This window comes from Sorex fumeus, unplaced genomic scaffold, assembly GCF_029834395.1.
Source record: "Sorex fumeus unplaced genomic scaffold, SorFum_2.1 ptg000122l, whole genome shotgun sequence".
NCBI classification, from domain to species: domain Eukaryota; kingdom Metazoa; phylum Chordata; class Mammalia; order Eulipotyphla; family Soricidae; genus Sorex; species Sorex fumeus.
This window is the reverse complement of record NW_026606179.1, coordinates 13,614,989-13,682,621: the sequence shown is the minus strand read 5'-3', so window position 1 is coordinate 13,682,621 and position 67,633 is coordinate 13,614,989. Positions and strand designations below refer to the sequence as shown.

Sequence of the window (67,633 nt, the reverse complement as noted above, 5' to 3'; positions counted from 1 at the left end):
GTGCAGACAGCCTTGGCTTTAGTTCTGATTGATTGATTGGCATTTGGCCCATACTCAGCAGTGCTCAATGTTTACTCCTGACTCTGCACTCAGGAATTACTTCTGGCAGTACTTGGGTGTCCATATGGGATGCTGGGGATTAAGCCCAGATTAGCCACACGTGCAAGGCAAGAACCCTTCCAGCTATACTATCTCTCAGGCTCCAGACTGAAATCAGACAGCCTGGGCGTAACTGGCCTCCCTGTCTGCTCTGTGTGATGTTCTGACCCTGCAGGGTTGTTTTTGACATCCTCTCTCCAGATCTCACAGTCCAGAACACAGAGCTGTGGAGAGGGCAGAAAATTTACTTTTTGGATTCATCCAAGGCTGTTCCCAACTTCCCAAGAGTTGGAAGGAAGAGATAGAGACCAAGGAGGCAGAGACCAAGACATGAGGTTCTCCAGTGCACCCCACCACGGACTTCTCCACTCCAGCCTCACAAAAGCTTCTGTACCTGTAGGTTCTAAATAATGCTACACAGGGACCCCAAACGGGAGTCAGGAATCATATAAACTTTCATCTACAGACATGTTTAAATGAGGTTGGGCGCTAGAAGGGCAGTTGACAAGGCATCCAGAGCAACCTTGCGGGGTTCCCTCCTCCATCTCCTGGACGCTGCGCTTTCTCCAACAGAGGGCGGAGCCCTCTAGAGGTGAGAAAGAGGGTTGCAGCCTACGTTCCGGAACAAGCGTATGTTCTCAGATCTGTGCGCTCTTGTTTAAAGTCTTTCTTTCTTTCTTTCTTTCTTTCTTTCTTTCTTTCTTTCTTTCTTTCTTTCTTTCTTTCTTTCTTTCTTTCTCTCTCTCTCTTTCTTTCTTTTCTTTTCTTTCTTTCTTGTGCTCAGGGACTACTTTTGTCTATGTGCACAGGGTTTACTCGTCTTGGTGCTTAGGGGATCCTATGTGATGCTGGGGAGCGAATCAGCATTGATTAAGTTCAAGGCAAGAGCCTTACTCCTTGTACTAGCTCCGCAGCCCTCTTCTGTTTTTTATGTCCAAGCAAACCCATTTGTTGGTATAACTGGGCCCTCTCATCCCCACTAAAAGGAGAGCTTTAGCTTACTTCTCGCTGAGATTTGCACCCTTAACCTCGTGCGCAAGACCACGGCCACGCCCCATGCCCTCGTCCAATCCCAAGCTCCAGCTTTCTTAGCCACGCCTCTTTGATACTCCAAGGCCCGCCCAGTCCTGCCTTCCCACCAAGGGCACGCCTCGCCTCCGGTTCTTTCTGGCCACGCCTCGTTTTCCTCTCCCGGTGTAGCTCCGCCTCCTGCCGGCGATGGTCCGGCGCTGCGCCCGCCTTAGTACGGGAGCGTGGTGTGAGGAAGCATCGCGGATGCAGGGGTTGGAGTGATAGTACAGCGGATAAGGCGCTTATCTGGCACGCGACCGACCTGGTTTCGACTCTGGCATCTACCAGGAGTGCTCCCTGAGCACACACCAGTTTCCAAAACCGAAACAAAAAGAGAGGAGGAGGCACCTGGGGTGATGTGGGTTATCCTTTGTCAAATGAGGCTTATTTACTTCCATGATCCTCCAAGTACAATTATGTCTTTGGAGTCTATAGCTTGAGAGCAAGGGTTCTGAGCTGTTTTCTTTAAAGCCAGTGGTATGAATTGGGGGTTTTCCTTTCAATTTCTCTGAAACCTCAGAAGGGTCTGGAGGGAGCGCAAGGACTGCAGTGCAGGCTTCCCGTACAGGAGACGGGGTTCGACAGTGCACTGCCTGTTTCCCCTGAGCACCATTAGGAAAGCATCCCAAGCACTCAGCTGAGGGTAGCCTGAGCACTGCTGGGTGTGCCCCCTGAACTAAAACTAAACAAAAAAAATAGGAAGGAAAAGTAGACATAACTTTGTCTATCAACACAGGAACTGTGTCGGTATCGCTAGCCGGTGGGGAAGGAGGGAAAAGGCCAATTGAGGTGCAGGAGGCAGGACTTCTGAGCGCCACTTCCTGTCACCCCTACATGGGTTTCTCTCTTTGGGAATCTTTCTCTGACTCCCATCCTTCTAGATCTTCCTCTCCTATTATTTGGAGTATGTGTGTGTGGTGGAGGGGGTCCACACCTGGCAGTGCTCAGGCCTTATCCTAATTCTGCAGTCAGGTATCACTCCTGGTGGTGATGCTGGGAATGGGATGCTGGGGGATCGAACCTGGTCAGCCACATTCAAGATAGGCACCCTCCCCGCTCCTTCTGACCCCTCCCCTCATTCCCTCATTCCCTCTGACTCTATCCGAATCTCTCTTGCTTTTTTTTTTTCAGGAGGTTTTCTGCTGTGAGTTATTTGGATGCCCCCACCATTTAGTCCTCCAGCCCTGCTCCCGGGTTTCAGGCTGTGTATTCACGCCTCTCATCCCATCTGTGTCACTACAAAGGGTCACTTGAGTTTGTGAATGGAAGGTTAACAGAGGGGACCTGGGTTACTTCTGGGCCAATGATTGTTAAAAAGGCTTCTTGGAAGTACTAGAGGCAGGCACTTGCTTGCAGCTGACTAGGTTCAGTCCCTGGCACCACATATGATCACCTGGGGACAGCTCTGTGCTTAAGAGTGAGCACAGAGCCAGGAATAGCCCCTGAGCACTGGTGGGTGTGGCCCCAAGAAGGAAGGGAGCGAGGGAGAGAGAAGGAGGGAAGGCCTGAAGGCAGGCAGACTGGAAAGAAGGAGGAGAGGAAGGCAGGTACGTAGGCAGGAATGGCTTCTCCATCCGTTTCCTGAAGCAGCATGTGTTAGCTATGGCAGAGAGGGCACACAGCCATCTTTGAGCCCAACAGTAGCCACCACGTGTGGAGTGTATGTCTTGCACATGAGACCCCATGTTTTGTTTTGTATTTTGAGTGGTAACCACACCTCACAGTGCGCAGGGCTTACTCCTGGCTCTGCACTCAGGACTCACTCCTGGAAGTGCTCAGGAAGCCATACCGGATGAACCTGTGTCGGCTGTGTGCAAGGAGGGTGCCTTACTGTGCACTACTGCCTTCAGCCCCTGGGCCCTGTTTTTTTTTTTCTTTTTGGGTTACACCCAGTGATGCAAAGGGGTTACTCTGGGTTGGCCTGGGAATCGAACCCGGTTGGCTGCGTGCAAGGCAAATGCCCTACCCACTATGCTATTGCTCCTGTCCCAGGCCCTGTGTTTTGATCCTCGGCACACACTTCTTTCCTGCACAATTATGAACCTCTGCTTTTGATCCACATTGGATTGATTTTTTTGTTTGTTTGTTTTGGGGGACCCATACCCACACTCAGGGTTTACTCCTGGGTCTGCATGAGTAGGAATTGCTCCTTGCAAGCTCGGGGGGACCGTGGTGGGTGCTGAGGCTCAAAGGTGAGTTGACCGCGTGCAAGGCAAATGCCCTCCCTGAACTATCGCTTCAGCCCCTCCACACTGGACTACTGTGTGAGCAGGAACTAGTCAACTGTTGCCCTAAGCCCCAGACATTCAAGGTTTAGTTGTTCTTCCTCACTGGACTGTGTGGATTACCTTGTCCTGGTCTCCATGCCCTGTGACTCTTCCCCACATGGCCACCAGAGGGAGCCTGTAAAAGTCCAAGTTGGAACACACCCAAGGTTTTTTATTCCAAGTTCTCCCCAGACCCCTAAAGACTATCACCATTGGTGGAGTGATGGCACAGCGGGTAGGGCATTTGCCTTGCAGGTGGCCAACCTGGGCTCAATTTCCAGCTTCCCATGTGGTCCCCTGAGTACCGTCAGGAGTAATTCCTGACTGCAAAACCAGGAATAACCCCTGTGCATCGCCAGGTGTGACCCAAAAAGAAAAAAAAAAATAGCACCATAGCACTTTTCACCCCAGGGCCTTTGCATTTGCAGTCCCCTCCTCTCTGAATTCTCTTTCCCCAAAGGTCTGCCCTGCCTGCTCACTTCTACCTCTCCTCTTTGAGTAAAGCCCATTTATCCACAGTAGTGAAAATTACAGAGCCAGGAGTAACCCTGAGCATTTTTGGGTGTGGCCCCATAACAAAGACAATTGCAGTGTCTCTATCTGCCTCATTTTTCTTCATGAAATGCATAATTTTCTGTGCGGTATCAGTAATTTTCGATCTTTATTGTCTGTTTTCCCCAGTGGAGCATTAGTTCCCCAGGAGAGGGAAAATCATTATTTCTACTGTTCTCCAGTGTACCAACAGTGCTGACCCATGGTAGGCACTCAAGACAGTATTTTCTTTTGAATGACCGTATATTTCTAGAAAAGGATGCGCTCCCTTTTCTCAACTGTTGTAATATCCTGGCAAAGGGAGCAGGGAAGGCCTGGGTCGACAACAAGAATTGTGTTCAGGAGGCTGGAGCAATACATCAGGGAAGAGTGTTTGCCTTGCATGTGGCCAGCCTGGGTTCTATCCCTTGCATCCCATATGGTTCCCTGAGCAGCGCCAGAAGTAATCCCTGAGTGCAGAACTGGGAGTAAGCCTCGAGAACTGCAAGGTGTGACCCTCCCTTCCCCCCCAAAAAAAAGAATTGTGTTCAATTACATTTGACCAGTGGAGTCTTGGGGGGGAGGCATGCCTCTCCTCTGATCTACCTCTGTGCTTGCAGCAGCTCTAGCCGAATATTAACCTGAATTGTCCCACCTGCAGGGAGAGAGGCTGAGAAAAGGCAATTTGGGTTCCCTTTTTGGCTTGTCCGGGGATCTGAGACATCCCTGTTTTCCATCCCTGCCAGTTTAGAGCCTCTGTTTCATCTGAGAATGGGATGAAGGTGGGCAGGGAGACTCCTCAATACAGCAGCTGGGAGTGGGAACGGGATGGGACTTTGGGAGGGAGGTGGGAGATAATCACAGGGCTTGGCCAATGACAAATTAGGAGGACATAGGAGGCCATGGAGATGAAAGGGTTTTAACCATAACCACGAGGGGCTGGAGAGATAGTACAATGCGGTCAGCGCTTGCCTTGCAGGTTGCTTGTGCAGTTTCGATGCCCAGTATCCTATATCGCCCCCAAAGCACTGCCAGGAATAGCTCCTGAGCATCTCTGGGTGTGTCCCAAAACCAAAACCAAATAAAATAAACCGTAACCATAACCCCAGACAGAGAAAACAAGGCAAGAATGGGGATAGTGAGAATGTGTGCAAAATGAATCCTTCAGCCTTTATCCCGTGTATGTTTATGGAGCGCACCCTTTCCCGGGACTACAGAGGCTGATGCATTAACAACTACAACTCCCAGAATGCCGTGCGGCGGGTTTCCACCAATTAAATGTCTTCGCGGGAAGCTTGAATTTCTAGGCTAGGTAAGGTCCAGCCAGAACCATCCGACGTCGTGGTGCTGCAGCGGGAGTCCCAGTGCCTTTCTAGGGGCTGAGGTAGGTGCCCTGTCTGTTCTGGCAGGCTCTGGTGCCCCTTGGCTGATGGATCCACAAATGGGCAGATTCAGAGATACCCTCAACCCCCCAACAGAGACCGGGAGACTGATAGGGATGGAGAGGGCTGGAGAAAGGCAGGGATGGAGAGGGTGGGACCCAAGTTTTGATAAGAGACACCCCAAGAAGCCCAGAAGGTATACTAAGGCAGAGAGGAGTGCCAGCAGTGGCCAGAAACAGTGTCCCAGAGAGCACCCCAGAAGGCTGGAGTTGGGGTGCTAGTAGAGAGGACTCATTCAGGACTGCTGGACACAGGAGGATGTGGCAGGCCAGAATCAGCAGGCCCAGCTAGGCTAGAACATTCTCCTTGCCAGGCCACCCGCCCACCATCACCTGTCATTGGCCCCAAAGAAGAGCTAGGCCAGGATCCCTTCTTTTCTTTCTTTGTGGTGGGGAGAAGTGCTCAGGGGTTACTCCTGGATCTTGCTCAGAAATTACTCCTGGTGGTGCTTGGGGACCCTATGAGATGGTGGGGATGTGTTGGCTTGTGCAAGGCAAATGCCCTCTCTGCCGTGCTATTGCTCCATCCCCTGCCAGACCCTTTGGTTGTTGAGAGAGCAGAGAGAAGGAACGGGAATGGAGAGAGTCTCCCAAGGGAGGGAAACTGAGGAACAGAAATGGGGAACGCTGGGCAAGAATGGAGAGAGGAGAAATGCAGAGAGAAGATGGGTGGTGGGGGAGGGGGAGGGGAGGCAGATTGGGTGCCATGAGATAGTGCTTTGACTCACAGTTCCTAATGATGGATGTCTGGGGCCTCTGACTTGCTCTTGTGGCTTTATTATTGTCCCTCAGATTTTTTTCCCTCTTTTTTGGGGGAGCATGAGGATGTGGGAGGTTAGGGCAGGGCAGACTCATCTCAGAGCTTACTCCTGGTTCTGTGCTCTGGAATCACTTTTTTTTTCCCTCAAGTTTTTGGGCCACACCCACTGATGCTCAGGGATTGGCCGTGTGCAAGGCAAATGCCCTACCCACTGTACTATCGCCCCAGCCCCAAAATTGATTTATTATTTTTAATTTTTGGGGTGAGTTTGGGGGCCACACCTGGACTGTGCTTGGGGTTGCTCCTGATGGCATTCTGGGGACCCTAGGGCACTAGGGATCAAAGCCAGGCTCCTGCATGCAAAGGAGATATACTCTAGGCCATTGAACCATCTCTCCAGCCTGAAAAAAAATGTTTAATCTAATATTCAAGTCTCACTGGATATATTTGTTTATTTGTTTATTTGTGGCATAGGAAATTGAGCCCAGGATCTCACACAGGCCAGGCCTGTGCCCTTGACACTGAGTGAGCCACATTCCAAAGCCGAGACATCCTTTTTGTTTGGAGGTCACACCTGGCAGTGCTAAGGCACTAGTCCTAGCTCTGTGCTCAGGAGTCAGGAGTAACCCTGGTGTGCTCAGGGGAACATATGAGAAATGGGGAATTCCCTTCCATCCTTCCTTCCTTCCTTCCTTCCTTCCTTCCTTCCTTCCTTCCTCCTTCCTCATTTGCTCTTTCTTTCTTTCTCCTTTTTTTAAATTTCTTTTTTGGGCCACACCTGGTGATGCTCAGGGGTTACTTGAGTTGCAACCCAATATCCCGCGTGTAAGGCAAGTGCCCTCCCTGCTGTGCTATCTGGTCCCCTTCCCTTTTTTTCTGCAGGCAGTTCCAGTTCCAACCCAGGCAGCTGTGATGCCAAATAAGTGCCTTATCCTTGGTCTCTCTCTCTGGTCCTGTACTGTTTCGATTCTCTTTGTTTTGTTTTGGTTTCGTTTTAGGGCTACACTCAGCGGTGCTCAGGGGTTACTCTTGACTCTGCACTCAGGAATCACTCCTGATGAACTCAGAGATCACATGGGATGCCGAGAATCGAACCCAGGTCAGCCACGCGCAAAGCAAACCTTAGCGGCTTTACTATTGCTCCAACACCTCTTTTTATCTTTGTCTAGGGTTTTGGGGCTACATCTAGTAGTGTTCAGGGCTTGCTCCTGACTGTGCTCAGGGATCACTCCAAGTGCCTTCCCTACCATACTCTCTCTCTTACCTGCTTTTGTATTTTTCTTTTTCTGAGCCTGACAACTCTCTCTCCCTCTCCATCTGGTTTCTGACCTTTGTTTCCTGTTTGTTTTTCTTTGCCAGTCCGTCTCCACCTTTTCTATTCTGTCTTTTCATTAAAAAAAAAATTTTTAATGGGCCACATCTAGCAGTGCTCAGGGTTTACTCCTGGATCTTCACTCTGCACAAACTACTCCTGGCAATGCATGGGGGGAACATATGGGGTGCTGGGGACTGACCTAGGTTGGCTGTGTGCAAGGCAAACGCCCTCCCTGCTGTACTATCACTCCCGTCCCCATTTTCAAATTTTTTTCTTTTGCTTTTTTTTTTTCCACGGCAGAGTCTGGCAAACTCCCTGTGGCGTTCCCAATATGCCAAATACCAGTAATAATGATAGGTCTCATTCTCCTAAAGAGCCTTGAATATAATCTCAGGGCTAGGATGAAGGAGACGTTACCGGGGCCTGCTCGAGGCAATCGACGAATAACAGGATGATTTGTGATTTGTGATTTTTGCTTTTTGGGTCACACTTTTGTACACGGGTTAGTCCTGGCTCATGCACTCAGGAATAACTCCTGGCAGTGCTTGGGGGACCATAGGGAATGCTGAGAATCGAACCCAGATCGGCCGCGTGCAAGGCAAATGCCCTACCCATTGTGCTATCGTGCCAGTCCCCCATTTTAAATTTTAATGTCTTTATTTCTGGAGTTTAGTGCCACATCTGGCGATGCTCAGGGCTTCCTCCTATGCTCAGGGGTCACTCCTGGTGCTCAGGGGACCCTGGGGTGTCTGTTTCCTTCCTTCATCCTACCATTTCAGCCCCATCTCCAAGACTGTTTTCCTAGTGACTCCTTCCTTTTTCTTGTTCACTATTGGGTCACACCCGGCGATGCTGAGGGGTTACTCCTGGCTCTGCACTCAGGGATCACACGTGGAAGTGCTCAGGGAACCACATGGGATGCCGGCAATTGAACCCAGGTGGGCTGTGTGCAAGGCAAGTGCCTTCCCCGAAGTACTATTGCTCTGGCCCCTCCTCCTTCTTTTGTCATCACCCTTCTCATGGAGGGTCCCCTCAGCTGAAATTCTATACCCCCTGGAAGAGGGTTTGTGGGACCTGGGAATCCTTCTCTACTCACCTGCATCCTTCACCCCATCTCTGTTCCTTTCCGTTTCTGGGGCCAGTGAGACCAGGTGAGTTTGCCACAGTCACACAGCAGAATATAACCTCCACGTCGCCGATAGCTCCCTTCCAAGTCCGAGTTTCCCGGCATCTCCAACGATTCCTGAAAATGCCTTTGCTTGATGTTGCTGAATTCCAGGCAGTGCTTGAGACTCCCAGGGCAGGTCCCATGGCATCTGGGACCATTGGAGCCACTACTAAGTGCCAGGAGTTGGGGCAGTGGCTCATGGCATGTAAAGAAGACAGGGACTTGCCAAGGACACTGCCATGGCCCTAGGCCCCAGACCATATCAGGTGCCCAATTGCTGCTGAATGAAGGAATGAATGAATGAATAAATGAACAGCCTCAGGCTCCTATTTTCTCCCGGCTTGCCCCACTGTTCCTGACCTCCTCTATAATCCTGTCATTGTCATTTGTCATTTTTTTGATGGGAGGGGCCTCTCCAGAGACCGCCTTGTGCAGAGTATCTCCTGTGTCAGACATCGATGAAGTGACTGGGCTGTGGAATCCTTCTGGAACATTCCAGAAGGTCAGAAGAGCTTGGAGGTGGGTGTTTTCTGCATGTGGAGATGGAGACCCCCGAGAGAAGGAATCTGTGCATCTGGCCTTCCCTCCCAAACCTGTCTCCGGGACCCTAAACCTTCTCTTTCATCCTTGGTTTGCTTGAACAGCCTGACCTTCAGGCCCCTCTTCCACCAGGGTTCAAGGTTCAGGGCACCCTAGAGGCCAGGCCTGAACTACCACTGGTCTCTGGGGGCCTCCACCCAGTCCTGGCTAGGGAGCCCTGCCTCTCCCAGGCACCCCAAAGTGTGAAAGAGGAGCTGAAGCCAATGTTTGCAGAGGAAGTCTCCCAAGGCGTAAGAGGGCCCCAAACTCATAGCAAACATGGCTGATGTCAAGTGAGAGGGTGTGTGCCCAGCTGTGCCCACAGGCAGATGGGGCGACACCTTGGAGCTGCTTGGACCCCGAAGGGCCTGTTCTGGGCTAAGGGTCCCTTCTCCATCCCAGTGGAATGCACTCCTGGTGCTGAGGGTAAACATTTGTTGTGTCAGTTCCTCTTTTTGTGGGGGATGGGGTGGGTTTGGGTCACCCCCAGCAATGCTCAGAGTTTACTCCAGGCTCTATACTTGTGGATCATTCCTGGAGGGACCCAGGGGCCATAGGTGGAGCTGGGGATCGAACTGGGGTCATCTACATGCAGGGCCAGCACCTTGCCCTTGGAGTATCTGGCCCTTGTGGGTTTCTTATCTTCTGCCCCTAAACAGTGCCTGACATTTGGCTCAGGAATATTCCATCCCACTGGGCATGCCCAGTATGAAGGGCTATTGCTGGCCTTGTGCTCAGGGGACCCTATACTCATGAGGTGCTAGGATCAAACTGGGCTTAGCTGTGTGCAAGGAAGTGTTTTTATCCCTGTATTCTCCAGCCCAGTAACCTGGGTCCAGTGCACAGTAATTTTCTTTGGGGGGAGGGTGTAGTTAGCCCACACCTAGTGGTGCCCAGGGCTTCCTGCTGGCTCTGTGGTCAGGGTTCACTCCTGGCCATACTCAGAGGACCCTAGGAGATGCTGCGGATAGAGCTGGGGTTGGTTACACACAAGGCAAGTACCTTTGTCCCCGAAGCTTCTCTGCAGCCTTCAGGAATATTAAGTGGCTGGTGTCTCTGATGTTAACATCACCTGTCCACAGAAATAATAGTACTGGCTCCGCACTGGGCCTCACCTAATTCCACACTGACACCCCCTGGGCCCAGGGGTGTATGTGCAGTGCTGTGCATGGGCAAAGGGGGGCGCTGTGGGACCCGGTCTGTGTGGGGTGAGGCGATCTTGTTGATCTGGCTCTGAAGCTTGAGCTCCCCCACACTTGTTCCTGGAGACACAAAACACACCCCCACCAGCTCTGGGACTCCCTCAGCCCAGAGTGCTTGGAGCCGAGTCCAGGGGCACCCCACCTCCCACCCTCCTCCCTTACGTGCCCAGAATTCTGGGGTGGGGGGAAGGGAGGAAAGACTTTAGGATGAGGGTGGAGGTGGGGGGGAAGAGGTGGGCAAGGGAAGGGAATGGGTTAAGAAGGATTGTGTGATGTCCAAGCAAAAAAGACAACATTAGACACGGATGCTAGGATGGCGTTTATCGCGGCAAAAAAGGTGAAGTCGCCGAGGGAGGAGGGGGTGGGGGGCCGGGGGTGGGGGTGGGGGCCATGGAAGCTATTACATGGTGCGGCTAGGTCACACACGGACACTGGGGGTGGGCGTGGCCCAGGCATGGCGATGCGGGGAGGGGGAGAGGGCGGCGGCCGGAGCTCCTGGAGGTGGGGGGGCGAGTCGCTGGTCGCAGATGGAAGGAACCAGTTAGGGGGTTGGATGGAGGCAGTGGAGGCATGGCCACAGCCCGATGGTCTGGGGCCGAGAAATGGGCACAGGGCGGCAGGCAAGGAGCCCGGCCCTGGACTTGGTTGGGCCTTTTTCTCCAGGAACCGTGGGTGCCCGTGGGACCCCAGCAGTCCTGCAGTCCCCTCAGGGTCCAAGGGACAGAGCACAGCCTGGAATAGGCTCTAGCTGTGGCTCTCCCCGGATTTAGCCATGGGTTCTCTAAAGCCATCCCTCTCTCACCTTTCCACCACCCCACCCCCTTCCTTTCCTGCCCCGTTTGTTCATCCCACAGAAAGTGGGGAGAGAGGATCTAGGAGGCGTCGGACTGTCCCGCCTCTCCCACGATCTCAGAGAGTCTCCTCAGGGAATTTGGAGCAAGGCAACCCATTTCAGGGATGGGCAAAACGGAGTCTCCAGGCCAGACTCCACCCGCCTCCACACTTCTCCTCTGCTCCCAGCCAAGGGGGCCTTAGCACCCCATCTCTTCAACAGTAATCCTGCTAACTCACAGTCCTGAGCAGTGGTGGGGGGTGCCCTCCGCAGGTGAGGGGACCCACCTTGGGATTCTCCCAAATCAAACCGGGCTGTGGGCCATGCCTCCAGGGGCCTTGAGATGCCAACACAGAGGGGGGGGGGAAATGACTCCCCACGTCCCCGGCTCAAACCCAGTACAAAAGTGAGTATTTACAATGAAAGGGTGGGGAGTGGGCACAGAAAGGAGAGGGGCCAGAGGGAGCACTCCAGGGGCAGGAGGCTGAGCCCCTGGCCCCTCCTCTGAAAGGTCCAAAGCCAAACAGCAGATTTCTAATGGGTCTCTATCCCGGGGAAGGGACAAGAGGCCCTAGAGGTGAGGGAGGCGATGGGGCATGGGATGGGGTGCAGGTGGGGAGGCATGGGCGGAGGGAGGAGATGGAGGAGAGGCAGCTTTGGCCCCTCGCCTCCCCCCTGCCCCCCGCCGGACACACAGTTTTCCGTGGGATGGACACAGAAAGGGTTAATTAAAAAGAGTTCGATGAGCGAGTCTGACGTCGAGTGGGGCTGGGGCAATGAGGCCGCAGTTCCTGATGGCCAGTGGTGATGGAGTCACTTGGAAGATGAAAGGTTGGTGGTTTTGGGGGGTGGGGGGAAGGGGTGGAGAAGGGGGGAGGGAAGGGGGTTAGACGGTCCCCCCAGTCGTCTCTGGGAGACTCGCGTGTCCTTGACTGGCAGAGAAGGGGTTAAAAACCAGCAGACTTCCCCACCTAGACTCACCAGGTCTCCCTCTCAGACACAAGGAGTATCCCCCAAAGCCATGGGCCCTCCCCATCCATGGGCCCCCCAGAAGCCCTCTCCACTGTGGCAGCAAGACCACTGATGGCAGGGGCCTGGGTTGCCTTGACAGCTCTAGCGGGGGTCCAATTCCACCAGAGCCTAAGTTGGGGTCCACCAAACTCCAGCAGGAAGGCCAGTTTCAGGTGCAAGTGGGGCTGGGGAATAACCCCGTGGGCAGCCTGAATGCCCAAATTTCCATCTTCCCCATCACTCTGAGATCCTGTCCCCCACCCGCCCAACAGCTCTGTCCAATGCCCACCTGAAATTAACCCTTACCATCACCAAAGCATCCCAGCAACCCCTCCCACTTTCTAAACAGGAGGCCGCCCACCAGAAAGCAAGCCGGAAGTGAGAGATGGGGGTGATGGGTGGGGGGGATGTTAAGGGACTGGGGTACAAAGGGAAAGAAGAAATACCACCCAGAAGGAAGTGGTACCGTATTATTTTGAGTATACAGGTGCCCCAAGCAGCTCCAAGTCAACTCCTAGCAATTCCCTCTAAAATACTCATTCCCACCTCCAGCTGAGGCAAGCGGTGGGGCAGAACAAGATGGCACGTCCACCTCGACTTCCCTAATAGTTATTGCAGTGAGGCTCCCCCCCCCACGCCCCAGTCCATGCACAGATAGCTGGGGCTGATAAAAGAAGGTAGCTGGGAGAGGTTGGCTCAGAGCCCCCTCTGAGACGAGGGATGAGAAAGGTGAATTTGGCACATTGAACCCCGTCTCATAAGTGCTTTGGGGCTCTTGTCTGGAATGCAGCTGGCACCATCCCTCACTAGCAGAGGAGGGGTTGAGTTTGTTTCCATTCCCCCACCCCATTTTTAAAATAGATTTCTCCAAAGGAAGTGACTGGGGTTCTCCCCGGCTGGTGGAATTTGGGGGATCCAAAAGGTTAGGGATTAGCTGAAGGAAAGGTTTTTTTTTCTGTCTTTTTTTTTTCTTAAAAAGATTCTAAGAAAAACTTGGGGCAAGAGGAATTGAGGAAGGGCACCCAAATGAGCTAAGTGTCCACAGACCTTTGCAATGCCTCTTAGGGGTCTCCTCAGAGGGAGGGGGTCCTGGTTTCCTGGTTCCCCTCTTTTCTCTGAGGTTCCCTCCCCCCAGAGCGGCTCAGTTCCAAGGAAGTTTGGCACTTTTTTTTTAATAGGTGGGGAAATGGAATTGGGGGGTAAAGTTGAGAAGGGGGTAGACACAGACGGAGACGGGACAAATAACAAAGGGGGTCATGGGGGCAGGGCAGGAGAAGAGAAGGGGGTGACTTTTGGGAGGCAGAGAGAAAGAGAGGGGGGCTGTTGGGAGCTGGAGGGCGGATGGGAGGGGAATAAATGGGAGACAATGCAGCAAACACTGATTAAGCACCGGCTGGGTGCTGAGAGCAGGCTGGGAGGAGGCCATTCAGTCTCTGCGATCTGATTGGCTGATGGAGCTTGAGGAGGGGGACGAAAAGAGGTGATGGTTTCTTTTTCCATGATCCCCCATCCCTGACTCCACACCTGCGTCCCTTCTGGACAAACCGCAGCACAAAACATTGAGGTCCGATTGCAGAAGGGATGGGCAAGGGAGAGTGAGTTGGGGGAAATGTGTGTGGCTCAGCACCCACTGACATGGTGGGCGAACTGGCTCGCTGAGCTAGCAAACTACTTCTCAGCTAGCCCTGGCTGGTGGGGTTGGGTCCCCTGAAATATGGACAGGGAGGGTATGACACACAGATTCCCCAAGGGAACACCTTCCAGGAGGCCCAGCCTCCAGAGACGCATCTGTGTGAGAGTACTGGAACCCGCTGAATGGGACCCAGACTCAAGATGAGGGGTACCCCACCCAGCAAAACATCTGCCAAGCCCAGGGCAGGGAGGATGTAAATGAGATGCAAATGAGCTCCATCCAGTCCCCCACCTCCTGTGGCCCAGACCTTACTAGTCCTCTCCCTGGCTTCTTCCCCTTTTTTGGGGGGCTTGGGCGGGGGGGAGGGGTAATAGGGGGAGTCTACTCCAGCTAGATACTTCAACACCCACGTGTGGGTGGAGAGAGTGTGAAATACTGTCCGGTCCGTTTGAGAGGTGCATGGAAACGCTGCCCAGGGGGCCACGTCCCCACCTGCAGAAGATAAGTCCAAAGTGAAAAACTGATTTGGCACTCAGATCTCCATCTAGGTTCAGCCTGGAGATCGATTGGGGCAGGGCAGCAGCGACGGGAGGGGGAGGCAGGGGCCTGTGTCCCCAACCCTGGAGGTGCGAAGGGCATGGGAAAAAAATCACCATTGTGCCCCAGCTCCAGGCCCCCGGGGGGAGGGCAAGCAGGTGGGAAATTCAGTGCACGGTACCTTGAAGGCTATTGCTTTCTAGGGATTTCACATTTTCATTTGGGGGTGGCTCTCTAGCAAAGGGCAGGGGTCCCCCAGGCTTTAGGGATGGGATTTGTCTCTGGCTTTCCTTCCCTCCGTTTTTTTGGGGGGGAAGAAACGAGGAGGCTGGATTCACCCAAAGCCAGGGAGAAGAGAAGGGTCTGGAAGACCGAGGAGAGGGACAAATGGGGGAGAGGTGGGCATGGGGTGCCCCTCCCCCTGAGATGCTGATGATGGACAATCAGGACACGGGGTGTGGGATGTGCCCTGCTTTGAGTTGGAGAAAGTAAAGGTGGTCTCTTGGGGGAGGGGAGCTGGGTGGGGATCGAGGTGGGTTTCAGCTATCCTAAAAATCACCTCAGTAGAGCTGACCACGGCCACAGTGGTCCGGGAGCCACCCCAAACCATCTATTGGGGCTGCCTGGCTTCACAGGCTCTTAGCAGAACATTCTAGATCCTCAGAGCCGATGGTGAAAGCACCAAAACATTCTGATCCAGCAGACGCCATTCTGGGACTCCAGCTCGCCAGAAGCCACCAAACCAATCTCACCCTTGAGACCACAGGGAGTGCCATGGCCACGGAGAACCTGACCGCGGCTCCCTGAACCCCAACACCGGCCTGCACTGGCCTGACCAGACTCAAGGAGACAAAGCCACGCAGACACAAGCATGCACACGAAAGGCGGGGTGGGGGGGAGGGCTGCATTACAGTAGTCTTCGCTAGTTTCACCTTCACCCTCCCTGACCAGGGAGATCAGACTCCGTGGGCTCTATCCACAATCTAGGGTCTCTCTCCTTATTCTCTTCCGGGGAAGACCCTCCACCCACCCAATCGGTGGGGTGTGGGTGGAGGAGGAGCGACCCAATACAGGAAGTGCCTGCTGCGTTCCAATGACGTCACCGGAAGTGACCTGAACACCACCGGAAGTCTGTCTCCAGGAGATCGCGGAAGTGACTTTCAGGGAAGGCTCTTGGAGGCCTCATAGGAAGTACCTGTCTCTCCTGGCGGCCCAGGAGGTCACCCTGGGAAACTACTTCCTGTGACGTCAGAAGTGCCGGAGGCACCCCAGAAAAAGGACCCGACTTAGGGCCACCCCCGTGGGGACAGACACTGGGTTCCTATTTCTCTAGGAAAAGGACCCCCGGGGATGCCACAGGAAGTTGTTCCAGCTTCACAAGAGTCTTGTCCCCGGGAATGGCCTGATCCCAAAGCCACCAGCCTGGAGCCCAGAGGCACCCCGCTCCCCGCATCCCCCCTCCCACGACAGCCTGACAGGAAGAGTGAAGGCGCCCCCCTAAGAGGGGTACCTGCAGCGATGGGGGCAGGAGAGGAGCTGAGAAACACCGGGAACCCTGGGGCCCTGCTCCAAACGCCCCAGCTCAGCCCACTCTCCTCTGCTACCTCCAAGCGGGGGAGATGGGTGCCCTGGGGAAAGCCACCCCTTCTAGATGACCCAGAGGCTCCCTCCCCTCCTCCCATGTGGAAACAAAAACTTAGAAAAGGGAAGGAGAAAAAAAAAAAACCAACAACAACCAAAAAACCAAAAACCAAAAAACGAAAAAAACCCCAAAAAAGCCTTCCTGGAAAAAAAAAAAAGGAGGGAAAGAAAGAGAAAATAACGCTTTGTTTTCTATTAAAATCAACAAAATGCAATATATACAAATATCACACAGACCTGGGCCCCTGGGGGGGAACTGGCCCAGTCAAGCGAGGGAGGGAGGGAGGAGGGGCAGTTCCGGGCTGGAAGGGGGTCCCTCCCGGCCCCCTCCCCAGCCAGCACTCAATCCTGCCTATGGCTACCAGAAGTGGGGGTGCAGTCAGGCCTACCCCAGCCCTGTCCCAAGAGGCGCAGGAAGAGCCGAGCCGAGGCCAGGATGGGGGGCGGCGGGGGTGGAGAGGGGAGGACGCGGGAGCGGGCGGGGAGCGGGGCGCGCGCGCCGGGGCCTCATCCCACTTTCTGGGGGTTTGAGGCCCGCACTCCCTGCTCGTAGGTGACCCGCTGGCTGATGAGGTATTGAGCGGCTTGCGTGGCCGCGGGGCTGCCGGTGATGGTGACCCGCCGGTTCCGGGTGCCGGGCAGGAACTCGCCCTTCTTGGAGATCTGGATGCGCGCGCCCGTCAGCTCCTGGTACTCCACCAACGTCTTGCCCCCCTTGCCCAGGATGGCTCCCACCAGGTTCTCAGGCACCGCGATCTCCACCAGCTCCTTGGCGCTCTCGGCCGCCAGCTTCTCGGCCGTCAGGAAGCCGCCCGCGGCGCCCGCCGCCGCCGCCGCGGCCACCAGCGGGCCCCCCGCGCCGCCCGCGCCGCCGCCCGCCCCGGCGCCCAGGTAGCCGTTGGCCGCGGCGGCCAGCGCGAAGGAGCCCAGCGCCCCGGGGGGCGGCGGCGGCGGCGGCGCGGCGCCCCCCGCCGGCCCGGCCCCGGCCTCGCCCGCGTAGGACGCCAGCAGGTTGGCGGCGGCGGCGGCCGCGGGGTTGGCGCCGGCGGCCACGGCGGCCAGGACGCCCGACGCGGCGGCCGAGTTGAGGCCCAGGCCCAGGGAGTTGGTGTTGTAGCCGTAGCTGGCCAGCGTGTTGAGCGCCGTGCTGATGGCCAGCAGGTCGGTGCCCGAGAAGGCGGGCAGCGCGGCGGGGAAGGCGCCCACGCCGGCCAGGCCCGCGGGGCCCAGCAGGCCCGAGGCGGCGGCGGCAGAGGCGGCGGCGGCCGCGGGCAGCACGTCGGCGGGGCTGGCGTAGGGCGAGCCGGTGGGGTTGGAGTTGGCCACGGGGCCCGCCACGTTGGCGTAGCTGATGTTGAGGCAGCTGCTGCTCTGCGGGTCTTCCTGCACCTTCTGCACGATGGCGCTCACGGCCTTGTGCACCTGCTCGGGCTCCCCGCTCACCGTCACCACGCGCTCCTGCAGGTTGATGCCCTCGGGTTTCTGCGACAGCTGCACCCAGGCCCCCGACTGTTCCATCACGGCTTTCACCGTGGCGCCCCCTTTGCCGATGATCAGGCCCGCCGTGCTGTTGGGGACGATCAGCTTGGCCTGTGGGGTGGGGAGCGAGAGGAGGGGTTTTAGGGGCGGGCCGTGGTGAGCGTCCGTTCGAGGGGAGGCGTCTCCGGAACTTTTTATCTGTTTCCCGGGTGTGGAGTGCCCCCAGTCTGAGCCTCCCGGAAATCCCCGGTGGGTCCTGCTAGTGGGGGGAAAAAGAGCCAATAGCAGGGCAGCTGAGGGGCTGGAGCAATAGCAAAGCGGGTAGGGCGTTTGCCTTGCACGCCTGGGTTTGATTCCCAGCATCCCGTATGGTCCCCTGGGCACCGCCAGGACTAATTCCTGAGTGCAGAGCCAGGAGTAACCCCTGTGCATTGCCGGGTGTGACCCAAAAAGTAAATAAATAAATAAATAAATAAATATAGTAGGGCAGCTGAGCAGGAGCAAGTGCCAGGGCGCTGGCCTGCAGGGTTGAGGCCCTGGGGTTTGAGCCTCATACCACAAAGCCATAACGCGCTGTGATTAACACTTTGAATATCACGGTGATTGGGGCAGGAAAGATAGTGCAGCAGGAGGCATTTGCCTTGCACACGGCCGGCTGGGGTTCAATCCCTGGCATCCATATGGTTCCCACAGCACTGCCAGGGTCCTAAGTGCAGAACCTGGAGTAAGATCTGAGCATTGCTAGGTGTGGCTCAAAACCACTCCCCTATCAAAGGAGAGAGAGAGAGAGAGAGAGAGAGAGAGAGAGAGAGAGAGAGAGAGAGAGAGAGAGAGAGAAGAAAATTTTGTTGACTAAAATAAAAATGAAAAATACTTGGGGCTGGAGCGGTAGTACAGCAGGAAGGAGCTTGCCTTGAACACAGTCTACCCAGGTTCAATCCCTGGCATCCCATATGGTCCTCTAACACCACTAGGAGTAATTCCTAAGTGCAGAGTCAGGAATGACCCCAGACCATTGCTGGATGTGACTAAAAAAAAAAAATGGAGGTTAGGGGGCAGGGAGATAGTATAGAGGGTAAGGTGCTTACCTGGCATATAGCTGACCTGGGTGTGATCCTGGGCACCCATATGGTCCCCCGTGCTTACCGGGAGTGATTCCTGAGCATAGAGCAAGGAGTAATGTCTGAACACTACTGGGTGTGGGGTCATCCACAAAAACAACAACAGCAACAACAACAAAAAAAAAGGTAGTATAGCTGACCTGGATTCGATCCCTGGCACCCCATAGGGTCCCCTGAGCATGGCCAGGAGTGATTCCTGAGTGCAGAGTCAGGAGTAAGCACTGAGCATAGCTGGATATGGCCCAAAAACCTACAAAAATTCTATAAATATACATATACATGTATTTTTAGGGGCTAGAGTGCTCAGCAGCCAGGGCCTATACCTTGCATTCACAAGGACCCAAATTCAATCCCAAACACCACATGGTCCCCCAGAAACCCTAGCTACAGCCCTGAGGGCCCCTGGGGACTACAAGGCCATGAAACATGGCATCTTTGAACCCTAGCATCAAACTGTTTGGCTGAGAGTCCCCCAAAAAGAATAAAAATATGTATTACAGGTTTGGAGAGATAGTATAGAAGATGAAGTCTTGGCCTTGCAGGCAGCTGACCCTGGTTCTATCCCTGGGATGGAGTATGGGCCCCCAAGCACCACTGTGAGCGACCACACAGACGTCCCACTCCAGCACAGAGCTAGAAATCTCATCTGAGCATCAATGAACATGAACACCAAGGTCCCCACTCCAATATATATATAAATAAATCCGCCCATGTTGTTGGTCTAAGGGCTGGGACCCCAAGTTCCTACAAGGGTCCTCCAGCCCCCCTTTTCTGCTTCTAGGACCTTTGGGAGCTCCCTGACAGGTGGAACTCAATTCTCAGAGTTAATGGCAGACTCGGGGTGGGTGGGGGTGATGGCCTCCAGATCCATGGTCCAAACAGCATCGGGGCTCATATCATCTACATGGAACCCCCTTCACTTAATCACTTAACTTCCCGTTAGTCGTCGATTTGCTCGAGTGGGCGCCAGTAATGTCTCCATTTGTCCCTGTCGCGTGCTAGTGTAGCCCAATGGCATCTCTTCGCTCCGGGAACATGGAGGGCCTCAAACCGATCGTTCATGATCTTGACAAAGAAGTCTGACCATCTGGTAGGTGGGCGGCCACGCGGTCTCTTGACATCCCGTGGAATCCAATCAGTAACAGCTCTAGTCCAACGGTTGTCTTTAAATCTCATTACGTGACCAGCCCATCTGATTTTCGACACCTTGGCATATGAGACAGCGTCCCTGATCCTTGATCGTCGACGGATGTCAGAACTCCGGATTCGTTCTCTCATTTGAGTGAAACGTGTTACTCCAAGCATAGCTCTTTCTATTCTTCTTTGGGAGACCTGAATGGCGTTCTCATCTTGTTTGCGTAGGGCCCAGGTCTCTGAGGCATATGTTAATGCAGGAAGAACAGTGGAATCAAAGAGATGTGCCCGGAGCCGGAGGTTCTTCGTCCTCTTAGCTATTTCTTCGACGTTCTTGAAGGCGTTCCAAGCCGCTCTCTTCCTCCTGCGCAGCTCGGGTGCCAGGTCATTTCTCATGTTGACCTCTCGACCTAGGTACACATAGCTGTTGCATTCGGAGATGGTCGTTCCATTGAGAGCGAATGGGGCGTCAGGAACAAGGCTGTTTCTCATAAACATTGTCTTCGTAAGATTCAGCTGTAGTCCTACCTTTCCACACTCACGGTCAAAGTCGGCCAGCATTTGTGCCGCTTGGCTGATGTTTGGTGTTATTAAAACAATGTCATCAGCAAAGCGGAGGTGGTGTAGTTGCCGACCATCTATCTTCACTCCCATTCCTTCCCATTCCAGTCGTCGCATGATGTTCTCGAGGGTGGCACTGAAGAGTTTCGGTGAAATGGTATCACCCTGCCGCACCCCTCTCTTGACATCAACGATCACTTCTTTGTAGAATGGTGAGATCCTGGTAGTGAATCCGCAATACAGCTCACGGAGGATCCTGATGTATTGGGCTTGAAAGCCTTGATTGGCTAGGGCTTCAATGACCGCTTCCGTCTCAACAGAATCAAAGGCCTTCTTTAAATCAATGAACGTTAAGCAGAGCGGCATCTTGAACTCCCGAGAAACCTCAATGAGCTTGGTTACCGTGTGGATATGGTCGATGGTGCTGAATCCTTTGCAGAACCCTGCTTGCTCGCATGGTTGTTCTTCATCTAGTGTTCTGCCAATCCTATTCAGGATGACTCGAGTGAACAGCTTGTAGATGACAGACAATAGGCAGATCGGGCGATAGTTGCCAATGTCATGGATGTCTCCCTTCTTGAACAGTAGTACGGTCCTGCTGGTTTTCCATTGGGACGGAACCTTGCATTCAGACAGGTAGCGAGTGAAGAGCCGAGCCAGTGTATTGATGAGTACTGACGGCAGGTTCTTCAGGTGTTCAGGTCTGACCTTGTCTGGGCCGGGTGCTGTTTGCTTCTTTACCAACGAACCCCCAGGCCTGCATAATGCACCATGAATCTCTCTTTTCTTTCTTTTTTTGTTTCCTTTTGGCTTTTTGGATCACACCTGGTGATGCTCAGGGGCTACTCCTGGCTCTGCACTCAAGACTCACTATTGGCGGTATTCAGGAGACCATATGGGATGCCGGGGATCGAACCCCCAGTTGGCCATGTGTAAAGCAAATGCCCCCCTGCTATACTATCCGCTCTGGCCCAGGGTCTCATTTTTCTTTTTCTCTTTTGGCTCTTGAGGTTATACCTGGCGATGCTCAGGGGTTACTCCTGGCTCTTCACTCAGGGATCACTCCTGGTGGTGCTTGGGGGACCATATGGGATACCAGGGATCAAATCTGGGTTGGTTATGTGCAAGGCAAATGCCATTTCCCCTGTACTATCATTCTAGTCCTGAGTTTCGCTTTTCAAAGGCACTGTGAGGTAGGGGTGGGAGTCGGGTCTGGGAGAGAAAAGGACTTGTTGAGGGTCCCCTGGGGAGGGAAATGGTGTCCAGCTCATGAATCCCTGGTGCTCTGTGCTCTGGCCCAATCCTGGTCCTCCCTGAGATAGGGTCATGCATCACCTCTCTGCTGTCGCTTTAGATGGAACTATTTCCTGCTCCCTCCAGGGAAATTTAAACCCCAGAGCCCCAGATTACGGCTATATTTCGAGACTGAGTCTTCACTGGTATGGGGGCCACACCCAGCAGTGCTCAGGACTGACTCCTGGCTCTGCACTCAGGGATCATTCCCGGTAGGACTCGGGGGACCATACGTGGTGCCAGGGATTGAACCTGAGTTGACTGCATGTGAGGCAAGTACTCTACCCACTAATTTCTCTGGCCCTAGAGACCTAGTCTTTAAAGATCCCACTAAGGTTAAGCAAAGTGGGGCCAGAAAAACAGTACAGCAGGTAAGGTGTTTGCCTTGCATGTGAAGGACTCTAGTTTGATTCCCAACACTATATATGGTCCCCTGAGCACCAACAGTGGTCACTTTTTTTTTCTTTTTGGGTCACACTCGGCGATGCCCAGGAGTTAGTCCTGGCTTTGACTCAGGAATTACTCCTGGCAGTGCTCGGGAGTATGGGATGCTGGGAATCGAATCCAGGTCGGCCTCGTGCTAGGCAAATGCCCTACCCTCTGTGCTATCGCTCCAGGCCCAACAGTGGTCGCGCCTAAGCAGAGTCAGGAGTAAGTCCTGAGTCCCTCCGGATGTGCTCCCAACCAACCCTCCCACCGGAAAAAAAAAAAACGGTTAAGTTCATTAAGAGGGGCATCCAAATCCAAGAAAATCAGTTTCTGTATAAGAAGAGATGAGGGATAGGGGAGGTGCCCCCAGTGACAGAGCTTTTGTATGCCTTGTGAGAGTCCTTGACTTTGATCCCTGGCACTGCATGGCCCCTCACAACTCTGGGTATAAACCTTCCCACCCCCTGAACTCCTGGGGCCTTGGGTTCTCTCGTGATTCAAAGCCCCATACAAAACAAAAGTGATCGCGGCATGCAAAGGATGAACTGTAGAAGACAGATATTCACTGCAGGTTAGAGAGACCCCAGAAGAAAGCAAAGCAGCTCCCCTGACAGCCCGAGTGTGGAATTCAGCCTCAGCACCGTGTGACAGAGGCTTCCCCTGATGGTCACATGCTGTGACACGAGCCAGAGCACATCAACCTTACTGTCCTAGACTTTAAAAAAAAAATCAATTCACATTCTGGGAGACTCTGTGCTTAGGAATCGCTCTTGGAAGTGCTCAGGGGATCATATGTGGTGCCGGGATTTGAATCCAGGTCGGCTGTGAGCAAGGCAAGTGTCTTAGCTAGCCCTTGTACTATCTATTCAGCCCCTGAATTTTTTAGTAACATTGACTTCTCAGGGCTGGAGCGATAGCACAGCGGGTAGGGCGTTTGCCTTACACGCGGCCAACATGGCCGACCCGAGTTCGATTCCTCCGCCCCTCTCGGAGAGCCCAGCAAGCTACCGAGAGTATTCGATATGCCAGGCACAGTAACAACAAAGTCTCCAATGGAGACGTTACTGGGCCCGCTCGAGCAAATCGACGATCAATGGGAGGGCCTTTAATTTACTTCTCCAGCTGCCTTTTAATTTTTTTGGTGGGGGAGACCACAACCAGTGGTGCTCAGAACTTATTCCTGGCTCTGTGCTTAGGGGTCACTCCCAGCAGTGCTCAGAACACCGTACGTGCTGGGGATTTGGACTGGGGTCAGCTGCATGTAAGGCAAGGGCCTTATCTCCTGTACTATCTCTCCAGCCCCATACAAAGGAATATTATTCGGTGTTCAATTTAAATAAATGACGTGCTATTCCAGGATCCCACCTGGACTAAATGAGCAAACCTGGTGCTAAGTGACAATAGAAGGGGCCAGACTTGGAGGACCTCAAGATTTCACGGATGGAAGGTTCCAAATGCAAAGCAAAGGGGGTGAATCTCCCACCCCCTTTTCAGAAAAAAGTCGCTCAGCGCCACCATGGAACTCTACCTTCTTTTAGGGGGGATAAGCACAACTGGCATGCGTAGGGCTTACTGCTGACTATGGTCAGGGGACCTGTGAGATGCTGGGTATTGAATTCAGCGATGTGCAAGGCAGATGTCCTACCGTGGTACTCTCTCTTCAGCCTGGAAATCTACCTTTTGAAATGGAATGAACCAAGGGAAGAGGCTCTCCCCCGGCTGCCTCTGAGGTGACTGCCCTGCCTCCCCTTCCATCCCGCCAGCACTGGGCCAGGGGGATATACTGTTTACTTTGGTAAACATTTAAGTTTTAGGCTCAAAAGAGTGGAGCCCAGGCTTTGCAGGTAGGGAAGCTGGACCTGACCCCTGGCATCGCATGACTCTCCCCTGAGCACCAATGGGAATGACCCTGAGCACAGAGTTTCGAGTAGTTCCCAAGCATCACCAGGTGTCCATCAAAAATTAAAAAAGACTGATCTATAGGGACAGGACAAAACTGGGTGAGGGTGGTGGTGACTTGGGAGCACTGAGGGTAAGAGCTAAGAGCAACGAAGTCTCTTTTTTATTGTACGTGTGATGCCAAGAATTGGTCCCGGGGTCTCAGACACACATGACAAATGCTCTGCCACTGAGTCCCATCCTAGTCTGAAGGGTCCTTTTCTTTTCTTTCTTTTTTTTTCCTTTTTGGGTCACACCCGGTGATGCACAGGGTTTACTCCTGGCTCCGCACTCAGGAATTACTCCTGGTGATTCTCAAGGGACCATACGGGATGCTGGGAATCGAACCCGGGTCGGTCGCATGCAAGGCAAACACCCTATCCGCTGTGCTATCACTCCAGCCCTCTTTTGTCTTTTTGTACAGTACTCAGAGTTATTCCTGGCTCTGTGCTCGTGAATTACTTCTGGCAGTGCTCAGGGGTCCCTATGGGATGCTGGAGATCAAACCCCCGGGGTCCACCACATGCAAGGCAGATGCTCAGCCCACTGTGGCCCCAACAAGGTTCCTTCTCGAAGTGATGAGAAGTGAGGGAGGCACTGCTTTGAGTATAATGAAAGCAACTGATACGCACACATCATTTTAGTTTTGATTTATTTGTGTTTTGGCAGTGCCAGAGTGAGCACCCTGGCTTCCCACAGACCAGGCAAGTGCTTATGGATGAGCTGCATGCCTGGCACAGATGGCATGCTTTCTGTGGGGCATCGGATCTCTGTGTATTACTGTTCAATAAAACTCTAAAAACAAATCACTGGTCAGAGAAATTGCCCGTGAGCAAAAGCACATGCTTTGCAGGCAGAAGGCAGTTTCCATACCAAACACCACATGGTCCCCTGAGCACGAGCCAGGGGTCAGACCGAGTGGAGTCTAGTGTGGCCCACCCCTACTCCAAATATTTTAGTATGTTGGATAATACACTGATACGTAATTTTCTTTTTTTTCCTTTTTGTGCTTTTTGGGTCACACCCAGCGATGCACAGGGGTTATTCCTGACTCATGCACTCAGGAATTACTCCTGGCAGTGCTTGGGGGACCATATGGGATGCTGGGAATCGAACCCGCGTCGGCCGCATGCAAGGCAAACACCCTACCCGCTGTGCTATCACTCCAGTCCCCCAATATGTAATTTTCAATGAAATTTTGAGTACTTCCAGATGCAGAAAGTAACAAACTATATCAAACAGAAACATTTTTGGACTCTGGCAGGTCCCATATCTAGGTCCTACCTTCTGTTTTGGTGTGGGGGAATGGAGGGGCCAGGAGCAACACCAGGGGTGCTGCCTTTTTTGCTAGGAGCGACCTGCCTTTTTGCTAGGAGTGACCCCTGGTGGTGCTTGGGAGACCATATTTGGTGCCAGAGACTCTTGGTCAGCGGCATGCAAGGCAAGCCCCTTAACCTCAGTTCTCTCTCTTCACTGGACCCTGGAGAAAAAGAAATTGTTTTGTTTTGGGGCCACACTGGCGGTATGCAGAGCTTACTCCTGACTCTGTGCTCAGGGATTACTCCTGGCATATGTGGGGGGCCATACGGGGTGCTGGGGATAACCCTATCTATTTATTTATTTTGGGTGTCACACCCAGCAATGCTCAGAGATTACTCCTGGCTCTGTATTCAGGAACCATTCCTGGAAGAATCCAGGGGAACATATGGATTGAACCTGGGTTGGCCACATGCGAAAGCTAGAAAAGGAGCATCAATGAGACCCCGAATCGCCGCCCATGAACGGCCTTTCTGGCTCCTGATCAAGCTGCTTAAGGGCCATGATCCCAGAGACTCAGAAACAAATCTTGGAACCCAGCGGCTTTTGGCAGAAATGCATCTGAACCCCGCAATAGGTTACTATTGCATGGACACCCCAAGGAGGAAAGGGTGCTGTCCCTCTGCCTGCTCCCCCTTGGCGGTTCAGTGGCTGCCATCCTCCAGAGGCCATTGGACAGTCAGGTTTGGGCCCGCAGTGACGAGACATGTGGGGCCTCATGGGATGGGGGTGGAGACGGCCCCTTCCTGACCTGCGAGACCCCGAGTCGCTGCCCATGAATGGCCTCTCTGGCTCCTGATCAAGCTACTTAACAGCCATGATCGCAGAAACTCAGAAACAAATTTCAGAACCCAGCAGGTTTTGTCAGAAATCCCTCCAGATTTAATTGTTAAAATTTTGGAATTTCAAAATCCCACGGCCACTACTGCTGCTGCGCGACATCATATGTTATTCATAACCAGCAATAGAAAACAAATTGTCTACTCTTGCCTTTTTGGCAGATCTGAGTGTTGGGGTAAAATCCCAAATAATAATGGCGGGTCTGATGTCAAAATATTGAATGTAATCAAAGTAGAGAGAGAGAGAGAGTAATGTGGAAATCGTCTGTTCCACAGGTAGGGGGAGGATGTGGGAGGGGGGTATGCTGGGGTTTTTGGTAGTGGAGAATGGGCACTGGTGAAGGTATGGGTGTTTCATTGTATGACTGAGACTTAAACCCGAAAGCTCTGTAACTGCTCTTACAGTGATTAAATAAAATTATAAAAAATGAAAAAAAAAGTAAGGTGGAGTTCATGCCCAATTCAATCAGCCTAATCAGTGGCTAAATAAATAGCAATACTCCTACATTAAAAAAAATAGAGAAAGAGCATGTTTCCTAAGAAATGGTGGAAGCAGAGCTGGATAATACTCTCCAGCTCAACCCAACTTTTTATTTATTTATTTTATTTTTTTTTTTTTTTCTTTTTGGGTCACACCCAGCGATGCACAGGAGTTACTCCTGGTTCATGCACTCAGGAATTACTCCTGGCAGTGCTCGGGGGATCATATGGGATGCTGGGAATCGAACCTAGGTTGGCTGCATGCAAGACAAACGCCCTACCTGCTGTGCTATTGCTCCAGCCCCACCGACCCAACTTTTTAAACTGTGGGTCATGGCCCCCTTGAAGATGGGGAAAAAAATCTGTCCACAATAAAAGGTTTTGTTTCTTTTCTTTTCTTTTTTTTTTTTTTAAATTGAATCACCCTGAGATACAAAGTCATAAAGTTTTTCTTAGTTGAGTTTCAGTCATTCAGTGTTTGGGCACCCGTCCCTCCATGGACCAACGTCTTCAGTTTCCCTTTGTGGCAGACACTTTACTTCCCCCCCACCCCTTCTCTTTTTTGTAGCCAAAGGTTTCTGGGTTTTTTTTCCTTTTTTAATTTTTTTGGTACACCCAGCGATGCTCTGGGATTATACCTGGCTCTGTGTTCAGAAATCATTCCTGGCGGTGGTCAGGGGACCCTGTACTGAAGATTGAATTCGGCTATGTGCAAAGCTAATGCCCTATCCACTGTACTATATGGTCCCAGTAAAAAGTTTCTGAATGATCAAAGACTAAAAATGATTTCAAAATCCACCACATCGTGAAACCGAAGTGTTTCCGGCAGCACTCACCTGCACTACATTTCTGATGGGAACAAGTTGAAGGCAGCAGTCCTGTCCTAAATCACTGCTCTGAGTTCAGAGCTGGGCCGGCGTGGGAAAGAATGGGATGGGGAAGTGGGAGCTGCAGAGTTGAGGGGGCGTGGCAACACTGAGGGGGCGTGGCAGCGCCGAGGAGGGGGGCGTGGTAACCCTGAGGGGGCGTGGCAGTGAGGAGTTGGGTGGTTGCCTCCCCCAACCCCCAGCCAATGCAGACTCCATTGCTGCTGTTGCTCACCATATCAGATAGGACTTCCTTAACCACTACAATATCAGACCATTCGATTTATTTCCTAGATTCCCCCACGGACACCCACAGACTCACATCCACCCAGAGAACAATTGCTGAATGGCCTTGTCACCTTGCAATCGCTAATGGGACTCTTCTTCCCAGTCCTCTCCCTGCTCCAGCCCTTGTCTGGCCACTTCTACAAAGCACATCCTGGACACTGGAGATGAAACTAGGCTAGTGGCCGGCATGGGAACCAGAAGTGGAATGTCTGGTGGGGGCCCAGAGACCCTGAGTATTCCGGGGAGGGGAATGTGAGTGATCCCTGGCACTTCAACACCTCAACAGCACGGCATCCTTGAATTCTGTTTTTTTTTTCTTTTTGGGTCACACCCGGAGATGCACAGGGGTTCCTCCTGGCTCTGCACTTAGGTGTTAACTCCTGGCGGTGCTCAGGGGACCATATGGGATGCTGGGAATCGAACCCGGGTTGGCCGCGTGCAAGGCAAACGCCCTACCCACTACCTCTCCAGTCCCTCTGTTGTTGTTTTGCTTTTTTCAGTCACACCCGGCGATGCACAGGGGTTACTCCTGGCTCATGCACTCAGGAATTACTCCTGGCGGTGCTTGGGGGACCATATGGGATGCTGGGAATCGAACCCGGGTCAGGCGTGCAAGGCAAATGTCTACCCGCTGTACTATTGCTCCACCCCCCATCCTTGAATTCCGGAACTGACCCATAGGCCCGGTTAGCTAGAATCGAATCGCTGGGATCAATCCACTTGGGAGAGCCTTCTCCCCCATCCCCGCAAAAGACATCAGGGGTCAGAGAGGTAGCTCAAGGGCTGGAGCACAAGCTTTGCATACAGGTTTCATCCCTGACTCCATGTGGTCTCCTGAGCACTGCCAGGAGCAACCCCCAAGCACAGAGCTAGAAGTAGCCCCCAAGAACCACTGGGTGTGGGTCCAAAACCAAAAGAGCCTCTCAAATCTCCAATAGCACAAAAATTAAGTAAAGTAAAAGTAAAGTAAAGGCCCTCCCGTTGATCATCGATTTGCCCGAGCGGGCCCAGTAACGTCTCCATTGGAGATTTTGTTGTTACTGTGTTTGGCATATCGAATACATCACGGGTAGCTCGCCAGGCTCTGCTGTGCGGGTGAGATACACTCGGTAGCTTGCTGGGCTCTCCGAGAGGGGCGGAGGAATCGAACTGGGGTCAGCCATGTTGGCTGCGTGCAAGGCAAACGCCCTACCGCTGTGCTATCGCTCTAGCACAAAAATTACCGGGCAGGAAATGTTGGGCAAACTAGTGGGGGGAGGGAAGAACAGCGTAAGGAGTAAGGAGAGGTCTGGCATGTGCCACAGAGCCCGAGAAGGAGTCTGCGCAAGTGTCTGTGTTCCCCAAGACATGGTGAAAGCAGGGCTAGAGCGGTAACACAGTGGGGAAGAAACTGGCCCTGCAAGGGGCAACACAGGTTTGATCCCCAGCACCCCATTAGGTTCCCTGAGCCACACCATGAGTGATCCCTGAGCACAGAGTCGGAAATAAGTCCTCAGCAGCTGGGTGTAGCCACACCCCTCCCCAAAGAAACAAAACATAAACAATTCACTTCAGGTTCAAGGAGATTATAGAGGTCAGGGTACATGCAAGGCCATTATGGCCAATTCTGGTTGAATCCCTAGCACTGTCCCCTCTGAGCATCAATAGCTGCAATCCTGGAGGCCTCCAGAAATACCAGGTGACCCAGGTAAATCCTGACACTGCAGGGCCCGAGTGGCACTATATCATTGGGTCCTAGCACTGAACCCCTTGGCCTGGTTGGCTGAATATTGTTAGTGTTGGACCCCAGCCCCCTTGGGCACCACTTAGAAGGCTCCCTAAAAGTCTTTAAAAAGTTGGGGCAGGAGAGATAGCCCAGTGGGTAGGGCGCTTGCCTTGCACACAATCTATGTGGTTCAATTCCCAGCATTTCATAGGGTCTCCTGAGCACCTCCAGGAATGATTCTTGAGTGCAGAGCCAGAAGTAATGCCTGAGCATCACTGGGTGTGACCCAAAAGCAAAAACAAAATTCTTTTAAATAAAGTTAACCAACTGATGCTCCCTTTGGCAGCACATACACTAAAGCTGGAACAAAAGAGAGAAACTTCACAGGGCACCTGCACAAGCTGACGTGTGAAAGTGAAGCAATTAATCTCAGGGACTGCAGACATGTTTCAAGTGGTAGGGCATACATCCTTGCATACATCCTTGGTTTGATTCTGTTCCCTCATACCCCACCCCCCCAAAAAACACAAAACAACAATAAAACCCCCATCAGTTGATTTCTAATGTCTCTGGCTTTGTTTAAGATACTGGGAAGATGTGAAAATACCATGTCCACATTCCTAAGGGCCAGAACAAAGTGGAGCTGCACAGCAGTTGCCCTGGGGAGGGCTCTGTCTCTCCTCTGTGGGCCCATGGGCCCCCAGCTGGCATCTTCCCTTCCTGAGTGGTGTTGCAGTTTCTCATCTCTGGCTTGGCCTTGTGTCCACACTGCCAGGAAAAGGAAACTGAAGCTCACAGAATTGAAGGGACCTCAGAGTAACAAAGCCAGCCCAGGGAGACAGGCAGGGAGTCTCTGCACTCAAAAGGACCAAGAGGACCACAGCATTTCTTGAGAACTTTCTAGGCACCAGGTGACTTTTCAAACACCCTGGGCCACTCACCATTGCCTGCTGGCAGCTAACACAAAGCTTCTCATTTGGGATTAAGAGAAACACCAAATCACTTATTCTGGCGCCAAATAATAGTTTTTTTTCTGGGTCACACCCGGCAATGCACAGGGGTTACTCCTGGCTCATGAACTCCGGAATCACCCCTGGTGGTGCTCAGGAGACCATATGGGATGCTGGGAATCAAACCCGGGTTGGCTGTGTGCAAGGCAAATGCCCTACCTGCTGTGCTATTGATCCAGACCCCCAACCTGAGTCTGATCCCTGGCACCCCGGATGTTCTCCCAAGCCCCTCCAGGAGTAATCCCTGAGCACAGAGCCAGGGTAAGCCCTCAGCACGGCCGAGTGTAGCCCAAAAAACAATCCCCCCAACAAAAAAATCACTCAATCTAAAGCGACATTTCTCAATCTTTTTTTCTGACTGTGGCGCATGTGTGGCTCTGCTTACTTCCTGTACCCTCCACCCCATCCTATCAATTTCCCCCCCAAGTCTCATGCTATGAGACCCTTTATAAGATTTTTCATTTGCATCCCCTTTGGAACATCCTGGGGAGTCCACAGGGGGCCACATGCCTAGGGGCAGAGAGGTCAGAAGTATCAGAGTAAGAATCAACTCAACATCTGACTCATGAACCTGACCCTTCAGTACCCCACCTCTGAAACTCTAACCTGCTGGTGATAAGGTGGGGAACAAATCCTGCTTTTGTCATTCCACGCCAGTCACTGTGGATTGCTGGGGGGAGAAGGGGAGGGGGCAAGAGGCTCAGGCTTAGGTGTTGACCCCATTTTCCCTGCGACACGTGCAAGTTCTCAAAGATCCCTGTCCCGTCGTGGGCGCTACCAAGGCAATGGGAGGAGGCAAGGCTGCCCTGGAACCCAAGGCGGGGACGGGACTGGGGCCGCAGCGTGCAAGCTTCAGCACCACGGACAGCGGCCCCGCTCCGCCCAGAGCCCTCGGCCGTTTTGGGGAAACCCACCAATTAAAGAGCAGCATTCTAGCAGGGGCTTTCGACCACCGTTTCTCTCAGAGCTGGGGGTGGGACATTTAAATCCTTCCTACGGGCAACAAGGATTCCTTGAAATTCCATCTCCTTTTCACCAGGGCCCTCTTGTGGCTTCTGGGGTGCCTCTCCAGGGCTGGGGGCATCTCCTCCCGTTGCGCGGCACCAGGACGGGGATAGAGTGCGCAGCCAGATCTGCGTCCCCCGCATCTTTGCCCCCTATCTGGGTCAGGGCAGGGCTGCCGGGGGCTTCGCTGCAAGCCCACCTGCCCCCGTGCGCACGGTGGCCATGGCAACTGGAGAGGACCCGGCAGCCATTGGTCCGTTCTCTGCCACGCCCCTTCATCATCACAGCTTCCCTGTAACCAAGGCAACCGGTACGGGGCTGCCCTCCTCCTTTCCTTCCCTCCTGGAGAGGGCAAAGCAGGCGCAGCACCTGCCCCACCTTCTCTACCGTGAACGAAAATCCCATGTCTCCCTAGTGGTGGCTCCGCTCTGACTCCCAGAGAAAGGGAGTCTTAGAGGCCATTGCTGGGCCCATTTGTTTGGGGCCTGGCTGTCACTGAGGTCACTTCTGGGGGTACAGGAAATGACAGTAGGTTGCTCAGAGACAATGGGGTGAAATGGAAGGAGAGGACCTAGAGAATCCCCGGATGGAGGAATAAATTAAGGGGCTAAGACCCTAATTCACCATCACTCTCTGCCACAAGCGCATCCCTGGGCTGTTTCCCCAACAACAGTAACCAGGACTATATATTTGATTGCCAAAAATGAGAGTAAGGGTCCCACTGAAACCCAGTGCTGACCTGCTTAGCTCTGTCGGGGTTCATCGTGGTTTGGGGTTGAAGGATGTTGACCACTTCAGGCTTGGTCATTGCTTGTGGGATTTCTCGAACCTTCTCGGCTATAAAGCTGTGCACAGCGTTCAGGGCCTCTGCCGTGCCCTGCACCAGGCATACTCGCTCTGTCGTTCCTGTTGAACAATGGAGAAAGGGCAAATGTCACACAGGAATGGGGACACTTTCTTTCCTTTGGTTTTGGGGTCACACTCAGGGGTACTCAGTGCTTACTCCTGACTCTGTGCTCAGGAATCATTCCTGGTGGTGCACAGGTGACCCTAAAGGGTGCCAGGGATTGAAGCCGGGTCAGTCACATGCAAGGCAAATGCCTCATCTGCTGTGCTATTGCTCCAGCCCCCAGGAATGGGGACACTCTTTAGAGAGAGGCCCCATTTAATGGAAAAGAGAACAGAGGTCCACACAGCAGACTGACAGCCCCAGATCACCAGGGAAGCCCCAGGCCAGCTGGCAGGGGCTCCCAGGCCCAGGCTGGGTAGCTGGGAGAGAGTGTGGCATGGCTGTTTGGCAATCTGTACTTCATGGCCCTCCCCAAGAACCACCCCAGGGGATGGAAGAATGATGCTTAAGTGCTTTGCGATGCCCACAGCAGCCCGGGTAGGGCAGACAGGGCTCAGCTGCCTCTTCTCCGCGCTGGCTGGCTCCCGGTTGCTTTGGCAACCATTCACTCAGTCGCTCCCCCCTTCCTTCTAGAATGGAGAGCTCAGGACTGCAGCGGTTGCCACAGTAACTGGAACCCCCTTATCGGTCTGGCTGGCCGGGTCCTCAGCCCACCCCCAGGGGGACGAGGGACGAGGCCCTGTTGCCATGGCAACTCCTGAAAGCCTGCAGCGAAGGCCTCTAGGCTTTTGGAGAGGATGGAGAAGGGTTGGGGGATGGGGGAGCCAGGAGAGAGGTCTAGAGGCTGCCTGGACCCACCAGATGGAGAGCCATAGGGGGCGGGGCTGGCGGGGTGCTGGCGGAAGAGCAGAGAGGGTCAAAGGCAATTCGTGGAAGAGTGGAGATGGGGGGAGCACCCAGAAGGGAGGGCGGGTGCCGATGCAGTAAATTCTCCAGAAATTGGAGATCATGGGGCTGGAGAGATAGTACAGTGGGTAAGGCGCTTGTCTTGAAAGTGGCCCACTTGGGTTCGATTCCTAGCATCCTGTATGGTCCCCTTAGCACTGTCAGGAATGATCTCTGAGTGCAGAGCCAGGAGTAACCCCCTGAGCACCACTGGGTGTGGCCCAAAAACCAAAAAATAAAAATAAAGAAATTGGAGATCTGGGCATTTTTTTTGTTACTTTGAGTGGGCAGGGGGGGAGACGAGCTGACTTGGAGGGTGTTGTAAGGTGTGTATGCGGGAGAGTCTGGGTGACACTGTGACAGGAGGCTTGGGATGTGGTTTGGGAGACCAGTGAGCACCTGTGTGGACAGGGCTATCCAGATTCTCTGGTCTGTGCAGGACAGCAGAGCTCAGGATAGGCAGCCTGACAGGGACTCTGGTCTGGATGCTGGCGAGGAGCCCCTGCTTGTCGGAAAGATCTGCGGGGGCTTTGGGGAGGGCACCCCTGTGATGATCAAAGCTATAAAGACCATTTGTGAGTCTGAACTGGAGCATGTGTGAGTGTGAAGGGTACCTGGATGTGGCATTTGACAATGGACACTGGTGGTGTGCAATGATAGGATTCTGTGTTAAGATTGAGGAAGTGTGTGTGTGTGTGTGTGTGTGTGTGTGTGTGTGTGTGTGTAGGAAAGAGAGTTGGCCACATTGGCAGTGCTCAGGGCTTACTCCTGCCTCTGCCCTCAGGGATCACTCCTGGTAGTGCTCAGGGGACATACAGGGTAGTGGGGATTGAACCTGGCCAGCTGGATGGAGGGCAAGTGCTCTCCCCACTGTGCTCTCGCTCTGGGCCTATGAAAGACACTGCTGGCTGATGTGTGTGATCTGAGGAAGTAGACAAGACTCTGATGTTTGTGGACATGAGAAAAAGACCAATGGGCAGGACTGGGTATGGATGGAGTCTGAAGAACTGAGGTGTGTGTGTGAGTGTGAGTGTGTGTTTATGAGTGTGTGAGAAAGAGTGTGTCAATGTGTGAGAGTGGGAGTATGCAGTGTGTCTGCATGAATGTGTGTCTGATGTGTGTCTGTGAGTGTATCATGGCCGGAGGCATCTCTCCCAGAACAGGCTGAGGGGAAGGTGAGTGCCCGAGTGAGTTGGCCACATCTTGGGTAAGTGTGTGTGTGTATGTGTGTGTGTGTGTGTGTGTGTGTGTGTGTGTGTGTCCCGGGGTGACAGGCTGTCTGCAGCAGAGAGCGGTGAGCATCAGAGTCTGAAAGATCCTGGGAGTGTGCCAGCCCCATGGGCCTGTCTGGGACCTGGACTAAGTGTCTGGTGCCCTGGGACTCCCAGCAGAGACGGTCGTGCTATGGCCCTGAGCCCTCGCTTGCCCTCTCAGTGGGTAAGCTGGTGTCAGCATGGCACTGGGTCACCTGTGCCGCTGACAGAGCCCCCCATCTCCCCTAGGCTGTCGTTCCTCACTCTTACTCCCCCCCCCCCAAGAACAATGGCTCAGTCTGAGCCAAGAGTGAGTCAGCGAGTAGCTGCCTGTGTCTGGGTGTAAATAGGAAGGGGTGTGGGTCAGGGTGGGAACTAGGGGGACGGGTGAGGGGAGAGGGAGGCCCAAAGGAGAGCTTGGGACAGCCAGGCTGGCCACCTCTGGAGGCTTCCTCCAGTGCAGGCACACAGAGCTCTTAACCGGGGGCCACACACACAGATTTTGGGGGAGGGGTCCCAGAGAACTGGGAAAAATGTCCAGTACAACAGCTGGTGTTTACATAACACCCAGCACTAGGTCCCAGCCTCTGGATGTGCTGCACCAAGGAGGTGAGCAGGGCTGTTATTCCTGCCTCCCGGCTGAGGACACTGAGGCACAGAGTTGTGGGGGCTCCACCCACGTTCATTCAGCTGGTGCTGAGAGATCCAGGTTTCTTTCTGCACCGGGGGCTGTGAGAGTGTGGGTGCACGTGTGCAGATGTTGTGAATGTGTACATGTATGCTTTTTCAGGTGTGTATGAGATGCATCTGCACGTGTATTGTGTTCCTCGGTGATGCATTTGTGCGAAGTGTGCGTGTATATTATACGTGTGTACGTGTGCCTGAGCATGAATCACGTGTGAATGTATGTATGTGGGTGTACTGTATGTAAATGTGCAGTATTATCAAGTGCATGTATTGTATGTGAATATGTACGTGTGTGAATGTATGTTGGGTATGTAGGTATGAGCGTGTGTGTAGCTCTGTTGATTCATGTGCTTGTGAATGTGTGTGTGAATGTCTATATTAAGTGTGAGTGTGACTCTGTGTGTGTGTGTGTGTATGAGCCCAGGGCTTGCAGAGGGCATGCCCATGTCACCATTCCAAAGTCTCTGCTCTCTATGCACAAGTCGCACTGAACAAACGATCCTCCCAGCCTTTGAACATGCTATTTCCTCTTCCGGGGGGGCCCCTTGTGGTCTTTGTTTATTGTTGCAGAGGTCACCACATCCGGCTGTGCTGGGTGGGGAGCATATGGGCTGGGGATCAAACCCAGGGCACTGCACAAGCTCGGGATCTGTAAGACCACTGAGCCACATCCCCTGCGCAACCCCTCAAGCACTTTTTATTTGTTTTTTGGGGTCATACCTAGTGATGTTGGGGGTTACCCCTGGTTCTGCACTCAGGGATCACTCCTGGCAGTGCTCAGAAGACCATATGGGGTGCTGGGGATCGAACCTGGGTCAGCTGTGTGCAAGGCAAGCACCCCTCCCTGCTATACAATTGCTCTGGTTCTCTCAGGGTCTTTAAAAACTGTATAAATTTCAGGGGCCCAAGTCCCCGAATAGTATAATACAGCAAGCAGGACACTCACCTTGTACGTGGCCGACCTGGGTTCAATCCCTGGCACTTCATGGGGTCCCCCCAAAACCTGACCAGGAATGATCCCCCTGGGCACAGAACCAGAAATAAGCCCTGAGCACCATCTGGTATGGCCCCCTAAATGCCTCAAAATAAATTAATGAATGAAATATGTATTTAGAGTCCTCCCAAATAGTGCTGGGGGGGTCACTCCTGGGGAGACTCAGCCAACCATGCCCGGCAGTTCCAGGTTCAGTCCCTGGAAGCAATGCTGCTGGTGCCCAGTGGTGTCTGGGTCACCAGGGCCATACTTGGCAGTGCCAGGGATCAAACTTATGGCCTTACGCCCCTCTCAGATATCACCGCAGTCCTGCTCACGCTTCGGGCCTAGCTTACTCTTATCATCCTGGGCACCTTCTCCTTCCTGACCTCCCCAGATGGGATTGGGGGCTTCCCTGCCCCAGAGCTAACCCCTCTGGGTTGCAGATCACTGACATTTTATCCATCTCTCCAGGAGGGTTCAGACATCTGAAGAGTGGCATGAGGGCTGGGGTGATAGTACAGCAGGTTAGGCATTTGCCTTGCATGAAACCAATCCCGGTTCGATCCCTGACATCCCACATGGTCCCCCGAGCACCTCCAGGAGTGATTCCTGAGTGTGGAGACAGGAGGAACCCCTGATCATCGCTGGTGTAGTCCAAAAAAAGCAAAGAAATTAAAACAGACCAAGGTGTCTTGGTCACTGAAGGGCTGAAAGGGTGTAAGGATGTCAGTCAGGGGCAGAGGGAAATACTCTCTTTGGCCCAAGCAGTCACATCTCCGTGTTCCTGTGGGTCCCAGGAAGTTGGGGACAGCACTAAGATGCTGGGGGGCTCTCTAAGACAGTCTGCAGGATCTGCAACAGAAGTGGGGGACCTCTCATTGTGGGTGTAAATAGAGTCAGGCCCAGGAGAGCTAAAGACTGTCCCTTCCTCAGCGGGGTTCTCAGCTGCCTCACCTTGGGGTGTGACTCTGGCCTGGGGGGGTATGTCACTGCTCATGTCACAGACCGTGACTTAGGGGTGAGGCATCAAGTGTTTTTGGAGGAATGCGCCAAGCAGAGGGCTCACAAGTATTCAGGGGCTAAAGGGGTGGAATGCGGGCAACTGACCCAGGAAGAGAAAGGGCGTGTGTGTGTGTGTGTGTGTGTGTGTGTGTGTGTGTGTGTGTGTGTGCCTGGTTCTCTGGATCTTTGTGTTTTCCATAAAACCTCTTGCCAAAGCTGCTTAGTGAGATGGGAGGGGAGTAGGGGGACAGAGAGAATAAAAATGAGTGTCCTGAGCCAGGCTACAGCATGGGGGCTTGGCCTACAATAATCCAAAGGGATTAAGGATGAGCTCAAACCAGCTCCAGGGCAGACGAGATCCAGGGGCGTCCCAGGGATTCCTGGTGTCCAAGCTCAGGCAGGGGGTCTCGGAAGGGGGTCAGGAAGGAGACAGAGAGGGACCCCAAGGACCAAGGACCTCTGGAAAATGTGTGTGTGAGTGTGTGTGTGTGTGTGTGTGTGTGTACTTAATAGCTGGAGAAAAGGCATGATAAAGGAGTCAGCTTTGGATGGGGGATGGTTCCCCCTGGGGGAACCAAGACTTTGGAGAAAGATGAAATAATAAAGGGAGAGACGGAGGAGTCGCAGCAGACAGAAATTAGGGTGTCCTTGAACAGACAGGCACCATGAGGGCTGCTTCCATGTCCTGGTCAAAAAGACAGTGAGAGGGCCAGAGAGAGAACGCACTTTGCCTTGCCTGTGGTCGACGCAGGTTCAATCCCCAGCACCTCATACAGTCCCCCCAAGCCCCACCAGGAGTGATCCCTAAGCGCAGAGCCAGAAGTAACTCCTGAGAACCGCTGGCTGTGACCCAAAAACAAAAACAAAATAAAGATGAGAGAAGAGAGAGAGAGAGAGAGAGAGAGAGAGAGAGAGAGAGAGAGAGAGAGAGGAGAGGATTGAGGAAAAGATGGGGAAATGAGAGAACAGAAAGGAAAGACAGAGAGAGGAGAGAGAGAGAGAAGAGGAGGAAAGAGAAGCCCAGGAGCAGAGACAGTGGTGGGAGCAGAGTGTGTTTGTGGAGAGAAGAAGGGATGGAGTCAGCAGGAAGCCTCGTTCCCCCCCCACCAGGAGGACGACAGACAGAGGGACAGACAGACGCAAAGGGAAAGAGCAGAAAGGGAGGGTGTCACGACGCGGATGGCTGCCTCCCTCCAACCCCAAGGGACACTCTGACACCTGCCTCCTGCCTCTCCTTCCCCTCCCCCGCCCCACAGAGGCAGGTGTGTGGGAAGGGGCACATCTGCCAGCGCATCATGCAAATGAGCTCATGAATATGCAGCAGCCCATTGTCTGGCCCTACCTCCACCCCGCCCATCTGCTCCAGGCTTGGGCCCTGGGGCTGAGGGCAGTGCTGTCCACTTGGGGAGGGAAACCCTTCCCCCACCTCTCCCCCACCCTTCACTGGTAAGCACCAGCCTTGGGGCCGCCCTGCCCGCTCACTGAGGACCCAGACTGGGACTCACCTGGATAAAAGTCTTTGGACTTGGAGAGTTTGATGGTGGCTCCGGTCTCCTTCTGCAGCTGTACAATGGTCTGGCCGCCCTTGCCGATGATGGAGCCCGCGGCGTAGCTGGGGATCAGCACCTTCAGGAAGTATTCGCCTTCCTCTGTGGGGCACACCAACCGGAGAGAGATCAGTCAGCCCTGAGGGTTCTCTATCTTTGGATGCCACCCACCAGCCAGGGAGCCACAGGCATGGAGTGGACCCAGGACCCCACTGGGTCATGGGAACATGTTGGAGCATGAGGAGAGGGAGGAGGAAAAGAAACCAAGCTTTGAAGGGCCCCCATATGCCCCCACCCCCAGCACTTCCAGAAGTGATCCCTGAATGTAGAGCCAGAGTAACTTCTGAACATCGCCAGGTGTGGCCCTAAAACAAAATGAAACAAAAGGAAGGAAGGAAGGAAGGAAGGAAGGAAGGAAGGAAGGAAGGGAGGGAGGGAGGGAGGGAGGGAGGAAGAAAAAGGAAGGAAGGAAGGAAGGAAGGAAGGAAGGAAGGAAGGAAGGGAGGGAGGGAGGGAGGGAGGGAGGAAGAAAAAGGAAGGAAGGAAGGAAGGAAGGAAGGGAGGGAGGGAGGGAGGGAGGGAGGAAGAAAAAGGAAGGAAGGAAGGAAGGAGGCCAGAGGGATAATACAGCAGGTAGGGTGTTTGCCTTGCACACTGCTGACCCAGGTTTGATCTCCAGTATCCCATATGGTCCTGAGCACTACCCAGGAGTAATTTTGAGTGCAGCGCCAGGAATAACCCCTGAGCATCACCAGGTATGATCCAAAAATGCCAGAGAGCATGAGAGAGAGAAAACAAATGTTGTCCATCCTTCCCTCCTCCTAGCCACAAACCCCAGCTCCAGTCTACATGCTTGGCAACGCTTCCACCAGTCACCAAAAAGGCAGACCTCACGCCTGCCCCAGGAGGGCAGACAAGGTTGAGAGTGATTCAGCCAAAAGCTGGTTCAGCTACCTGTTTCCAACGGGGTCAAGCTGTGTATTTTATGTCCTAGCGTGGAAAGCACAAAAAAAACCCACAAAGGATGTGGGGTGACAGAAATGGCTGTGGAGGGAAATTGAGCGATGGGGCCAGACGTCCAGAAGGATACAGGGGACAGCATCACTGCTGAGCCAACACTTCTGCTAGGTCTGACTCAGCTTAGCACTTCCCAAAGAAGAGTGCTTGTCATTTTAACGCGGACCATATAAGGGAAGTACTTTACCCAAAAAAAAAAAAAAAGACGGGGCAGAGCGATAGTACATAGCAAGAAGGGCCTTGCACGTGGCTGACCCAAGTTTGATCCCTAGCCCCTCGTATGGTCCACTGAGCCTGCCAGGAATGATCCCTGAGCAGAGAGCTAGGAGTGAGCCCTGAGCATGACTAGGTATGGCTCAAAAACTAAAAAGAAAAGAAGAGAGAGAGGAGGAAGAAAGGAAAGAAAGAAAGAAAAAAAAGGAAGGAAGGAAGGAAGAGAGGGAGAGAGAGAGAGAGAGAAAACAGGGCTGGAGAGATAGTACATCAGGTAAGGCACTTGCCTTGCTCAGAGTGGACCATGCTTGATTCCCAGCACCGTGCACAGGGGGCCCCAAGCTCCACCAGCACAGCTGTTTGTGGTCCAGAAGGGAAACATTCTGAGGCCAGGGAGGTGGCTCAACCTGGCAAGTACATGCTTTGGAGGTTGAGGGCTTGAGCCCTTGCATGTACATTTAGGCCCCAGAATCACTAGCATCCTTTACCCCGTTACCCCCACAAAAATTCTATAAATGAGGAAACAAAGGTGAAGAAGCTGTTCAAGATCATATAGCTGGTAGGAGACAGGCCTGAGATAGCCCATCCTGGTCCATGCTCTGAATGCCTATAACACCTTGTGCTCAACTACGGAGGGTGAAGGGAGCCAGTGCAAAGGCCCTGGGGTAGAGTGAGCTGTGGTGGTTGGAAAGTGATGAAGAGGTTGTGTAAGAGAGGAGGGGAGCGGGGAAGGACCGAACGAGGTGGGCTTATGGCCCACCCCACCCCCAAGCACCTTCCTCCTTGGTCTCAGGCTCTTATGCTAATTCTGGGGGCAGCAGAGGAGGTGCTAAGTAGAGGAATGTGACTGGCATGGGTTCCATCCCTCTGATGGACCCAAGGGGATGGACTTTGAGAAGCAAGGGGTGCAAGCAAGAGCTAGGGGTGCAGAGCAGGGGCTGCCACATCCAGGCCAGAGGTGATGGACGCTCAGTGGAAGCAGCTAAGGGGTGGGGGGAAGAAGTGAGGGCTGTTCTCTGGAGCGGTGCTGAGGTTCTGTGGGATTTGGTGGGCGGTGGTGGAAGGCGTCAGGATGGAACTCAGGTTCCCGCCTATGCAGTCACACGCTCTCCCCCACCTCCAGGGAGCTGGGGGTTGGGGGTTGGAGGGAATGAGCTCCACTTTTTCATTTTGGGGCCACACCCAGCAGTGCTCAGGGCTTACTCTTGGCTCTGCACTCAGTACACCCCGCTGTATTATCATCCCAGTCCCAGGAATTCCACTTTCACCAAGAGGACATGAAGGCACAGAGGGCACAGTGCAAGGGCACTGCCCGCCTGGCCGTCCCAGGGCTCCAGAACGGGCAGCAATTCTGCTCCTCCTTGGCCCTTCTTTGTTAGCTGTCTCTGCTGGCAGCCAAGGACCATTCGGCCCAAGGACAGTGCAGGGCGCAATGCAGCATTCAGTTGGTATTTTAGCCTCAAGATTACAACTGACACTGATTTTTTTGTTTGGGCTTTTGGGGTCATACCTGGTGATGCTCAGGGGTCACTCCTGGCTCAGCACTCAGGAATTACTCCTGGAGGGGCTCAGGGGGCCATATGGGATGCTGGAATTGAACCCGGTCAGCTGTATGCAAGGCAAACACCCTCCTTGCTGACTATTACTCTGACCCTGATCTTCTTTTCTTCCTTTTTTGTTTTTGGACCACACCCAGCAGTGCTCAGGGCTACTCATGGCTATGCTTATAGGATCATGCATTACCAGGGAACCGACAGAACCAAGACTCTGGGTTATGCCAAAGGATGCTCCCTAGCCATTTGATCATCTGCCTGGACTCTATTTATTTCTCCTCTTGAGGGTACCTGGGCATCCCTCCAGCCAATGCTCACTTCCTGCAGTGCTCAGGGGACTATACGGTGCCAGGGACCAAACCTATGGCTGCCACATGCAAATCCTGTGCTTGAACTCTTTTTCTGTTTTTTTTTTGGGCCACACTCAGCGATGCTCAGGGTTTTCCTGGCTCTGACTCAAGGGTCACTCCTGGAGGGCTTGGGGGACCATATGAGGTGCTGGGGATCAAACCCAGGTTGGCCACATGCAAGCAATCGCCCTCCCTGCTGTGCCTGTTCTACTTAGTGAACCATCTTTCTAGCTTAACCTAATCCTCTAACCCAAAGTTTGGCCCTAAATCCTTCCAGGGTAGATATTCTGGTGCCTTCTCTTTAGAAGAACATTTACATTCAATTTGTTTCTACCCATCTACCCAGCAAGTCTTTGTCTTCCTGGAGGGGCTCTAAACACAATTTCCTCTTATTCTCCAGAACCCCCCCCCCCCCCCACACACACACACACATCTCAGGGCCTTTGCACATTCTCCTATTCCTGAACTTCTCTCCTAGAACATCCCACATGTTCCCCAGGCCCTTCTTAAATAAAGTTTTCCTCAAGCACCTGAAGGGAATGGTTCCCCTTTTATACCTTCAGAACAACGTAGCAGAGAGAGTCACATGGGTGCCAGGGTCCCTTGGCAGTGCGCAGCACAGGGCATGCCAAAGACACTGGGGGAAGGAGGGAAGTCATGCCACTCTGCTTCCAAAAGTGAAGCCTTGGGCTGGAGCAATAGTACAGCAGGGCCGGCACTTGCCTTGCATGTGGCTCACCCGGATTTGATCTCCAGCACCCCACAGGGTCCCCTGAGCCCCACCAGGATTGATCACTGAATGTAGAGCCAGGAATAAGCCCCGAGCACTGCCAGGTGTGACCCAAAAACAAAAACCAAAGATGAGGCTCTCTGACCACTTGAGTGGTTTTACAACTTTTTCTTTTCATGTGTTTGTGTTGTGTGTGCATGTGTGTGTGTGTGTGTGTGTGTGTGTGTGTCTGTTTTCATGTGCTCCTGAGCACTGTATAGGGAACCTGGGGAATATTTCCAGTGATACTCCATCAAGTTGTACTGGCTGTGTAGGTCAGCCTGTTCAGTGTCTGAACTGGTGACATGTTGTTGCTTGAGCCCAGCTACGCTGGAGGATGCCAGGGCTACAGTTAGTAGCGCTGGGGGTCGGATGGTATGTGATGCTAAGGATCAAACTTGGGGAGTCTTGTGCCATCACCCCAGCCTGTATGTTGGAGTTTCATGTGAGACATTAAAAGTTGTTGTTCATGGGTCAGAATGATAGTACAGTGGGGAGGGCATTTGCCTTGCATATATCTAACCCAGGCTCGATCCTTGGCACCCCATAGGATCCCCCGAGCCCTCCAGAGTAATCCCTGACTACAGAGCCCTGAGCACCGCTGGGACCCTAAGCACAGTTGGGTGTGGTCCAAAACAACAACAAAAAATTGCTTTTCTCTTAATAGTTTTATTTTGGAGGCCATACTCAGCAGTGCTCAGGGATAACTCCTGGAGGGGCTCAGGGGAGGAGAGAGGGGTGCAGGGATAGAGTTCAGATCGGCTGTGTGTGCTGTACTATCATTCCATTCCTAAATATATATATATTTGTGTATATATACACATATGTGTATTTTACATATAAAATATATATTTAATGAGCCAAAGAAATAGAATTGGAGATAAGTTGCTTGCCTTGATGTGGCCAACCTTAGTCTAAATCCCCAGCACTGAATTGGTCCCCTGAGTATTGCCAGGAGTGACTCCTGAGTACAGAATGGGGGAACAGTCCCTGAGCATAGCCAGGTGTGGCCCCAAATCAAAACAAAAGTTTTAGTTGCTTAGAAGAAAAAGTTGAGTGTAGAGGGAGAGTACAGCCTTGCACACAGCCAAACCTATTGTGATTCCACGGCACCGCAAAGGGCTCCCCACCAGGAGTGATTCCAGAGTACCACTGAGTGTGGCCCAAACGCCCCCCCTAAAAAGTCAAGGAGCCAGAGAGATAGCTCAAAAGACAAGTGGACATAATCTGCATGCGGGAGCCCTGGGTCCGATCCCTAATGCCACACAGTTCTCTGAGCATCAAGCCCAGTGCGAGCACCCTCCATTACTGCAACATACAGACTGGATCAGGGAGTGACTGATAGGATGGGGGTGGGTGGTGCTCTGCCCATCCCCACCTGATCTCTTAAGATGAAAGGTTCTAGATTTCCTGAGGTGTTAAACGGAGGGTTTAGGGGGAGGGGAGGATATGAGGGGTGCAGAATTAAGGGGCTGCTCTGAGCTGCCCACAATCCTCTTAGATTTTCCTCATCCACCCATTAATCCCATTAGATCATTACACCCAGGGCACTGTCACTGTCACTGTCCTCCCATTGTTCATCGATTTGCTCGAGCGGGCACTGGTAACGTCTCCATTGTGAAACTTGTTACTGTTTTTGGTATATCGAATACGCCACGGGGAGCTTGCCAGGCTCTGCTGTGCGGGCAGGATACTCTCGGTAGCTTGCTCGGCTCTCCGAGAGGAACGGAGGAATCGAACCTGGGTTGGCCGCGTGCAAATGCCCTACCCGCTGTGCTATCACTCCACCCAGGGCACCTCCCATCAATCATTCTCACTCCCCCCGCTCCTAGTTCACTTTCCTTCCTGCTCACAGAGGTGCCCCTTGCCTGGCCCTGGTGCAAAACCTGTTACTAAAATGGAGGCTCAGTTTTCCACTACTTGAAGGTTCAATAAGATGAGGAGGGAGGGACCAGAGAGATAGTCCAGTGGGGAGGGTGCTTGCCTTGCATGCAGCTGACCCCGGTTCAATCCCGGCATTCCATCTGGTGCCCCGAGCCAGCCAGGAGTGATCCCTGAATGCAGAGCCAAGAGTAAGTCCTCAGCACAATTGGATGGGCCCCCCAAACAAACAAAAAGATGGGAAAGGAGATGGCATGGAGACACTCTCCTTCCCCCATAACTTTACCCCAGTATCTTTTTTCTAGGGGGAAACCCACACCTGGAGGTCCTCAGACGACCATATGGGGTGCCCGGGATTGAATCTAGGTCAGCCGCATGCAAGGAAGATTTCCTCCCTGCTTGCTGTACCATAGCTCCACGGTCCACACCCCCACACCTATTATTGCTTTAAAAACATTTATTTTAGGTTTTTGGGTCACACCAGTGGTGTTCAGAGGTCAGTCCTGGCCGGGTTTGAGGAACCATATGCAGTGCCAAACACCTTCCTTGCTGCTATACCATCTCTTCATGGCCCACCCCCTGGTCTTTTATTATTATTATTTTGCTTTTGGGGTTACATCCAGCGATGCTCAGGGGTTACTCCTGGCTCTGCACTCAGGAATTACTCTTGGTGGTGCTGGGGTGCTGGGGTGCTGGGGATCGAACTGGGACAACCATGTGCAAGGCAAACCTACCCGCTGTACTATCACTCCAATCCCCCACCCAGTCCTTTTTGAATATAAGAAATTTTCGTTTCCTGGGCCGGAGCAATAGCACAGCGGGTAGGGTGTTTGCCTTGCATGCGGCTGACCCGGGTTCGATTCCCCGCATCCCATATGGTCCCCCAAGCACTGCCAGGAGTAATTCCTGAGTGCAGAGCCAGGAGTGACCCCTGAGCATCGCTGGGTGCGACCCAAAAAGCAAAAAAAAAATATTCATTTCCTCTGAAGAAGACTGGGGGTGCCCCCACCCAATATCTGTTTTTTTTTGGGGCTCCCCCCCAGTACTGTCCAAGGGTTTCTCCATGACAAGGCAGTACCAGCCTGAGACCGAGTAAGCTTTCTGTCATGGCAGGCTGTGTGGCCTTGAGCAAGTCATGGAACCTAGCTGGGTCTCTCCACTTTCCCACCTGCAAAATGGGGACAAGATAACGCACCTTCTCAGGGTTACTGATGATTCAGTCGGCTATGAACTGCCAAGTACTTTGCATGGGCCAGGGAAATGGCTTTTGAATTTTGGGTGGGCAGGGATCATACCTGATGGTGCTCAGAACCATGCAGTGACAGAGATCGAACGTGGGGCTTTGTACTCTCCACCCTCTAAGCCACCTCCCTGGCCCGTTTCAACCCTTATTCTCATGCTACAGCGCTGTGTGCACAGCAGCATTTAGGACATAGAAACGTGACAAAAGTTCGATGCCCTCATCCTCACTCTCACAACTATTATTACTGTTATTTGGGGTTTGGGTGGGCCACAGCCAGAAGGACTTGGGGACCTTGTAATGCCAAGGATAGAACCCTGGGCCTCCCAAACGCAAATCCTGCGCTAAAGCCATTGATTCATGCACACGAGATTCTGTTGTGTTTGTTTGCTTGTTTGTTTGTTTTGAGCAGGAGGTCACACCCAGCGATGCTCAGGGGTTACTCCCGGCTCTGCACTCAGAAATTACTCCTGGTGGTGCTGGGGTGTTGGGGATCGAATCGAACTGGGACAGCCATGTGCAAGGCAAACACCCTACCTGGTAACCTGGTGGTGCTCAGAGCTTACTGCTAGCTCTGCATTCAGGGATCACTCCTGGTGGCGCCAGGGATTGAACTCGGGTCTGCCACGTGCAGGACAAGTGCCATCCCTGGCTGTACTGTCTCTCCGGCCTGATACAAGTGAGAGTTTCACCATCAGCGTCTGGCATGAAGGTTCTGTGAGGAGAGGTGAACCTCTGGGGTTTGGGATTCTATTGGGAGACCTCCTTCCATTATCCTTACCCTGGGGGCTGATTGAGCTGGATTTTTTTTGGTGTGTGTGGAGGGAAGGTGCTTTGGGGCCACACCCAACTTTTCTCAGGCGTTACTCCTGGCTCTGCACTCAGGGACCCTTATGGGATCCTGGGAATAGAACCCAGGTTGGCAGCGTGAAAGGTAAGTGCCCTATCCACTGTCTATCACTCCAGCCCCTGCCCAGGCTGGCTTTCCCCTGCTTCTTGAGGTCGGTGGGCTCTCCTACACAGAGATGAAATCCTGCTCCACCTCCCATTTGGGTATACCTCAAACTCCCTGCTTTCCCTGGCAAGCTACCCTTGACCAATATGCCAAACACAGTAACAACGAAGTCTCACAATGGAGACTTACTGGGCCCGCCTGAGCAACTTGATGAACAACTGAGGACAGTGCTACAGTGCAGGGTTTTTTTTTTTTTTTTGTTATTTTGGCTCCAGTTTCATCCATGTAGCAGCAAACTGAAACATTTCATCTTTCCTTATGGCTGTATGGAAATAGAAATATTCCACTGTGTAACATAAGCCATGGGTTCTTTTTTTTTTCTTTTTGGGTCACACCCAGCAATGCACAGGGATTACTCCTGGCTCATGCACTCAGGTATTACTCTTGGCAGTGCTCAGGGGACCATATGGGATGCTGGGAATTGAACCCGGGTCGACTGCTTGCAAGGCAAATGCCCTCCCCACTGTGCTATCGCTCCAGCCCCGGAGCCACAGCTTTTTGATCCATTCATGTGTCCTAAGACATCTGTTTTTGGTCGTTTGTCTGTCTTTGGGCCACCTAGAGGTGCTAGGGCCCACTCCTGGCTCTGCAGTCAGGCATTACTCCTGGTGGTGCTCAGGGGACGCCGTGGGATGTCCAGGATCTAACCTGGGTGTGCTGTGTGCCAGGAAGGTGCCCTCCCCGCTGTACTCTCTCTCCCACCCTTGTCCCATGTCTCCTTCGTGTGCACTCCCTTCTCCTCTCCCTCCTTCCTCTCTCCCTTCTGCAAAACCTCCTGAACAACCCCCACCAAGTGCTACACCTAGTTTCAGGGATCTGGGGATGTGGCAGGAAAAAAGACAGATTAAATCAAGCATTTATCCCACTCACTTTGAACACGTAAAAACATCTGTTTCAAGAGGGCGTTTCAAAGCCATCAGAGAGGTGAGGGGAGGGACCTCCAGTGGTAGAGCACATGCCAGGCACGTGTGCGAGGCCCTGGCCCCCCCCCCCCCCAGCACTACATCACGTGCATCCCACCCCAGTGAAACCCCTGGAAGTCTGGGAATGTTCTCAAACCTCACCACAGGAGGCCTGGGTGTGATCCTTGCAAAGGCATCGCCAGGAGCACAGAGCAAGGAAATAGCCCCAAAGTACTGCCCGGTCTGGCATCCGAAACTAAGAAAAACAACTGTGAAGAATTGGAGTTTGAGGGGCTGGAGTGATAGTACAGCGGGAAGGGCATTTGCCTTGCCCACAGCCGATCCAGGTTCAATCCCCGCCATCCCGTAGGGTACCCCAGGATCAAGCCTGCCAGGAGTGATCCCTGAGCACTGTTAGGTGTGGCTCCTCTCCAAAGAAAGAACCTGTCTGAGACTAGAAAGATCGTCCACGGGTAAGGTGCGTGCTAGCACGTGGGCAACTCCAGTTTGATCCCCAGCATCATAGTGCTCCTTGAGCCTTGCCAGGAGTGATCCAAGTAGCCCCTGAGCACCACGGGGTGTGACTCTAAACCCAATACAAAAACGAAACCAAAACTCTGTCCTTGGACTGAGGAGAGCTCTGTAGTTGAGGGGGGCTGTGTGTGTGTGGGGTGACATATGCTCTGCAGGAACCACTGAGTTTGAACCCCAACCCCACAAGGACCCCCCAGGAGCTGCTAGGTGTAAGCTGGAGACCCCCTGAGTATGGCAGGGACTGAACAGCTCCAAACGCTTTCACCCGGTGGGCCGAGGATCACACGGAGAGTGGCCCCAGGGTCCCCTGAGCACTGCTGGGGAGGCCCCCACACTTTGCAATAAGCCTGGCTCTGGACTCTTCAAGCATTCCCTGGGTGTCCAGGGGGCTCTGTCCCCAGCTCCTCAGGCTTGTCCAGAGGAGAGTGTTAGGGTCTCTGCACACCGTAGCCCAGAACTCGGGGTTTTTGTCTTGTCACTGTGGCTGCCAGGGTGTCCTAGTTCCCTCTAGAATCTCCTGTCTGACGGGACAGAGCAATAGTTCAGCGGGGAGGGGGGTTGCCTTGCATGAGACTGGCCTGGGTTCAATCCCCAGCATCCCATAGGGTCCCCTGAGAACTGCCAGGAGTGATTCCTAAGAGCAGAGCCAGGAGTAGCCCCTGAGCACTGCCAAGGGTGACCCCAAAACCTAAAAAAAAATTAAAAATCTTCTCTCTGTCCTCCCGGTTGGGGGCATTTCCTTCCACGTGCACCCCGTCCCCCACCCTCTTCAGGCCTTGAGTTCCCAGGCCTCAACAGACGATCTCACATGTCAGCAGAACCCCCAGAACCAGAGACTGACACTCCAACCCCGACCCATCCCCCAAGGCTCGCCTCCTACCTAAGCCAGAACTTTTTGGCAATCATCCCCACTCCTCCCCCTGCCCTCAAACCCCCTTCGGGTCCTGGAAGCCCCTTTGATTCATGAAGGGCCACCCCAAAGTGAAGATGTCAACTCCAACTCCCACGCACAGGTGATCTTGTCACCTCTGTTTCTGGTTGTCCCCAGCCCCTCAGGAATGAATGCTCTGGGTGTCTGGGAATTTGGGATGGCTTGGGGAGCTGGAGAGCAGGCCTTACATGCTGGAGGGTCCTCTCCCACACCATGCAGTTCCCTGAACCCCACCAGGAACGGCCCCAAAAACACCTAACTGAAAACAGCCTCTGAGCACCACCACTGGGTGTGGTTCCCCCAAGCCCAATAAAAACCAAGAAACAAAAGGGGCCAGGGAGACAGACGGCTCAGAGGGCTGAGCTCATGCTCTGCATGCAGTGTCCCCAGAGCACAGCCTAATAGTGACAGCCCCCTCACCAGCACGGCGGGGTGTGGCCCCCAAACTAAACCAAAACCAAACCAAACAAAAACACGATGTCTACCTCACGGTCAGATTTGGGGTGTTCCTTTCGATTCAGAATAGCCCCTGGAAAGTCGCTCCCATCCCACAGAGGTCATTAACCCGTAAGTCCAGAGGCAGTGGGGTAGAGGTGTTTCCAAGTGACAGTCTATCTGAGGAACCAAAGCTGGGGTGCAATGCGCAGACAGCCTGCTCTCTGCAGGGGGCGAGGCAGACTCATGGTCTGTACTCTGGCAGCGGTTGGGGACAAGAGGGGGCTTCGGGCTGTGCTAAGTTACCAGGGCTTCAGAGAGCCCAGAGGAGGCGGTGTGGGCGTGGTGTGGGCGTGGCCCACCGGGCCGGTGATGTCAGCGTGTAAGGTCTCACCCGTCTGGGTGTGAGAAATGCTATACAACCTCAGCTGGTGCAGGGACACCATGGTGGAGGTGTGACCCTGCCCTGGAGTTGTGACACTGTCTCTGGGTGAGAGGAAGGCCGCTGGGGAAGGAAGGGTCACTGGTTGCTGAGACACAACTCTGCCATCCTCGGCAGTCCTGGGAATAATAGTGATGATGGGGCCCGGGAGATAGCACCAGGGTTAATGCACTGATGGTCCGGAGTTCAGTTCCAGCACTGCATACAATCCCCTGAGCACCACCGCGAGGGATCCCTGAGTAGAGAACCAGGAATAAGCTTTGAACGCCACTGGATGTGGTGCCCCTGCCTTAAATAACAGTAATAAGAACCACAACCATTGTTTCTCCAGGACCACCCAGAGCCCGGCTGGGTGCTGTGCACTTCACAGACACAAGCCGACAGAATCCATATAGAGCCCTCAGGGAGCTAGCTCTTAGGGTTCTCACTTGCTGAGGAGGGGGATGGGGCTCAGAGCAGTGAAATAATTTACCAGAGGTTCCCACCTCTTAACCAGAAAGGAGACTGTTTCTCTAGGGCCGTCATACCTTACCTGTGGTATTGGTTTTCCTCAAGAGAGCAGGACAGGGCCAGACAGTGATAGCGTAGTGGATAGGGTGTTTGCCTTCCACACCGGCGACCTGGGTTCAATCCCCAGCAACCCATATGGTCCCTCGAGCAATGCCAGGAGTAATTCCTGAGAGCAGAGCTAAGAGGAACCTCTGAGCATCACCAGGTATGACCCGAAAAGCCAAAAAGGAAAAAAGAGTGAGGGACACTAGGGCCCAGAGAGAGAGAGAGAGAGAGAGAGAGAGAGAGAGAGAGAGAGAGAGGACAGGGGGTAGGGCGTTTGCCTCACATGCCATTTACCTTGGTTCAATTCCCGGCACCGCATATAGTTCTCTGCGCACCAATGAGAGTGAGCCCTGAGTATTGCCAGATGTGCCTGCAAATACCTAAAGGGCATTGGGACCAGGACCTGCTGGGACCTGGTGGTTGTGTTATGCTTGGGGGTGGATGTTTATGCTATTCCTGGGTATACAGGGGTAACAGAGCGGGGGGATACAACTAGAGGTATGGTCACTGAAGCCATGTGGTGGGGGGGACGTAGGGGGTGTCTGGGGGACTGACAGAGAGATAGTACAGGGGCTAAGGCACATGCCCTGTATGCGGCCGACCCGGTTTGATCCCTGCTACCAAGTGGTCTCTGAGTTCTGTGTTGACTACAAAACACTCAGTGGTTCCCCTCAGCTCCCTGAGCACTGCTTGGGAGTCCCTACATTTCCCCCCAGAAGAGTTCTCACCAGATACAGGGTGAGAGCTGGAAGCTGGAACTCATGATTTACTTGTGATTTACTGAATGAAATTCAGTCCCTGGCACCTCAAGGGAGACCCCAGTCCTAAGCACTGCCTAGTCATCCCACAGACAGCAGGATCTGAGCAGCACCACAGATCAGGCCAGAGCACCAAGCACTCAGGTATGCAGATCCGGGCAAGTATCACCACAAATGGTCCCCAGGCCCCCTGAGCCCTGCTTAAGAGACCCCCACCCATGAAAAGAATTTTCGGGGCTGGAGCGTACAGTGAGTAAGATGCTTGCCTTGCACACAGACCCGGGTTCGGTCCCCGGCATCCCATATGGTTCTCCTCCTAACCACCGCCAGGAGTAATTTCTGAGTGCAGAGCCAGGAGTAACCCCAGAGCATTACTGGGTGTGGACCCCAAAACACAAACTAAATATTGCTTTTTTAAAAAAGAGAGTTCTCAGGGCTGGAGTGAAACTACAGCGGGGAGGGCATTTGCCTTGCAGCCAGCCAACCCAGGTTCAATCCTCAGCATCTCATAGGGTACCCATAGGATACTATGGGTATAGTATTATAGTATACAATATAGCATAGAGCATTTCCAGGAGAGATTCCTGAGCACAGAGCCAGGAGTAACTGAGTACTTCTGGATATGGCAAACAAAAAGCCAAGAAAGCAAGCAAGCAGGCAGAAAGAAAGAAAGAAAGAAAAAGAAAGAAAAGAAAGTTCTTCTCTGTACCCTGGGGGAACATTTTCTGTCTCATCAGCCTGGGGTCACTGACTGCTCCCAGTGATTTCCAGTTGGGTTTTCCATTCAACTCTTGAGCCAAGCCACCTTGAGTGCTGCATGCTCTTCCATCCCCATGACCACCCCCCCCAGTAGCCTCCTCCAGGGTCCTCCTGTGGCCTCCCCCTGTGGCCTTCTCCATGGTACTCCCCATAGACTTTACCTGCCTGTCACTGTGCTCCGCAGTTCCTAGCACTCGCTCCTACATCAGCAGCTAAGAGTTTCATCCACATGACCTACTGCGACACCCTGAACAAGACCCTCCCCCCTGAGAGCCCCATTTCAACCACGAGAAAGTAAAGCTCTCTTGAGTGTTCCCCAGACCGTGGATCTCGCCTCTTGGGCTGGAAGCCATCACTCAGCTGTGTTTTCCTGGTTGACTGACTGGGGGTCAGTTCCTGAACCTCTCTGGGCCTCGCTTTTACACAGGGAAGATGGGCTGCAGGATGGGGTCATTGAGGCTTAAAGATATGCCTCTGCTCTGCATTCTCCATAATCCAGCTGGGCACTGGGCCACACCATCAACATCAACCACAGTAAGAACTGATCATTCTTGGGGCCAGAGCAAGAGTACAGCAGGTAGGGCATTTGCCTTGCACACAATTGACCCAGGTTCGATTCCCAGCATCCCATATGATCTCCTGAACAGGAGTGATACCTGACAATGCTGGCTGTGGCCCCATAAAAACAAAACAAGGGTCTGGAACAATAGTACAATGGGGAGGACATTTGCCTTGGACATGGCCGACCTGGGTTCGACCTCCAACATTCCAGAGTCCTCCGAGCACTGCCAGGAGTTATTCCTGAGTGCAGAGCCAGGAGTAACCTGGGAGCATTGCTGGATATGGCTCAAAAAGGAAAAAAAAATTGATCATTCAGGGTGCAGCGTGAGCTCACTGAAGTGCCACGGAGTGCGAGGGTGGTGGCAACTGTCCCTCGTGGTAAGATCGAGACTCAGAAAAAAGGTGGGGTGTACCCAGGCACCCTTAGGGGAAGGAGCCTGTAGTTTGGGGCTGAACATCTCAGACTCTGGTCCAGTTCTGCACCCTGAGGTCTCTGGGAAGGAAGGGCATCCCCTGGGCATCTCAAGGCCTCAGTTTCCCCATGGATGCCCTGGGAGGGGAACAGGAGAGTCCACAGGTGACAGTCTGCACAGTGGGGAAGCCGAGAACTCCAGGATTCCAGAGATCCTCATCCCGCCTCCATGACCTCGGCAAACGCTTGCCGTTTTACTGAACCCTGTCTACCTCATCGGAAGCAGCAGCCCCAATCAGCTCTCAGGAGAGCCGTATTGGGAGATTAACCCATATCTCAGCACCCGACTGGCAGGCGGTGCCAAGTACTTGGACAGGACTGTCCTTGGCAGCCTCCCCGCGGTGGAGATTCTGGGATCCTGAGCACCTCAGCCCCTTTAAGAGAAGGATGGAATCCCCCAGCGAACTGGGGCTCAGAAACATGGGTCCCCTGATTTCTGGGGACCTCTGGCAGGTCTGGAAATGGCAGTGGGGCAGGGTGGAGGGAGGAAATCTGCAGGGACAGACTCATGTGTGCACTGGGGGTGGGGGAGCAGGAAGAAAGGACAGGAAACTCCCTCCCACCCCTCCCCCCACTTCCCTTTCCTCCAATTTCTGCTGGATACCCTCAGAGACTGGCCAGGGGGGTCCCTATTCCTGTTCCCACCTGGTGGGGCGGGGGCACTGAGAGGGTTGGAATAGACTGGGCTCCTGTGAAGGGGAGGGGCTGGGGGCCTCCCCCAAGCTCTGGCTCCCTGCGCAGGCACAGGGCGTGGAGGAGTGCCCAGGGCCAGCCCATCCCTCCAGCCCATCCCTCCCCATCCGGAGGAAAGGGCCGGAGGAAGCGAAGATTTCGGCCAAGGTGAGCGCCTGCCGCCAGGAGAGAGAGGCTGTCTGCTCTGGGGTCTCCCTCCTTGTAGGGAGCCAATGGGCTGGGCTCAGAGGACCCCAACAAACCCCAGGGCTCTGAGCGGCCCCTGCGTGCTGCGGATCTGATTCCCGGTGCACATCCTCAACAGTCACAAAAAGGCGCCCCCTGGGCAGCCCCATCTGGACACAGATCCCCACACGCGGGGTCACACACAGGCACCCCCCCATCCTTTTTCAGGTCCCTATCCCTTTCCCTGCGACACACCCTTGGCACCTCCCCCTATCCCCCCCATCGCACACGCCCCCCTGATGTCACCTCTGCACACCTCCGGGTATCCCACCCTAGGTCAGCCTCCCTGGAGGCATACCCACACCCTCTAGCTGTCAAAGTCCCTCGGAGCCACCGCTCAGCGCCCCCCACACACCCCGGCATGCCACCGCCACCCAAGGGGACACACACGGCCCCTTGTCGGCCAAGGGTCTGATCGACGGAGCCTCTCTCACCTGGCCTGACTCTCCCCATACACACACCCCCTCTTCCCTGTCATGGCCACTATCCCTAACGTCCCCGTCCCAGGACACACAGGGCGCCCCAATCCCCAGGCACCCTTTTCCACGCAGGTACCAGCCTCTGCCGGCACCTTCTCCCACCCAGTTCCACACACCCATCTTCCCCTCCTTTTCCCCCAACGCACTGTCCCGGGCTCGGTCCCACGCAGCACGCCACAAGCCCGTGGCCCACACACGCGTCCTGCGCGCGCGCGGGGACAACCCTGGCCCAGGACAGCCCGGGGGAGCCAGGCTGGAACGCTCCGGGGCCACAGGCCTCGCTCCGCCCTCCCCTCCCCCACGGCCGGGACACGCCGGCCGGGGGAACACCCCTGGCCCGGAGGGTCACAACACACACCCTCAAGGACACAGAGACGCCCGCCCGGGGCACCCACGCCCCCCCATCCTTGGCGCCCCTCCCCAAGGACACTGACCCCCTCCCCCCCCAGCCCCTCTCCACGCAGACAAAGCTCCCGGCCCGGCGCGCGAGGGGAAGGGCGTCCGAACCCCTCCCCGACGCCCCTCTCGGGTCCCCGCGCTGGGGAGGGGCGCCCCGTCCCCTCCCCGGGGCCCTTGCACCTGCCGTCCGCGGGGGGCAGGGCGGAGGATGGAGAAAGGCGAGGCCCCGGGCCCGCTGCCCCGCGCCCCGCCGCAGCCCTTTCTCACCTCCCGTGTTGCTGCGCTTGGTGCAGACCACCTCGGGCGGCGTTTCGAGGGGCCTCTTGCGGGAATCCGGGGCCTCGGGCTCCATGGGGGGGGCCTGGGGCGGCGGCTGCTGCGGCGGCGGCTGCTGCGGCGGCTGCGGCGGCGGCGGCGGCTGCTGGGGCGGCGGCGACGGCTGCTGGGGCGGCTGCGGTTGCGGCGGCGGCGGCGGGGGCGGCGGCGGCTGCGGGGCCGCGGAGGCCGTGAAGAGGCCGTGCACCGCGCCGGCGGCCATCATCCTCATGGTGGGGGGGGCGGGGGCCGGGGAGGGGATGTGGGAGGGGGAGGGGGCGGCGGCGGGTGGGGGAGGGGGAGCCCCGGCGAGGGGCGGAGGGAGGGAGCGCGCCGGGGTGGGGTGGGGGGGCTGACAGAGGCTGGAGAGCGGATGTGAACGGTGTGGGAGGGAACTGGGGGGCTCTCGGGCCGGGCGGGGGAGAACTAAGAGGTGGGATCTCTCTCTAGACCGCCGAGACCAGAGACTAGCCGCGCCACTGCGAGGGGGGCCCTGGGGGGCACGAGACCCCCCCGCCTTCCCCGCGCTTTGCTTTCCCCGGGCACAGGGCCGAGCCCCCAGACCCTGCTGGGGGCGGGGGTCCGGGGGAGCCTTGGCCGGAGTCGGGGGAGGCGGAGGCGGCCGCTAGTGGGGAGCCGGGGGGCGGCCAGCGCGGGTGGCTACAGCGGCGGGGCTGGCGGTGGCTGCTGGCCCGAGCATCTTCCCGGAGGCTCCCACCGCGCCTGGCCCCGCCCACCCGCAGGGCCACGCCCACGCCGGGCAGGGCCACGCCCTTCCGAGCCCCTATTGGCCTGACCTTGAAGCCTGGGCCACGCCCTTCGGGGTGGCCCCGCCCCGTCCCACTCCTGGGAGAGTTGGCTGGCAACCCCCCTATACTCACGCACTGCACTGTGAGGAAGTGACCCGGGATTCTTTCTTTTCTTCCCTAGCCCTCGTCCATCATCAGCGTTTCATAAGCACTTACTATGTGCCCGGGCTGGTTCTAAGGGAAGAATTTCACCGACGTTATCACATTTAACTCCCCAGAGCAAGTTCTGGGGAAGTATTCTTAGTCGCCCCCATTTTACAGGCGAGCACAGAATCTCAGCAACTTGACATCACTTGGGGTAGACTAGAAATCCTTCACCGATCTGAATGCTGGGAAGTTTCTCTGCTAAGTCCCCCTTCCTTTGAAGAATCCATGAGGGGTTCTTGCTAGAGGGGAAGTTGGGGGGGGATTCAGTGAGCACCCAAGGGAAATGAAGCATATGGCACTGAGCCTGATACACAACTGACTCCATTTAACCAACAGTTCTCAGGAACTGCCTCCTAAGTGCAGTCACCACAGCTGCCAACACTGGGTGAGCAAAAACAAAGCTTTCTGGTCCCTTGTAGGGTGTCTTATTCTTCTCTTCTTGTCCTTAAGAAAACACACACACACACACACACAAAGGAACCGCAAACTTGGGCTGACTAGCTGGAGGTCCCAGAATTTGGAGAGTGCTCATTCAAGGACCCAGGAATGTGAACACAGGGAGAACCCAATTTCAGAGCCTGAAGTTGCTAAAAGTCGGGGGTGGAGGGGGGGGCAGGCTTCCTTGAAATGGATCATTGCTAACAGGCCCTCTTCCTGGAACCACCCATTTTGCTCTCCGAAGACTCTTTCTACCCCAGGTCAGCTAGCCTTTGGCAAGATTAGACTCCAAGAGGGGGCTTGGATGGGGGTTGTAGGAGCAGCTGGGGGGCTCCTCCCTCTGCTCTGTGCCACTCCCTTGCCTGGCTCTCAGGTCCCCAAGATGGGGAGGGTAGCAGATGGCCTGGGGTGGATGGGGTGACCTCCCATCTGTCCCCTCCCCCCCTCATTGTCCCCAGAGTCAAGGGGGATGGGAAGGGGTTGTGGTCCACTGCGGTCTGGATCCTCCCCCTCCATCTTCCTGAAGGGAGCGGAGGAGCTGGTTACCATGGAGACAGGAAGAGGCAAGCAGGATGCAGACAGAGACAAGGGTCATTCTGAAAGCCACACCTTAGACCCTCTGAGGCACATTCGCCCACACCATGCAGGTACAACATCTTCACAGACACGAAGTTCGCCTCGTTTCTTCCCTGGGGTTCACAGGTCCTCCTGCAGGCTTTACTTTTACTGAGGTACCTGCTGATGTATAGAGACTCAGAGCAGAAGGACAGGCATGCACACGCATACACACACACACACACACACACACACACATATACGAAGACATGCGCGTGCGCACACACACACCGCAGACTGTCACACACGAGGAAATAGACACGTATTCAATATTGGAGACTGTCCCAGGGGCAGAGACTCAGAGCCCAAACAATGCCACCCGTGGCCACACCCCCCACCCCAATTTACGAGGACACGATCACAGAACCCACACAGTCTGTTACATAAGACATACACACCAATGACATGTGAGCATAACTGAAGGACCCGCAGGCCCTCCCCACGGACAGGACAACTAGAAACATTACCATCCGTGCCCATCATCTCTCTCCTCTCTCTCTCTCTCTCTCTCTCTCTCTCTCTTTCTCTCTCTCTCTCTGTCTCTCTCTCTCACTCACACACACACACACACACACACTGCAAGGACCTTGTGGTTCCCTCAAGACCCACCTAATGTACATGTAATCTCAGACCCCGCTCAGCACCCCGTACCCCATTCCACAGTCCTGCCCATGGCCCCAGCTCAACTCCCCACTCCTGGCCCAAGTGCTCCCATTTGGACACACAACAGCATGGTTGGTCACGCACTCACACTCACACACAAACACAAACCTCCTCCTAGATATTTTTAAACCTAGGCTAGTCCTGCTGCTATGGCAACCGCCCCAAACCCATTGCCATAGCAACCCAACGTCAGCTTTCTAAGCATCAAATCCTGGGGGACTGCAGGGCCCCAATCAGAGGCCAGTGGAAGGGGCTGGCGCACCCCTTGTCATCAGCCACGCCACCCCAATAGCCCAACCTCAGAGCCTTCAGGGAAGAGACCACCTTAGGCTGGGCAGGGATGATACAAGAACCCCCTCCAAGATCAGACTGAAGCCAAAGCATACCTCAACCTGCTTTTTCTCCCTAGCCCAGTCCTAGCCGTGGCCTATGCAAGGGTTTTACTATTCCTGAGAAACAGGTTTTGGGGGCCAATATTACAGCTGGCACCAGCATGCGGCCAACCTGGGTTTAATCCCAGGAATCCCGATGTTCCCCTGAGCACAGCCAGGAGCGAACCCTGAGCTCAGAGCCAGGAGTAAGTCCTGAGCACCTCTGAGCGTGACCCCAAAACAAAAAAGACTAAGAGGCACAGAACTGGCCCAGGATCCCCCGTTAGAGCATGAAGCCTGAGAATCTAAACCCACGCAAAGATCCGTCCTTAAACGATCTCTTTCCTGCCTATCAAAGGGCAAAGTTTGGAGAAAGGCAATGAAATAGGGGTGCAGGGCTGTGGGGAAGTTATCTAACTTCAGTTTACCAGTTTGAAGAACAGGAGTTGAAACAGTCCTGCTGGCTGGGGTGCAGGAAGGTCTGGGAGTATCCTGCCTTTGGGGGCAGAGATCAGGCTGGTCCCCCAAGAGCGTTCTGTGTAGGTGGGGAAAAGATTGGGAGGGGCAGGGAAAATGGGCAAGTGGACATGCTCAGGAGCAGCTTCAGGTGGGACCCCAGCACTGCTCTTTGCAGCCCAGCCTGGCAGCCTGAGCCTCAGTTTCTCCATCTGACAGCAAGGAGTTGTAGTGGTGCTTAGGGTATGGTTAGAATTTCCGAGCCAGAATGGATCAGACCCTTTGGGGTGGGACCAACAGGTAGAGAAGTTGAGCTGATGTGAATATCAGTCATTCAGGCTGTCCAGGGTTAATCGGAAGGGAGCCTGGGTAGGTCCAGGTTACACCAGCTCTATTGATCCACAGGAAAAAATGGCAGGGGGTAGGTGAGCACCACTGGGTGTGGTCACCAAACCCCAAACCCAACCAATGAACCAAGAGAAATAACCTGCATGGAGCTGCATGGGACAGGAGTGATAGCAGAGTGGGAAGGCTCTTGCTTCGAGGGCAGATGACCCTGAGCATTGCCAGGAGTGATCCCTGAGCACAAAGTCAGGAGTAACCCTTGACTCTGGGTGTAGTCCCAAAACAAAACAAAAAAGGGCCTGTGGCATGATTTGATGCTTCCTGGAAAGCAGGAATGGGTTTCAGGACATCATCCTTCACCTAGACCTTCGTTTGTAGGCTCTCTGGACACTGGACAGATCCTGATTTTGTCTCTCCAAAGCGCTGGTTGATTTCACAGTCCACTAACTGAGCATATAAAAACTCAGAAGTAGAGGTGACTGAGCGTATAAAAACTGCTGGGGCCGGGGCTGGAGTGACAGTGTAGAGGGTAGAGAGCTTGCCTTGCACGTGGCTGACCCGGATTCAATCCCCAAATCCTGTATGATTTCTCAAGTACTGCCAAGAGTAATTCCTGAGTATAGACCCAGGAGTAACTCCCCAAGCATCACCAGGTGTGGCCAAAAACAAAAACAAAACAAAACACAAATTGTCAGCATCCATTAGACGGACATCTTTACTAAACACTTCCTAGGCATCTGGCACCAGGGCTCAGCATTTTATGAACAAACTGATGACAATTTCCTGACCTCAGGAGGTCACTTGTTATAGAGAGAAACAATGCAGGAAACAGTCTGGTCGTGGATGGTACAGGGCTTTGGAGAGGGGCTGGAGCAATAGAACAGCGGGTACAGGCATTTGCCTTCCATGCGCCAACCCACGTTTGATTTCTGGCACCCCATATAGTTTCCTGAGCCCCACCAGGAGTGAACCCCAACCACAGAGCCAGGAATAAGCGCTGAGAATAGCCAAGTGTGACCCAAAAACCAAAAATGAAAAAGAAAAAAGTGTGTGTGTGTAAGATTGTACAGGATGTAAGGTGTTTCTATGCATGTGGCAGACCCCAGTTCTTCCCTCACACTGCATAGGGTCCCCCCAAACCCCACCAGGAGTGTTCTCCAAGCACAAAGCCAGGAGTGAACTCTGGCATCTCCAGGTGTGGTCCCAAAATGAACAGCAACAAAAACCAGACTGGTTGCTTCCACCACCATCCCCAAGAACCCCGCCCCCCTCCCCGCCCCAAGAGCAGGGAAATTCTGTCCCCATCTAGTGAGAACCACGGATGGAATTTGGGGAGGGTGTAGTTGATCTGGAATGTTTGAACCCCCAACAATATTGCAGCAAATTTTCTTGTGCTAAGAGGACCTTGAGGGGTCATTATTCCCAATAATTCCCTCTGATTTATTCCCCCCTTCCTTCTCTTTACGGCTAATGTGAAGACTGGCAGCGGGTGCTCACCTCTACTTCTGATGCTCACAGGGGTCACATGGTTCATTATGGTGCTGGGGGTCCCAGACAGCAGAGTCACTGGTACCTGCTCTGTCCATGTGGGCAGCTCTGAGCATCCAACTAAGGGCTTGCAGCCTGATCCTTGCAAAGCAAGGACTTTTGGTTTTGTTTTTGTTTTGTTAGTGAAACACCATTTCATTTCATTTCATTTCATTTCATCATCCTGTTATTCATCGATTGCCTCGAGCAGGCCCCAGTAACGTCTCTTTCATCCTAGCCCTGAGATTATATTCAAGGCTCTTTAGGAGAATGAGACCCATCATTGTTACTGGTATTTGGCATATTGGGTACGCCATGGGGAGTTTGCCAGACTCTGCCCTGTGGGCAGGCTACATTCGATAGCCTGCAAGTTTGTCCAAAGTAGGAATGAGATAATAAGATGTCATAAAAAGATGTCTTGATAAGATGGTGCGAGGCCGCATGGTTCCGGGAGCTGGATTTTATAGTCTCTGAGTCTTGGCCGTTGATGGGATTACACGGCGCCAGGGGTCCAGGTGGTGGGTGTGACCCCCGCCTACTGGAATTTGGAGGATCTGGGTGGAAGATGCTCGACTCCAATCCGAGTGGGCTTGGAGATCTCGGGCCCGGAACCCGCGTGGCTTTGTCCCTCTGCCAGTACCTTCATGTGTGCGGAGAGTGGTCTCAGCATGGTGGTGGCTGGTCCTGGAGGTCTTCGGCTGCTGGAGCCCTGGTCGGGGCGGGGAGGAAAGCTCAACCCGCTCCCCTCCAAGGGGCCTCGGTGAGGAACAGCCATGAGGTACTTACAAGTTGTTGTGCTTGGGTTTCAGTTATACAATGATCGAGTACCCATCCCACCACCAGTGCCCATTCTCCACCCCCACCAATCCCAGTATCCCTCCCACCACCCATCCCCCATCCCACCCTGCCTCTGTGGCAGGGCACTCTCTTTTGTTCTATCTCTCCTTTTGGGTGCTGTGGTCTGCAGAAGAGACATTGGGTGGCAATCATGTTCAGTCTATAGACTACTTTCAAAAGCAAGCACTTTGGGTCTCCAAGTTCTTCCCCTAGGACCCTGTAATGACCAGCCTCTTTGAAGGGTAGGAGAAACAGAGAGTCAGATACTATTTTTTTTTTAGTGGGGACCTCCCAAGAAGTTCTCAGGGTATCCAGGAGCCAGTCCCAGCAATCCTGGGCCAACAAGAGCATACGCCAGGAAGGTCCTGGCACTTGAGCCCTGATGGAGGCCACCAGGACCACACCGGGCAGTGCTCAGGAGTCTCCAGCGTTCTACCCAGCAGAGCTCCAGGATCATGAAGTACCAGGGATTGAACTCAGGGCCTGGCATATACAAATCATGCACCCCTGTCTGCCCAGCTCCCAGAGAAGTGTTTTATCTAACCCAGGCGCTTGGATCCACCCCTGACTCCTGTCTCAGTCCTGGGTTCGGGGTCCTGGCTTCCTCCTGAGTGAATGTAGCACCTGTTTTTGCTTTGGGTTGGGGGTGCTCAGAGGCTATTCCTAACTTAGTGCTCAGGGATGACTTGTGGCGCTGCCAGAGATCAAACCTGCATCTCCAGTCTATTGAGCAAAGCAAGCACCCCAGCCCTTTCGACTATCCCTCCAGCTTGATGAATCTGTACCTGCTCTTGTCCCTCATGGCCCCCTCCCCACAGCCTCAACATCAACCCTGGGTTTCCTATTGCATCTGGGATAAATTCCAAACATTAGCTCAGTTTCTCAGACCAAAATTATTCAGAGCTGGAGAAAAGATAGCACAGTGGGAAAGATGCTTGCCTTACATGCGGCTGACCTGGGTTCAATCCCCAGCACCGCCAGTGGTCCCAGTGATCCCTGGGCACCAAGTCAGGGGTAAGCCCTGAGCACTGTCATGTGCAGCTCCCACATCCAAATAAATAAATAAGCACAAAACCTAAAATCCTTCATTTATCTTTTTTTTTTCTTTTTGGGTCACACTCGGTATTGCACAGGGGTTACTCCTGACTCATGCACTCAGGAATTACTCCTGGCGGTGCTCGGGGGACCATATGGGATGATGGGAATTCAAACCTGGGTCGGCTGTGTGCAAGGCAAATGCCCTCCCCGCTGTGCTATCGCTCCAGCCCGTTTCATTTATCTTCTTCATTGATACTTCTTCTTTCCCTCATTCAGTCAATGGGTGTATATGGTGGAGCGGGGCAATGGGAATGATGCTGGTGATTGAACCCAGGACCTGACACATGTTCAGCATGTCAGAGTCCTCCGAAGCCATGTCCCCCAAGCTTGAAGGCTGACATTCTACTTTTATTCTTTATGTGTTTGTTTGGGGGCCACATTTGGTGGTGCTCAGGGCTTGCTCCTGGATCTGTGCTCAGGGATCACTTCTGGTGGCACTCAGGGGACCATATGGGGTGCTGAGAACTGAACTCAGTTGGACTGCATACGTGGCAAGCACCCTACCGATTGTTTTATTTTTTATTTTATTGAATTGCTGTGAGATAGTTACAAGCTTTCATGTTTGGGTAACAATCACACAATGATCAAACCCCCATCCCTCTACCAGTGCACATTCCCCACCAGTATACCCCCCGTTACCCACCCTCTCCCTGCCTCCATGGCAGAAAATATTCTCCATACTCTCTCTCTACTTTTGGGCATTACGGTTTGCAATGCAGATACTGAGAGGTTATCATGTTTGGTCCATTATCTACTTTCAGCATACATCTCCCATCCCGACCGGTTCCTCCAGTCATCATTTTCTTAGTGATCCCTTGAGCCCTTCCCATGGAACTATCTCTCTGACCCCTGTCCTCCAGCCCAGCAATCAGAACTGGACTCGCTGGTGGACCCCATTTATTATTTCCATGGTTCTCATTACTCTAATAGTCCAATAGTCCAATGACTGACCCTCATGTTTTCCAAACTTAGAGTCACAAACAAACACACCCTCTACATTGGTTATTTTTCCCTCCTGGAGTTCCCCAGGCACCCTTCTCCTCAATTTGTTGTTGTTGGTTTTTGTTTTTTGGCTTTTTTTGGGGGGGTCATACCCAGCAATGCTCAAGGACTACTCCTAGCTCTGGACTCAGGAATTATTACTCGTGGCGGTGCTCAGGGGCCCATACGGGATGCTGGGTATCAAACCCAGGATGGCTGTGTGCAAGGCAATGCCCTACCCGCTGTACTACCACTATCACTATCAGTCCCCACTTCCCCCTCAATTTTCCTATTTTGGTAGCCCCATCTTGTGTATTTCCTCTGCTGTTTCTTCCTCCTCTTAGTGGGTGTTTTAATATTGAAGGATTCTGGGACTCAATCTTTGCTTCCCTTTTCTTTTCTTCTCACTCACTCCTTGGTGACAGTCTAGTGGGATTGGGGGTGGCGGCCCACACCTCTCTGTGCTAACGGAGTGGTTCCTGTCTCTCTGCTCAGGAGTGACCCCTGCTGGTGGTGGGGGGAATATATGTGGCACTGGAGATCCAAACTGGGGTCAGCAGAAGGCAAGGCAAGCACCTTACCTCTGCACAACATCTTGGGCCACTCCACCCCCAGTTTCTGTTCTTAGTGGGATCTCACCTCTGTTTTCAGATTGGCAATATTTCCACTTGGGAGGGAAGAACTGTAGCATGTCCTCAAAGTCCTGAGACCCATCTCCCACTACTCCACTTTGTTTTTTCTTTTTTGGGTCAAACCCGATGATGCCTAGGGGTTCCTCCTGTCTCTACACTAAGGAATGACGCCTGGCAGTGCTTGGGGGACCCTCCGGGATGCCGGGGATTGAACCCAGTCAGCTGTGTGCAAGGCAAACGCCCTCCCTGCTGGACTATCAGTTTGGTCCCTCCTGCCCCCACTCATCAGAGCCTCTCATCAGTGGGAATTTCATCTCAGAACAAAACCCTGTGACCCTTTAGGTTTACTTTCTCTCCCTCTCAATCCCTCCCCAGGCCCTGTCCCCCGCAGCCTGCAGGCTCCCTTCAGAAGAGACAGAACAACCTCTTCTTCCCCCCTAAATACTGCTACCATCCTCCCTCATTCTAACGACTGCTATTGGAATCTCTGCTTTCCCCAAAGAAGCTTAAAAAAAATTTTAAGGTAGGAGCCGGAGCGATAGTACAGTGGGTAGGGCGTTTGCCTTGCACTCAGCTGACTCGACTTCAATCCCTGGCATCCCATATGGTCCCCCAAGAACCGCCAGAAGTAATTCCTGAGTGCAGAGCCAGGAGTAACCCCTGAGCATTGCAAAAAAAAAAAAATTTTTTTAAGGTAAAAGTCACATCAGATAAAGGGAATCACTTCAGGGACCAGAGAAACAGTACAGTGGGCAGAGTGCTTTCCTTGCACACAGCCAACCCAGGTTCGATCCTTGGCATCCCACATATGGTCCCCTGAGCCTGCCAGAAGTGATTCCAGAGTGCAGAGCCAGGAGTAACTCCTGAGCATTGGCAGATGTGGCCCCCAAACCAAAAATAAATAAATATATGGGGCTGGAGCAATAGCACAGTGGGTAGGGCATTTGCTTTGCACACAGCAGACCCGGGTTTGATTCCCAGCATCCCATATGGTTCCCCTGAGCACTGCCAGGAGTGATTCCTGAGTGCAGAGCCAGGAGTAACCCCTGAGCATCGCCGGGTGTGACCCAAAAAGCAAATAAATAAATATATATTTAAAGAGGAACCAATTAATTTACTTATTTATTTTGGATTTGGGGGTAGTGCTACCTGGTAGTGCTCAGGGGCTACTGATCACTGGGCTAGTGTTCCTGGTTCCATGTTCAAGGATCACTCCTGGAGGGGACCAAACCCACGTCATCTGCATGCAAAGCAAGTGCCTTAACCCCTGTATTATCCCTCTGACTCCTTTTATTTAAAAAAAATCAATTTTGGGGGGGAGGCGGGAGGGGCACACCTGGCAATGCTCAGAGGTGACTCCTGGCTCTGTACTCAGGAATCACACCTGGCAGTGTTCAGGGAACCATATGGGATGCCAAGGATCAAGCCCAGGTCTGCTGCATGCAAGGCAGACACCTTACCTACTATATTATCACTCCACCCTTCCCCCAACCAAAAAAAAAAAACACTTTAAAAGGATACAAGTCAGAGGTGGTTAGCAAATTTAGTCTTGTGAAAGCATCATCAAGATCTTATTCAGCTCCAAAATAAAGATATTGGGCCGAGTGAGTGTTCACAGGCTGAGCCCTTGGTTTACATATAGGGGTCATTGGGCTGGTTTCAGTCCCCAATACTGCATCGTCCCTTGGGCACTGTCAGAAGCAACCCTTGAGCCCAGAGCCCAGAATGGCCCTTCAGCACTGCTGGGTGTGGCTCCAAAACAAAACAAAAAAACAAAAAGAGTTCCAAGACATTTCATCACCGTCAATGGGACTCCACCTTCATTAGACACTGATTTCAGGGCTTAGAGTGATAGTTGAGTAGGCAGGGGGCTTTCTTTTCACATAGTCACCCCCAGTTGAATTCCTGAAACCACATAGGTCCCCCAATCCCTTCAAGGAGTGACCCCTGGGGCCGAAATAATAGTACAATGGGAAGGCACTTGCCTTGAACAGTTAACCAGGGCTTTATCCCTGGGATCCCATATGGTCCCCACCCTAACCTGAGACCCGCCAGGAGTGATCCCTGATATGGTCTAAAACACAAAATGAAATTAAATTAAAACTAAGCAGTGGGGCTGGAGCATTAGTACAGTGTGCAGGGTGTTTGCCTTGCAGTGGCTGACCAAGGTTCATCCCTGGCAACCCATATGCCCCCCCAAGCACTGCCAAGAGAACCCCTGAGCATGTCTGGGTGTGGCCCCAAAACAGAACAAAGCAAAACCCAAGAAACTAAGCAGTGACTTTATTAAACATAGCAGGTGCTCAAAAAATTCTTGAGACATAAATAAGTAAATGAAAGGAAAGAACTCCATCTACAGATGAAGAGGAACTTGTGATTTGTGAGTGGTCCTATGCTTTTGAAGAGGAAAGCTGGGATTCAAATTCATGTCTTTCTGATTACAAAACCCAAGTTAGCCCCAACCCAGGGCCTCATCATGTATGCAAAGCATTGACTCTACCACTGGCTCTACATCTCTGACCTAAGTCTAAGTTCTTTGCTTGCAATTTTTTTTTCCTTTTTGGATCACACCAGTGATGCTCAGGGATTACTCCTGGCTCTGCGCTCAGGAATTACTCCTGGCAGTGCTTGGAGGACCATATGGGATGCCAGGAATTGAACCCGGGTCATCTGCATGCAAGGCAAACTCCCTACACGCTGTACTATGTCTCCAGCTCCTCTGGTTGCGTTTCTAGCTGCAGTGCTTGCATGCATGCTTATTAGGGGTCTAACTGTTTGTTTTTATTTTTCACTTTTTTGTTTTGTTTTGTTTTCTGGCCTGGCTGTTCTCAGAGATTATTCCTGGCTCTGCACTCAGGGATCACCCCAGGCAATGAAACTGGGATCATATTAGGTCTGGGGATAGAACCAGGGTTGGTTGCATGCAAGGCAAGTGCCTTCTCTGCTGTCCAATCTTTCTGGCCCTGGGTCTGACTCTCTTGAGATGCTCACATGTAACAACAGTAACAAAAACAAAAATGTCCGGCAAGCAAGACAGAGGTAAGATAGTTCATTTTCTTCTGTGTAGATAAGGGTATTATGAAACAAGTGTATGTAGCCAAAAAAGTAGGAAACAACAGAGAGGTGTGTCAGGCAGCAAATTAATAAAAACATGACGTGATCTGGGGATTTTGCAATGTTCATGGTATTTGTCAGCTCTTTTAAATATGTAGTTTGTTACTGGTTCATATTTGAAATAAACACTCATGATCATACTCAAATTTGAATTTGTGATTTGTGGACATTTTTTTTCCTTTTTTTGGGTCACACCCCATGTTGCACAGGGGTTACTCCTGGCTCATGCACTCAGGAATTACCCCTGGCGGTGCTCGGGGAACCATATGGGATGCTGGGAATCGAACCTG

At 53.5% G+C, this 67,633-nt stretch overlaps 1 protein-coding gene across 1 annotated transcript; it reads right to left on the bottom strand.

Annotated features, from left to right (window-relative positions):
• Nucleotides 1–16,567: 16,567 nt before the first annotated feature.
• On the bottom strand, nt 16,568–55,465 carry NOVA2 (NOVA alternative splicing regulator 2). The gene is made up of 4 exons (XM_056137177.1): nt 55,263–55,465; nt 38,771–38,914; nt 32,292–32,458; nt 16,568–17,677 (listed from the first exon to the last, which is right to left on the bottom strand). The coding sequence occupies exons 1-4, from the start codon at nt 55,345–55,347 to the stop codon at nt 16,595–16,597; spliced, it is 1,479 nt and encodes a 492-aa protein (XP_055993152.1). The 5' UTR covers nt 55,348–55,465; the 3' UTR covers nt 16,568–16,594.
• Between the last annotated feature and the right edge of the window lie 12,168 nt (nt 55,466–67,633).

What these genes read in the sequence shown, in the direction of transcription:
- NOVA2 (XM_056137177.1), bottom strand. Translation starts at nt 55,347, where the DNA reads ATGGAGCCCGAGGCCCCGGATTCCCGCAAGAGGCCCCTCGAAACGCCG. An exon ending in CAAGCGCAGCAACACGGGAG is followed by an intron (nt 38,915 to 55,262) that starts GTGAGAAAGGGC and finishes TGTGCCCCACAG; the next exon opens with AGGAAGGCGAATACTTCCTG. An exon ending in GTCCAAAGACTTTTATCCAG is followed by an intron (nt 32,459 to 38,770) that starts GTGAGTCCCAGT and finishes ATTGTTCAACAG; the next exon opens with GAACGACAGAGCGAGTATGC.